The sequence below is a fragment of the Sapajus apella genome, unplaced genomic scaffold (assembly GCF_009761245.1).
Source record: "Sapajus apella isolate SASKATOON/1434 unplaced genomic scaffold, GSC_monkey_1.0 scaffold124, whole genome shotgun sequence".
Taxonomy (NCBI): Eukaryota; Metazoa; Chordata; class Mammalia; order Primates; family Cebidae; genus Sapajus; species Sapajus apella.
The window spans coordinates 3468111-3519822 of record NW_022437064.1 but is presented as its reverse complement, the minus strand read 5'-3'; the positions used below and the strand labels follow the sequence as shown (position 1 = coordinate 3519822).

General features: G+C 36.2%; 1 protein-coding gene across 2 annotated transcripts; it reads left to right on the top strand.

The window, feature by feature from the left end:
* Nucleotides 1-2127: 2127 nt before the first annotated feature.
* On the top strand, nucleotides 2128-50369 carry MTTP (microsomal triglyceride transfer protein). 2 transcript variants are annotated; one of them, XM_032261538.1, is made up of 18 exons: nucleotides 2128-2386; nucleotides 8576-8763; nucleotides 10326-10469; nucleotides 16513-16620; nucleotides 18136-18252; nucleotides 18554-18693; nucleotides 21713-21863; nucleotides 24004-24161; nucleotides 27460-27628; nucleotides 28501-28608; nucleotides 33021-33233; nucleotides 34705-34916; nucleotides 37070-37167; nucleotides 37259-37380; nucleotides 38809-39036; nucleotides 45111-45235; nucleotides 47360-47530; nucleotides 49039-50369. In XM_032261538.1, the coding sequence occupies exons 1-18, from the start codon at nucleotides 2326-2328 to the stop codon at nucleotides 49208-49210; spliced, it is 2685 nt and encodes an 894-aa protein (XP_032117429.1). In that variant the 5' UTR covers nucleotides 2128-2325; the 3' UTR covers nucleotides 49211-50369. The 2 variants fall into 2 exon arrangements, with proteins under 2 accessions (XP_032117429.1, XP_032117430.1); XM_032261539.1 differs by lacking the exons at nucleotides 2128-2386; nucleotides 8576-8763 and adding an exon at nucleotides 16367-16415 and having other exon boundaries at nucleotides 10334-10469; nucleotides 49039-49627.
* The last annotated feature ends 1343 nt before the right edge of the window (nucleotides 50370-51712 follow it).

Here is a 51712-nt window from a genome sequence, read left to right as displayed (position 1 = left end):
CTAATATGTCAAATGACTGTTGTAAGAATTACTATAAAAATTTAAAGTGACTAACAAAAAGTATATAATAAATTTTCCAAAGATGGCAGCTCTTGTTTTTTTTACTATGCTTTGCTTCTGCCCTGCTTCACATGTCATGTGAAATAGCTGGTGAGTTTTAGGAGGTAGTGCCCATACTTGCACAGTGTTTGCTGTGCTTGATCAACAGAGTAACAGAAGAGAATACTTCTTTGATACACATAGTTCACTGAATTTGGAAAGGGTTTGGCATTCTTATTTCATCTGTAATGAAACAATCTCAAGAAGTCTTTTCTAAAATGTCCTTGTAAAAAGAAAAAAGTTATAAGTTTATATTCTATAAAAGGATGATGTTATTTAAAACCAGCAGAAACAGCTTTATTTGAACATCTTATGTTGAAAGGACTACTTAATACAGTGACTCATAGGAGCTTTCTAGTGGAAATCAAATGCTCAAATGAAATAGAATTTAGTTTGTTAGGCAATAATGATATGTCTTTTATTGGTTGGACTCTGGTAAACACCTGACAACAAATAGTACTTTACCCGAAGGACACGTATCATACACCACATAGTCTAGCCACAAACGTTAAAGGTCTTATAACTGTGAGCTTCAAATGAAAATGCATGAGGACAGTTCTCATACAATCAAATATGATAGAAACTAGCCTTTAATTTAAATAAATATATAAGTAAAGTTCAAGTGACTATAATGGTTTTATGTCCCTAAGTATGTATTACAGAAATTGTGGAAACCTGTAGCACTCTATTCAAATGGAAAGCAACAAAGCAACGTTCACATTACCTTGTATTCATAATCCCTACAATTCACAAAAACTTACGTTTCTTTAACAAAGCTACTTTTCTGTTTAACTCCAGGAAAACTTCGTATTTATCACTCTAAGGTGATATTTCCAACCAAACAATTTATTTTTGCTAGGTACTGTAGCTGTGTATTTTATACAAAATTTGTGATAGCAAATAAAATTCTAATCTCAATAGAGGATAAGAAACAATTTTCATCTTTTGCTCTTTATACAAAGATATAATTCAAGAGGAACTATGCTTAACTTTGTAGATTTTTAAATTTTAAATTTTGTTGTGTCCCTATTAAGTCTGCTATCTTTTAGCTAGATTGTCTTGAAGATTTAAGCTCAAGGTTAGGGTTTGAGAAAAGGGTTTTGAGAGTGACCAGGATAGATTTAAGAATTCATTTTATAATAAAATATGGTCCTAAATATTTTAAAGTACATTCAAATAGCCCTTTGGTGGCACATTTTTCCCTTCCACGCCAAAACATTCCCACATATTGCCTAAGCTACCTCCTTTTAGTAGGTTTTGTTCATATCAGGTCTTTCTCATGAGAGTTTCTAGGGACAAGAATTGGTTTAGTTAGTACGACCTTAGCCATACTAGGGTATTTAATTCTACAGAAGTTTTCTTGTTAATATTCTGTAGCAAAAGAACTAAAAGCTGGAATTCCTCCTCTTAATCTCTTCCTAGAAATGGGGTTCAGAAAGGACAGGACTGCATCCAGCCAGTTTGTGGACTCAGACAAATGTGTCTTGTCACAGACCACAAATAGCGGTCTACTACAAAATACTCAATTGGCTTGCTAGTATGCTAATGACAGACAATGCTGATTTGCTCCGACGTCATACAGTTTCACACATAGGAAGAATCATCTATGTTTCATGAAAGTTCTATCTACTTTAACATTATTTTGAAATGATTGGTGGTGGTATGACTTAATAGTTTAAATCCTGAAATTCAGAGTGAATTTTTTGTAATAGCATACAAATAGCATAAAAACATCAAAGATGTCCATACAAGAAATAATAAAATTTAGTTAGGTTTAGCTCAGTTTGAGAATCCTTACTACCCGCCCACATGGTATTGTAATGTGAATATTGGCAGTTAACTATTACTGGCATAATGATAATTATATATTACGCAGAAAGTTTTTTTCTTCAAATGTCCCTCAGTACTTCTGCATTTATAGGATGGTAGAATGGTTTGGTTTAGCGCTCAAACATGAAAACATTTCAATTTTCCTCATTGGGTTAAAAAAAAGGAAAAAGTGAGAAATTGGAAACTGCAGCCCACCTACGTTTAATCATTAATAGTGAGCCCTTCCGTGAACTTAGGTCCTGAGTTTGGAGTTTGGAGTCTGACCTTTCTCCAAAGATAAACATGATTGTTGCAGGTTCTGAAGAGTGTCACTCCCTCATTGGCTGCCATTCAGAGAGTCCACTTCTCAGTGACTCCTAGCTGGGCACTGGATGCAGTTGAGGGTCGCTGGTCAATATGATTCTTCTTGCTGTGCTTTTTCTCTGCTTCATTTCCTCATATTCAGCTTCTGTTAAAGGTAAGTTTGTGTTGCTTTTTGCTAGACTTTAATTTCAGTCTTTGGGGTGGGAGGTGGATACGTGCGTGTATGTGTTTGTGTGTGTGAATAGTCAAAGAGTTTCTAACTAAACTATCTTCAAAACCACGTAACGTTGGAATGTTTGTGAAAGCATGACTGAGTTGAAATGAAAATCAAATTCAAATCCCTACAAATGTTAAGAAAACAGAGGTTTCCTTTAGTTTCAGTTCCTCAGACCAGTGTGTTCTTGCTTCAATTTCTCATTCATGGTCTGTTTTTAAAAGGAGGAAAAAAGATGCCATCTATTGTTACCTGCTGCTGTTGGTCACACTGAATGCAGCTCCTTCATTTGAATTGTAAATGAGGATTTTTTTTTTTAAAACCCAGTTCTTAAATTTTCTTCTAGTTGCTTAGCAATGTGACATCAAGAAGAATTAGACCCAATGAAAAAGGCGTTTGATTTTGCCAAAGAATTATGAATGAAATGGCACAACATGTATTTAATTCTGTTACAATTCAAAAATGATAGAATTCATAGTGAATTAAAGGAAATTAAATTTTATGATATAGATTTAAGAAATAAGACATTATCTTTGGAAAAATAATGTTGCTGCTTACAGTTTCTATTTTAAGATGAAACTGATTTTAAAAATTCATACAAATTAATTCCATTGAAAGGGCAAGAGACAAACATTTTGTGAGGAATGATTTTCAAAAACTGTAATGTATTAACATAGAATCTTGTTTCAGATCAGCTAGACTCTAAACATCACATTTCCAAATGCTGTACTAGTAAAATGATCACTTTTTAGAGTTTTTAAAGAAGACACACTATTAGAAACAATTGACCCAACAACTTAGCATTATAGGGACCAATTTTAAAACCATGTACTCTAAGTAATTGATAGAAAACAATTCATTAATAAACTTCTCAAACGTGTTAGGGATAAACGTGGCTTTTGATCTTAAAGTTTGCCTCAGGATTTTTTCTATAGGAAATTTCCACATGAGGGAAAAAACCTAATCTACATTATTGGAGCAATAGAGGGTTAAATTTAAACCAATTCACCTAAGCAAATCACACTTTAGGTTCTTGAACTAAATAAAGATAATATTTTCACCAGTTTCTAAAATGTTTACTATTTAAACATACATTCTTACTTGGACAAAAGAAATTTTTCACAATGAGAAAAAGATTTATAAATTATATCTGACTGAGAGTTGTTATATAGAGAGCTTATTATTTCATCTGCCAAATAAACTGTTGAGTAGTCAAAATATGTGTGATTTTAATACCATAGTGTCAAACCTAATACCATTTTTGAGAAAAATAATTGAGGCATGGTACTTATGAGCTTCTCCTGTTTTCCCATCCTATAAACTAGAAAATTGGGTGATGTCATGTTTTCAAATGTACTTATAAAAGATTTCAATACACATATACACTAGACAATGGCATAATTGGGAAATGGCATATATGGGAAAATGTGATTTAGAATGTGATAGATAGCTACAGTTTGTTGTGTACAAGCTTAGTGGTACATCTAGATTTTTAAAGCTTGAAGCATATATAATTTAGGGGCCACCTTTGAGAAAAGACTATAAAAATACCTTACTATTGCAAAGGTTACTGAAAAAAGATATGGCAAGTGGAAACATTGCTAGGGTCCTCTTCTGGAGTCTTTGGAAGGATCCTGGGCAAGAGAGCTAAAGCTTCATTAGCATCATGGTACAACTTGCTTATACCGATATCATAAATTAAAAGTACATGACTTGAGAGCTTCTTTACCTAGATGGCATAACTTTTTGTTTTATGGTACCATGATTTAATGATAGATTCTTTGCTCTGGTAACAACTGACATTAATTAGCAAACTATTTGTGAAGAGTCTACCTTAAAATCAGTCCATTTAAAATGTGGAGATCCCATGCCTCATTGCCTCAAAACTCATCTCTAAACTACCAATGCAATTGTTTGGTAAATCCTCAGATCTGAGTGGATGTTGAGGGCAGGTTAGAAACTAACAAAAATTGAATGGCAGATTGGAATTTGAAGAGGGTGTTAGGATTACGATAGAAGATCTATATGATTTGCTGTGTGAACTTCTAAAGACTCAAGTTTTCCCCACCTTTTCTTAGTTATCCTTTGTAGTGGTCAGACTGTTTTCAGTGCCTTCTCTGGGTTTTCCTTGTATCGTACTTTAACCTTCTGTTTAATTTTGACACCTTTAAACATGCACACTTCCTTCATTTCGTCTTTCTCTCAATCCCTCACCTCATCCTTAATTTTTAGTCCAATTTTATTGATTATCTTCCAGTTCCTTATTGTTCTTACCCTTCATCCTATTTTTTTTTACTTCTGACCTTTAAGTTTTCTGTTGGGTTCATAAATGCTGTTACCTATCACCCTTATCATCATTGCACATCTCTTCAAACCTCACCATTAATTTATCTCTGCTTTGTCTTCTTGACTAAGCCAGTTATCAGTTTCTGTACTCATATAAATCTGACACATGAGTATTTAAAATATTTCTTGAAGATTCAAAACTAACAGTTGTTTTTAAGTTACTTAAAAATTCTAAATGCACTTAAAGGGCAAATTACAGAGATTCTGATTTTTTTTTGGCTAATATTTATTTCTGTTTTGGTTTTATATAATATTAGTTATCAAAAAATATTATTATAGATACTCTGAAGAGCAATATCCTACAAAAGGAATTAAGTCGACAATGTAAATGGGACATGCCCCAATGCCCAGTGTTGCCAGTTCTCTGCAAAACATCATTAGAGAAATACTTATGAAAAAGGAAAGTATAAGAAGAATGACACTGTAGCACAGTCCACGTCATTGAACCATTTTAGGCTTTATCTCCAGTTGAAAGAGGTAGAAAACAGTTTGGAGGGAAAAAGACCCATTCTTTCCTTTGCTTTACAATTTCCAAATCGTAGTCAAAAATTGTTTTATAGTATGGCCAGTAAAGTAGAGGTAAGAAAAAAAGTGAATAATGTAATAGTCTGGAAAGCTATGGAATTTAAGAAAAGTTACCTTCCTACAAATTTTTCATAGTTATTTTAATCAGGAGATACCTTAATGTAGTCCGCAAAACTTGGATTTTGGTAAATTTAAACATCAAATCTGCATTATATTTACTATATTGGGTTGAACTTGGAGGCAACTTCTATCTGCAATCACAGAATGCTTACTTTTCAGAATTGTTCTGAGGATTAGATAAGACAACATGTGGAATTTGATAGGTGTCATAAAAAGAAGGCCTCCTGACCAAAATACTTTTCCTGACCAGAAAGCCAGTGTTTGACACTGCCATAGAGTCCCCATTTAAAATGCAGAAGAGTTAGAGATAGGAGGGAATCCCAGCCTCCATCCCCTTGAAGGATTTTCCTGACTTTCTTTGCCTTCTGTATCTCACACCTCAGCTTCTGCCTGACCTGGAGTTTGGACACAGCTTGGTTTTGTGTATACACATTTAAATCCTTTCATACTTCCTTCTCCAGACTCTTTTGATTCCTGTGAAAATCCTTATCTCTTTTCTTTGAAGGTATGACAGATTATGTGACTTCACTACTGAAAACTCTCCAGCAGCATCCCATTTCACGCAAACTCCCCAAATCTTCCTGCCACCCATAGGTACCTCCTTGACCTCATGTCCTTCACTGTATCTTTTACTTATTCAGTTCCTGCCTGTTTGGTCTCCCTGCTCTTCCTCGTTATGCCTGCAGGAGCCCTCCTCAGGGCCTTTGCACTTGCTGTTTTCTCTGTGAGGGAAAGGGGTAGAAAGGGTAGGAGTTGGAGGAGGGGGATGCCCTTCCCACAGGTATCCATGTGGCTCAATGAAAATCTTTGCCCAAAATATCACAGGTATCCACGTGGCTCAATGAAAATCTTTGCCCAAAATATCACCTTTCCACAGAGGTTTTTCCCTCAGCATCTCCATTCCCTTTCCTGCTTCAGTTTTCTTCATGAGCACTTCTAACATACTGTATAACTTGCTCACGTATGCATTTTTTTATTGTCCTTCTTCATCAAATTTAAATGTAAACTCCATGAGAGCAGAATCTTTGTCTGATGGCCGGATGTGGTAGCTCATGCCTGTCATCGCAGCACTTTGGGAGGCTGAGGTGGGCAGATTGCTTGAGCTCAGGAGTTCAAGACCAACCTGGCCAACAAGGCAAAACCTTGTCTCTACAAAAATATAAAAATTAACTGGGCATAGTGGCATAAGCCTATGGTTTCTACTACTCAGAAGGCTGAGGTGGGAGGATCAACTGAGCCTGGAGATGAAGGTTGCAGTGAGCTGAGATCGCACAACTGCACTCCAGCCTGGGTGACAGAGTGAGACCTTGTCTCAAAAAAAAAAAAAAAAAAAAAAAAAAAAGAAAAGAAAAGAAAGAAAGAAGAAGAAACTTTCTCTGCTTGTTAACTGGTATAACCCCAGAGCCTTAAAATGTGCTTACTATTCAACAGGTACTCAGTATATCCTAGTTAAATGAATGAATAAATTCCTAGCTCACTGCCTAGGAATGGAAAAGAATTCAACCTAAAGTTTTAGAAATATATAGTATAGGTAAGAGCATCATCTTTAGAGAAAGACAACTTGTATTAAAATCATGTCTCCAGCTGGACATGGTGGCTCACATCTGTAATCCCAGCACTTTGGGAGACCAAGGCGGGTGGATTCCCTGAGGTCAGGAGTTCGAGACCAGCCTGGCCAACATGGTAAAACCCCGTCTTTACTAAAAATACAAAAATTACACGGGCGTGGTGGCACATGCCTGTAATCCCAGCTACTCAGGAGGCTGAGGCAAGAGAATTGCTTGAATCCGGAATGCGGAGGTTGCAGTGAGCCAAAATAACACCATTGCACTACAGCTGGCCGACAGAGTAAGATTCTGTCTCAAAAAAAAAATGTCATGTCTCCATGATGAATTACCTGGGTCATATTAGGTAAATTATATAGTTTCTGTATCTCCTCAGTTTCTTCACCTAAAAAAATGAGACTAATAATGGTGTCTACCTCATTAGATTTTTATTAGGATTAAATAAGTAATACACATAACATGCAGATGATGTATTTTTGACCACCATTTCCTCTGGGCAAGTACATGCTGTTGTAGATAGGAGAGACAGTGAACAGATTGTTACTGTGTAGGTGGGTAAGGATGTTTCAGAGGTTTTCTTAATTTTTTGGTATTGCAAAGTAGTTTATGCTGTCACCATTCTCGGCTGCTTTGCTTCTGGTCTAGTCACCCCAAACCCTTTTTCTGTATGTCTCCCCATATATATATTTCCTGAGAGAAAAAAGAGTATGTTGGTCTATTACAAGAATAAGGCAAACTGAAGTCTTTTTTAACTACCTCCTAAGAGCCATAGATAGAAAATACACAAAAGGAAAAAACTTTATGTGACCATAAGTCATCCATGGGAAAGACTTGCTCCTTGGCATTTCTTTGGGTTAGATAAACCGAATTGGATAGTGTGTGAACTCATTTATACATCAGTTTTCTTGCCTCACTGTACAGATTTGTATACTATTTGATCTTTTAAAATTACCCCATGCCAAATTTAAGCCTGCCCTAAGATTTCATGTAGTGAAACATTATTTTGTTTAGGCACAGCTGATTTAAAGTTACATATGTGCAACCCTGAGATGTACCTTTGTACTAAAAGTTTGCTAATTACATTAATAAATGAACTGAAGAGATGTTCCTTAAATATTAAAAATATCCAAATTAAAGAACTTCCTTCTAACCTCTAAAATTACTTTGGCATTGATCTGCTTGCATTTAAATAATATGTTAATTACAAATGGCTCATATTAAATTTATAAAGCAATTCCTGGTGGGTCCTCTACTTAAGTTCATATTCATATAATTAAGAGAAATACAATGGCATTTAAACAAACAAAAAAATCTATAGTTTACCCATGGCACTGTCTGTTAATTGATTTGGAATGCAAACTAAGATTCTCTGAAATGGGACCTTGTTTGTTTGTTTATGTGTTTATCTATGTTTTTCAAGCCAATAATTTCAGCAGATGAATTAGAACCATGTTTGAATCAGTGAATATTTACCAAGCTTCCTGAGCCCCACTGTGGTAGAGGAATACACTGATGGTGCCACAGCATGTTCCCTTACAATGAAAACTTGATAGGTGTCACTGTCTTTATGCAGGTCACACAACTGGTCTCTCATTAAATAATGACCGGCTATACAAGCTCACGTACTCCATTGAAGTTATTCTTGATCGGGGCAAAGGAAAACTGCACGGCAATGTGGGCTACCGCATTTCCTCCAATGTGGATGTGGCGTTACTGTGGAGGAATCCTGATGGTGATGACGACCAACTGATCCAAATCACGGTGGGCATTTTCTACCAGATAAATGCAAAGATTAGTTGTCAGCAGTTTTTGAGAAGTGTACCATTTGACAGCACTTGTTTTTTTTTTTTTTTTTTTTGAGACGGAGTTTCACTCTTGTTACCCAGGCTGGAGTGCAATGGCGCAATCTCGGCTCACCGCAACCTCCGCCTCCTGGGTTCAGGCAATTCTCCTGCCTCAGCCTCCTGAGTAGCTGGGATTACAGGCACGCGCCACCATGCCCAGATAATGTTTTGTATTTTTAGTAGAGACGGGGTTTCACCATGTTGACCAGAATGGTCTCGATCTCTTGACCTTGTGATCCACCCGCCTCGGCCTCCCAAAGTGCTGGGATTACAGGCTTGAGCCACCGCGTCCGGCCAACAGCACTTGTTTTGAATTCTTGATTATACATCCGTTTCGTTTGTTATCTATCACTAAAATAAGCAGACCTATGTATTCGAAGGTTTTGATGATGAAAAGTGAACTGATCTTTCCAAATTGTTGAAACAGACCAATAGAAGGTATATATTGGTAACCGACCAGAGTATGATGTTCAATTCTATGCTAGAGTTTTTTCAAAATGTTCTGGGAGAGAAGGGTCAAGAATCCATGTTGTATGAAAAACAGTTGAGACTGCTCTAATTCAAGAGGAGATCAGTTAGGAGCTTCCTGCATTCCTTGATAAAACAGGTGGAATTTCTGAAGAGAGCGTAAACCTACTCTGTATTCTTCCTGAGGAAGGAAGCAAGTACTCCCCTGGACGACAATGTTTGGTCAGTTAAAATGGTTTAGATTTATGTGTTCAAAAAGGAGGCCAAATTAGATGGTCTGTGGGGCCTTTTCCAATTGTAATATATGGTGATTCCCTTATTTGCTTCTCAAGAACGCAAAGGTAATAGATTTCTTTAGTAAAGTCAGTTATTCTTCTGCATCTTAGTGTGAAATAGACACACAGGGCAAAGTACTTAGATCAAGTGTCCTTTATAATGAAGTGTCATAGCAATACATTTACAAGTGGTCTTTGCTTCTTTGGATGTCCCTAATTGCTGTTGTGTTTTCCAGGTTGGATCAAAGCATCAGCATTCACCTCTCTGAGCCATTTCTCAATACAACAGTAAACTATTGTCCAGAAAACATTATATTCCTCCTTATTCAGTAATTAGACTTTATTTTTACTTATACAGATAAGGTAGAACGGGGCAGGGTTTCTTTCCAACAAGTGGTAAAGAAAGTGAAGTGATCAGGCAGACTGCAACCACATAAAACAAATGAAAAGTGACAATGATAGGAAAGAACCACGTTCAAGTCACAGTTATTTTAAGACTAAAGTCACAGAGTTCTTTAAGTATTGCTATTTTGGCCTTATTAAAAAACCTAGTTTTTAAATACCTTCTCTATTCTTTTAAAGTGCGTGGCAAAGTCCTGTAAATCTGAACTGAAAAATGACAGAAGAAATTGTGGCCAACTCTGTCTGTTCCTTTACCATTTTATGTTCTGAGATACGGTGATGAAGACAGACATAGGAAGTTTTTTTTTTAACAGGTTTCTTTCTGTTACTCCAGATGAAGGATGTAAATGTTGAAAATGTGAATCAGCAGAGAGGAGAGAAGAGCATCTTCAAAGGAAAAAGTCCACCTAAAATCATAGGAAAGGAAAACTTGGAAGCTCTGCAAAGACCTATGCTCCTTCATCTAATCCATGGAAAGGTAAAGGGGCATTAAGGTTCCACATCTTTTTCTCCAACTTCGTATTTTTCTTCCCCTTAGTAGATATTATTTTGACGTAATCACATTATAACTATGTTTATGGTAAATGGAATTTTTTCAAGAACTAAAGAGCTGAGGTTGTAAATTAAATGTTTCCAAACTAAATCAATGCCCTGAGTTCCCTTATATTTACTAGCCAATTTGTTTCCTATTTTTCTGGAAGTCTTTATGGTAGAATCAAGTATTTTTTTATGGATGAGAGGCACTATCAAAAGGTAAATTTCTTATCAAGTTATAAGGGATTACAAAGATAATGTAACAAAGCAAGGCAACACAACATGATTGGATAAATTCAGGAAAGGAGACAAATTATGAGACTGAAATGATCTGAGATTAGTAATATTGATTTGTTATGAGATTATTAATATCTGGCTAAAGTACAGGGTTAAAGCTTAAGGGTACAACAAGTCTAAAGTAGAGGTCTTTTTTTAAAGCTTCTGGAAATTATTTTAAAAATATGACATACATTTTATATGTTAAAATAACGAACACTTTATAATAGCTATTTGAAAATCTGTTTTAAAGATTCTATAAGTATGCATTCCTTATGGCTTGATTCTAGTAAATTAAAATGGTCTTAATAAATTTGGAATTGAGAAACAATTGTGATCAGTGAATTATTAGGCATTACATATGTGGGTTTATGAAAATTACAGATAGTGTGTTGACGTACATAAAAATGTGTCAGTAAAGATGAGAGCTCAATTTTAGAAACAAAAGCAGGAAAACAGAAAGGAACATTATAGTTCTAACTGTACATCTCTAAACTTTAACTTTCTAAATTCAAAATAAAGATAAACTGATATTTATCAGTATACTGATAAAGTAATACTTTATTTATTTTCAACTAAAGTATTTGAAAACAAATACTTTGGACATTTCAGATATGTATATTGCTAATCACGATGCACATTTTTATGTGAAGTACTAAAAATTAACTCACAAGAAATCTTGTGTTTTCACCTCTCCTACAACCAAATATGAATCACTATCCTCAAGAATGCTTTCTCGCCGGGCACGGTGGCTCACGCCTGTAATCCCAGCACTTTGGGAGGCCGAGGCGGGTGGATCACGAGGTCAAGAGATCGAGACCATCCTGGTCAACATGGTGAAACCCCGTCTCTACTAAAAATACAAAAAATCAGCTGGGCATGGTGGCGCATGCCTGTAATCCCAGCTACTCAGGAGGCTGAGGCAGGAGAATTGCCTGAACCCAGGAGGCGGAGGTTGCGGTGAGCCGAGATCGTGCCATTGCACTCCAGCCTGGGTAACAAGAGCGAAACTCCGTCTCAAAAAAAAAAAAAAAAAAGAAAAAAAAAAAAAAAAGAATGCTTTCTCTTCTCCACTTGTCAGAATACTTGCCATGTTTCTGACTGCCCACATGCCACTTCTGTCATAAAGCTTACACCCTTCCAGCTAGCTGGAAATAACCATCACTCTTCAAAATACTCTTAGCACTTTGCAGCTCACTCAGGACACTTATCACTTTCTTTTTGGTCATTTGTGTTCATTGCTAGATTTTGGGTTTTGGATAGAAAAAATTCCAATTTTCAGCCTCTCCCCTTCACCTCCATGCTCTTCCACTTCCTCCTTCCCCAAAGCACCCAGAATCATGCCTTGCACTGAGTATTTTATGAAGCCTTTCCCAACATCTTTCCAAACCCCTGAGCCTATTTCTATCAAAGTATTTATCACAGTGTATTGTCATTTGCTTTTTATGTCTTGTTTCTCCACATTCAGAGTAAGTTTCTCATGGGCAGAGTTGTAGCTTTGTCTATTCAGCAGCTTGCTCATAGTGGGGACTCAACATAGATGCTTCTAAAATAAGTGATGAATAAGATTATGTGGAGTTCAACTGAATTGAACTTTGAGAAAGGTTTTACTTATTGTTTACCTAATAATAGCTAAAATGTACTGAGCACTTACTGTGTGCTAGGTGCTGACAAAAAGCATTACACAAATTGTCTCTTTTATTCTTATAATGGCCCTGAGCAGTAAGGGCTGTCTTATCACCTTCTTGTGATAGATGAGAAACTAAAGTTAAGAGAAGTTAGGAAATTTGCCTGTGGTCATACAACTGGCAGGTGGTGGAGTTGGGATTTGAAACAGAGTCTATGCTCAAACTTCTATGTCTACTGTCTTCCAGCTGGAAAGTATTTGGAGATATGCCTGCCTCTTTGGTTGACTTATAGTGTTCTTTATTTATATCATGAGATCAGTTGATTTATTTGATTTTCATATGGCTCAATTTTGTTAACCCCGTGAAATATTATTTTCTTCTCTGAGTTTCCAATGTGGCAAGACCCTTGAGTTCATAGATATTATTTGCATTTATAGTCTTAATGACAATCAATCATTTTATAGCTCCTTTGGTAGCAGCTGAGTACAAAGTCTTCTGATACACACATGAAAGGACTCAGTACTCTCACTGTTCAAAGGCTAGGACGGAACTGCCACATCATTATTTTAGTAACGCCAATGGGCCAATTCTCGAGGAGCTATGATTTGTGATGATTTAGTGTAACCACAGGTTAAAGTACGTCACCGTATCTTTCAAGTATATAGGAAAGTATTTGTTGGAAAATACTTAACAATGAAGACTAAGAAGCCAACAGGAAGTTTCGGCCACGTCACTATCAGAAAGATCATTAAAATCATTTCAGTATACTATAAGAGAAATTATGGACAGACAGAGTAAACTGCAGATGGGCTATTTTCTTAGAGAGCATTTTCTATTGCAGGCTCAAATTAAGTTTTGTTCCCTGAAGTTTCTGTGCTTTCAAGGATGCTCATCAGCATGTAATTTTCATCCTTCCAGAACTCCCCCTCTCTCCCTTTCCCATCTGAGGCTCTCATATTTACATTTTAAAAGAGAGTCCATCAAAATGCTTAGATACATATTCATTGCACATTTTCTTTTTTCCATGCCCACTCATCTTCCGTACATAAGTGGGCATGACTCTAGTTTTGTCTACAAATCATTAAGTTGGAAGCATGATAGTTATCTGATTAAGTTGATTAACGCTCATGAGTGAAAGACACCTCAAGTTATACCATGGATTCTTTTTTTGGCCTGAAATGCTAATCCAATTAACTGGATAATTACCAGATTTCCGTTTCTGGATTTGGCTTTGTGTTGATTAAATTAACCTTGTGACTGCTGAGTTGGACCTTTATTTTGTTTTGTTTCCACGTATTGATTTGCTCTCTAAATCAGCATGGCTCTTGTATACACACTGAACTGCCAAAAGAAATGTGACACCTTGAAAGCTCTTCTGAAACTTGTTATATATTTCCTTACTTGTTTGTTCTCCAATGTGTCATTTCCTAGCTATGATTTATCTTAGATAGATATCAAAGATAAAATGACTAATCCCTGTTTGCTGGGATTCTTTTTATTATTTTTACTGTTTGGCCACTTAATGGAATTTTGTCTCCTCTTATTCTTAAAATATATATAAAGGAAGATGTGGAGAAAGGCATCTTCTTCCTAAGGAAAATATGAATGATGCCTACTGATTTCAAGAGGAAACTGGCCCCTCATATTTGGCTGAAAGAGGCACTGCACCTCCTTCCCTCCCATCTTCCCAGTCTCCCTCTAGATGTGGTTTCCTTGGATTAAAGATTTTGTTTGTAATCAGGACATACAGTACCTGCTGCTGCTCTTTGGAAGCTCTGAGGACTGTGAATTTAGATAAGAGCCCTGTGCTCTTGAATGTTCAGAACTAATTTCAATGCTGAATGAAGTAATCAGCTTTATGGCCTGAGTATAATAAAACTTAACTCAGTCCCTGTTGTGAAATAATGAATTTAAGATTATTGCTGTGACAGCCATGTGGCTTGAACTGCAAAATTCTGACTTCATATTATCATTTTTTGAAAGGATTACAAGGCAGCTCAATTCTAACAGTTTTGACATTTAGCTGGTATGGATATCAGTAGTATCTTCACTTTGGATCTCATCAGCCTACACCAAAGAAACAGAATTTAGACCCTAGAAGTACCAGTCATATAAAAGAAAAAGAGATGTATCCATTTTTCTAGTTCTGGGGAAGCAATAAAAACTAATAGGATGAAAAAAAAATTTGTGCGTGTCTCACAGTTTATATCTTTCTGCCTGCTAGGAGGGAAAAAAGGCTCTAACACCGTTTTCTAAGGGATCCAGAGGTCAAGATCAAAACTTGATCCGTAGCAGTGGGTCAGTAACAGATAAGCACTTAACCTTATGCATAGTCCAAAGATTAAATCCAAGAACTGGCTTTCCTTACATTTTATGTAAAACTTTAAAAATGTTCAGGTACATTTTGTAACCTGGAAGGAAAGTGACATGGTGGTGACAATAATGGTATTTTTCCCACTTAGGAGATCATCTTGCTTTCTAAAGTCTTCAAGATTCGTACCAAAAAGACATGGGCCATATAGACGTGTGTATTGCCACTGAGTAAACACTCCTGACTATTTTGGGGCAATCTAGTTATGAACTTCTAATAGTCATGATATCTGGAAATATACTTCCAAATATTTGAAAAGGAAATTACATTGTGATTATTAAGGGACAGGAGATATAGTTTATAAAATAGAACTTCAGAAACTCAGGCTTGGGTCTGAGATATTGCCAGTGATTTGTTTGAGAATATGATACTGTGAATTTTCAGACACTGAGGTCATTATTCCAGTTCCTTTCTAAGCCGGACAAACACTATTCCAACATTTATAAGTTAGACCAGTGTAATGACTAAAACTGATTGCCAGATAACTTACTGCCTAGTAAATTCATCACTAGGCAGAGTATATGTAGAAAGTAAAAATAGAGATTTGAGACACTTGTTTGGTTAATTCAGGCAAATTATTCTCTTCTTCTAAAACACAAGAGAGTTTTTATGTAGGCTAAATTATTGAGCTTGGTGTTATTTGGATTCATTGCATAATTATTGAGCTTTATGTTTTACTTGAGAAACTATGGTTGGTTTTAAAAAGTACTAGGAAGGCATTCAGGATATTTCTGGTAGAAGTGCTCAGCTATAATTATCATAGACCTTAGGAATTTTTACAGGGGACACATATCTATCCTCTGTTTCTAAATTTTGTGATGCATTTGAAGTCTACAGGGTAAAAACCAACAAGCTACTTTCCAGAAAATTCACTTTGTAATTTTATCCTTATTTTTTAAACATGAGTTAAATGATCAAAATAGCATAAGACACTGTTATCATCTCTGTGCCTATAAATATCAAGGGTGATAAAACAAAGCTAAGTGGCTTACTATTCCTGCCAAATCACAGTCACCCTCCTCATTTCAACCTCCTTTCTCTGCCTTCTGTTGGGAACCTGAAAGCAGTGCCTGGGGCAGGTTATGCAGCAGTAGCAATCTCAACCTCGAATTTTCCAACCTTCTGTATATATGTGTATGTGTATATATATATTTTACCCAGTACCAACGTAAATACTCCAGAGAGTGAGGAACAGTGCCCGCATGAAATATTGACCATGGGTATTATGGCCATGCCTAGAGCCTTTCGATAGCCCATGGAGGCTATGCCATCTCGAGAACCTCAAAGGTAGTGATTGCCATTTTTTCCATGAACCTTTTAAATTTTAAGCCTTAGTTATTTTTTGTTTCAAGTTTGGTTACAGGTAGAGAACATGCTGACATGTTCAAACAGAATGTTTATCATTTCTCTTCCTTGGGCAATCCTTGTTTTCATGAGGCTCCCAGCCTATATCAGTGTTCTTTCCCAGTGCTGTACCCATTGTGCACGGAGCCTTCATTATCAGTCTCCCTAAACTTCATATTCTGATGGTCGCAGAGATTTAAATAGCTTCTTTTCACAAAAAGGAAATTGCAGAATTGGAGTGTCAGATCTCTTTCTTCCAGGATTAATACAGGTAAGGATCTGACCTTGCCTGACACTTATTCAACTAATCTGATAAATGACGCATTTTCGCTTCATTTATGTTTTTTCTGTTTCCCTTTCCCTACCAGGTCAAAGAGTTCTACTCATATCAAAATGAGCCAGTGGCCATAGAAAATATCAAGAGAGGCCTGGCTAGCCTATTTCAGACACAGTTAAGCTCTGGAACCACCAATGAGGTACTTAACAATATTATTAAAAATTCAGCATCTCAATAAAATTTGTAAAGATTCCTATTTACACAATTTCAGCAGAGGAGTTACTAATAAGGTAATGCTCAGAAAAGGTGAATTGTGTAGTAAAGTCTCATTTACATGTGAAACAATTGCCTTTTACCCCAGTGTTTTGTTAATCAATTATAAGATAGAGAGAATTAGAATTATTCATACTAAAGGAAATTAGTGGGGATCCTTCCAGTGGTTCCCAGACATCACTGTACCATGGAGGGGCTTGTTACAAATATAGATTCCCTATATTCATCCCAGAGATTCTGATTCAGTAGAACAGGGATGACCTGAACATCTCTCTCTATATATATTTTGAGATGAAGTCTCACTCTGTGGCCCAGGCTGGAATGCATTGGTGCAATCTCAGCTCACTGCAACCTCCACCTCCCAGGTTCAAGCAATTCTCCTGCCTCAGCCTCCCAAGTAGCTGGGATTACAGGCATGTGCCACCACACCCAGCTAATTTTTGTATTTTTAGTAGAGACAGGGTTTCAGCATGTTGGCCAGGCTGGCCTTGAACTCCTGACTTCAAATGACCCACCCACCTTGGCTTCCCAAAGTGCTGGAATTACAGGCATGAGCCACTGTGCTTGGCCCAACATCTATATTTTAATAGTCTTCCTGGATTATTTGGATGCATTTTCAATGTGGGGAACCACTGGTCTTTACAAACATTGTTTATTTTACAAAAGAAGAAACTAGAGAAGTTAGGTGGATCTTCCAGTATCACACCTGGAGTCAAGGCTGGATGGAGTCCAAGTTTCTTAGTCTGAATTCAACAAGCCCATAAGTGGGTGAAAAATATGATGGTAGGGTCAGACCAAAAGAATATTGGTTAGCTTGCTAGAAAAGAGACTTCTGCCTCTGTGATGCTGGCAGAGCCCCCAGGAAAAAGCTTATAGAAGCTAGACAGAGCCTGCATTGGATACATTTGCCTAAACTCAAACTGATAATGTAACTAATGATGATTTGAGTTAATCCCACAGGATTTTAAGAATTTCTAATCATACTCAGCTAGTAGAAGTTACACACACACACACGCACACACACACACACACACACACACACACACACACACACAGAGAGAGAGAGAGAGAGAGAGAGAGAGAGAGAATTTAGATACAGTATTAACAATCAACTCCCTTGCCACAGAATTACCCATTTATCAAAGGTTTCAATTATTACCAGGCCATTTGTCTAATTCTAATTGGATTTAGAGAGAAGTAGGAAATCCCACATTATTCCTGAAAAACATGAGAAGGCACTAGTAAGACTCAACCAAAGAGAATAGGAAGGAATCAATGAACTACTGGAAACCTTGTTCCTGTCTTTGTATCTTACCATCGTGGGGGAGAAAAAAGCGTCCCTTATGGCGTATTAGAGACCTCAGTTTTCAAGCCACATCTCAATAGAATTCAAATGGCCCACAAGGAATCCCAAGCATTATGCCCTTGCCTTTCTTTTTAGGAAGATATCTCTGGAAACTGTAAAGTGACCTACCAGGCTCATCAAGACAAAGTGATCAAAATTAAGGCCTTGGATTCATGCAAAATAGAGAGGTCTGGATTTACAACCCCAAATCAGGTATGATAGATGTGACTTTCTTTGAGGCATTCAAATAATTACATTTTGTAGAGATTAATTTAATATAATAGGAGAATAAAGTAGAAATATAATTTTGAAACATTTATAGTTTTTAGTTTAGGCTGTAAATTCACATAAATGAAATGAATAGACTCATTTAAATATTTTGTAAGTATTGGTGATAAGGGATGTGTGTAATGGGGAAGCTCTTTTGTAGACTGAAAGATAGTTTGCTATTTGACTTGATTCGAGAATTTAAAAGATGATTACTTGTTATAAAGATGGCTATTTATTCATTTAGGTCTTGGGTGTCAGTTCAAAAGCTACATCTGTCACTACCTATAAGATAGAAGACAGCTTTGTTATAGCTGTGCTTGCAGAAGAAATACACGCTTTTGGGCTGAATTTCCTACGAACCATTACAGGGAAAATAGTATCAAAGTAAGATAATGCTAAAATTTTTCTTTTCTTTGCTATTCTTTGTTATATTGTTAAACTTGATTTGTAAATTGATCTCTGTGTGTGTGTGTGTGTGTGTGTGTGGTGTGTGTGTGTGTGTGTGTGTGTGTGTGTGTGTATACATAGTAGTCATGCATTGCTTACCAATGGGAATAAGTTCTGAGAAATGCATTGTTAGGCAATGTCATCATTGTGCAAACATCATAGAGTGTACATACACAAACACAGATGGCACAGCCTACACACCTACATTATATGTTATAGCCTATTGCTCCTAAGCTACAAACCTGTATAGCATATTGCTGTACTGCATACTGTAGATAATTAAACACAATGGTAAGTTTTTGTGTATCTAAACATAGGAAAAGTCAGCAAAAAAAGTACAGTATAAAAGATACTATATAGGTATACCTTTATTCTTTAACAGGTACATAAATGAAATTTGCAGGGCTGAAAGTTGCTCTGAGTGAATCACCAAAGGAGCAAAGAGTGAATGTGATAGATTAGGACATCACTGTATGTTACTATAGACTTTATAAACACTGTACACTTATGCTACACTGAATTTCTAAGAATCATTTTTCCTCAATCATAAATTAACTTTACTGTAACTTTTTTACTTTAAAAACTTTTTAATTTTTGTTAACTTTTTGACTTCTATGTAATAATACATTGTTCAAAACACATCATATAGATATACAAAAATATTTTTTCTTTAAGTCCTTATCTATAAATTTTTTTTCTATTTTTTAAATGTTTTATTTTTATTTTTTACTTTTTAAAATTTCTTGTTAAAAGTTAAGACATAAACATATATATTAGCCTAGGGTTACACAAGGTCAGCATCATCAATATCACTGTTTTCCTCCAGTGGAAGGCACTTACAACCTCCACATCTTGTCTCACTGTAAGGTCTTCAGGTGCAGTAACACACATGGCTCTGTCACCTCCTATGATAACAATGCTGTCTTCTGAAATACCTCCTGAAGTACCTGCCTGAGGCTGTTTTACAGTTAATATTTTTAATAAGTAGAAGGAATACACTCTGAAATAATAATAAAATGTATGGTATAATAAATATATAAATCAGTAATAGTCATTTATCATCATTATTAAATACTATGTAGTATAAGTAACTGCATGGGCTATACTTTTATATAACGGTAGCACACTAGGTATGTTTCCACCAGCATCGCCAGACACATGTGAGTAATTCTTTGCACTATGATGATAGGACAGTTGTGATGTCACTAGGCAAGAGGAATGTTTCCGCTTCATAGTCTTATGGGACTGCCTTCATGCATGGGTCTGTTATCGACCAAAACATCCTTCTGCAGCACATGACTGTATTTATTATGCTTTCCCATTTCAACTGTAAGCTCCTTGAAAACAGCGATTATATCTTGTTCATCTTTATTTATTACATCATCTATAATAATTCATGCCATATGGTAAATAATTACTTTTTAAATGAAATTTTATTAAAAATCAATTATTTATTGAATAGAATTTAAGCTTTAAAAAGACAAAATACTTGATTCATTCTAGATTGTTTTCTAATTTCTCTGTCAAATGTTTTTAATGTTAAGGTTAAAAGTGGTAGCATTTGTAATTTTTCTCTTAAGAGTTTTTTTTAAAAACATTGTTAAAAAGCATAAAAACTTCCATAGTAAAGAGATGTGACAAAATTTTTGATGTGACCTATGCAACTTAAATATTTAGGCCTATTTTTCAATTGAAGACCCTTTCTCTGGACAGAATTGTTCTAACAGGGTTAAGAACTAGAATTTCAAATCTAAGAGTTTCTGTTATTTTCAGATTTTAATTCAGAAAACAATGTTTTCTAGCAGTGAATGTGTTATACCTTATGCCATTGCTTCTCAAAAAATTTATCTGGAGTAGCTCTAATATTAGCACCAAATGGATGCAAAATATTAGTAAAAATTACCTCATTAAAATGCTTGAAATTTTATAGAAGTCTTATCTGGAGTAGGATTTTGCATTCTACTTCTTATACTACTGGTATATCTATAGTGTTTTCTTATATTTTCATATAAAATAAATATTTTAAAGTACTTTTCAGGCATATGAGATTTCCATTGCTATGTAGCAAACCACCCAGATTTCGTGGTATAAAATGCAACAATCATTGTATTTTTCTCTGACATAATTCGCAGGCCTGCCTTGGCCTTGATAGGCATGTATTATGTAGTTGCAGACAGTTACTGGCTAGAGCTGAAACTATTCAAAGGTTGTTTCCCCATGTATGTGGTGCTTGGGCTGGGAAGACTCAAACTAACTGAGGCTCCTTGTGCAATTCTCTATATTTCTCTGTGGCCCCTCAGCATGGCAGCTTCACATAGCCAGACTTCCTCTGTGGCAGCTTAAGGCTCTGAAGCACATGCTCTGATAGTGTGCCAGAAAAAAACTGAATTCTCTTTTAAGACATAGCCTTAGATATCACATGTTACTTCCAGTCTCCTCTATTAGTTGGGGCAGTCAGAGTCCTACCCAGGTTCAAGGAGAGGGATGTAGAGCCTACCTTTTGATGACAGACAGGTTCTGGAAGAGTATTTCAGATAAAAATATAGTTGAGACTATTTTTGGAAAATAAGCTTTTCTAGCTGTCATGGTTAATAAGTAACACATGTTTGTATTGACGATACCATTTTCGATATCATTTTCAGAAAGCTGGGCTAAATGCAAAAGAGCTGACATCGCATATCTTATTCAGCATCCAGGCAAATTTTCTTCCCTGTATACTCTTGACATAATATTTTGAAAATCCAAACTTAAACTTTCAAATCTTTTAATACAATTTTTGCTCTAGAAAGACTTCCTTATGAGCTTTCTGCTACCTCTGGAGATATCACAGTTTGAAAGACATGGCTACATACAACTTGAATAAATTAATGTCTTGTTTGCCAAAAGAATGGCAATTAGTATGTTGTTTACTCAAAAGAACGATTATAATGTAGTATTTCCCTTTGGTGTTATGCAGGCAGAAATTAGAGCTGAAGACGACCGAAGCAGGCCCAAGACTGATGTCTGGAAAGCAAGTTACAGCCATAATCAAAGCAGTTGATTCAAAGTACACGGCCATTCCCATTGTGGGGCAGATCTTCCAGAGCCAGTGTAAAGGATGTCCTTCTGTAAGTGCGAATGAATATGGGCATAATCATGACATCAGATTCTGTTTTCCTTTTGTCTCCAGTGAAAGCATCAGTTCATTTAATGAAGAAAATTTCTAAAGAACTACCAGCTACCACAGAGTTGTGATGACAGCTGTCTCACAATACGCACCTGAGATGGTGCATGATACATCAATAATTAACAAATAGTTACCATTCATCTCTCAAAAAGCATTATAACTCAAGGACAGCCTTTAATAAGTCACATCTAGAATTCAGGGAGGATAGAGTGCTTAATGAAGTTAGGGGGAAGCATATGGTATCAAGAACATGGACAAAGGCTGAACCTTGAAAGTTCTGTTGCATAATAGTGATATGTCCACGGGTAACTTACTTTACTGGACTCAGTGTTTGAATATTGCTGCAAGGACTGAAAAAGGATACTAGGAACATTGCCTAAATTAGTATGCACATCTTTACCCCAATTTCCCCTACAATTACTGTCAGAAATGCGATATCTCATCCCCAGGGCAAAGTTTAGATTATCTTGTAACATCTTTAATCCAACAAAGAAAATTTTCATTTTATTGCATGAATCAGTTATGATAAAACAGTCAGAGAAATGACTTACCATCCAACATTTCCTTATCTTTAATCTCTTGTCAGAAGAGCAAACCCTTGGTTTCACACCCTGTATGTAGCTATAGGGAGATGCTCTTTCTTTGGATATTACTGGTGTTCAGAAAAGTGAAATCATCAAGATGTAATACCATAATTTGCTTAAAGTACAAGACAGTAATTCCTTATTAGTTTCTGAAACTGAGAGGAAAAACCAAACATTTTAAAACACAAAATCATCATTTTCAAACTTTGTTACTTTTTTTACCTGTTTTTTTTTCCATATGTCATTTAATGTTCTAATGTAATTTTCTAATGTTGTATGAGATGGAAATTATTTAGGAAAGTGGCTAGTGAAACTAATCTTTTCTTAGCTCTGCACTATTAATTTCTCTCCCATAGATATTAAACATAAGCTATCTAAGATTTTTGATAATTATTTCTTAATTATTGTAGAAAAGGACTTACGTATGTCATTGAGGAATTTGCTTTTGTAAATTCTATTGCAGCTCTTTAAAGCAAAACAAAAACAAAACACTTGAATTCATATTGATATGCTCTCTGCCTTCAGAAACGGCCCAGTAAATTTTTAGCTAAGTACAGCTGTAATTTCACTTGGAATATTCTCTTAAGATGAGATAGCTGAAAGGGACTTGAAAAAGAGAAAAATAAATATCTATTGCTGATTAGAAGTAATGAATAATTTAAAAACTGGCAGCAAGTTGATTGCTATAGAGTTAAAGAGTTAGAGGTCACTGATAGGATTCCATAAAACTAGGGGGGAAAGTAATACAGTATGAAAACTAAGTTACTCAGTTTGTTTCAAAGCCAAGAAATGCCATTAATTAGAACTGTTTATTAAGTTGCTGCAAAAGTAATTACAGTTTTTGCCATTACTTTTGCAACAACCTAATACTATTATTTAAAACTACAATAGAATAACTTAGAGTGTGTAAGAATTACCTTTATCTAAATGCTACTCTACAAAACATAGACATAAGCAATGAATAATTTAGACCTTAGCAGTAGCAAAACATTGAATTTCATACAACTAAAACAATAAAGAGATGGAATAGGGAGCTCACAGAAAAACTGACTTTCAGTGAGGTGTAGGTAAATGAGAAATCTGATGCAATTCTTCAGCAGTTCTAATTATTTTATCTCTGGAATATTTTGCTGTTAATTAAAATTCTACACAATTTAAATTGCACTATGATAGTCAAAGCCCGGCCTCAGATACAATTCCCTTGGTGTAGCCATGAAATGACCTATATAGCCAGAAACCAGTTAATTATTGCCCCAGCCTCTTCATCTAAATATGAATAGACAAAAATGGTCCTCCTGCAGAGGAATGGTACACAAAGTAAATGGAAGTCCCAGGGGTGTGATATGGGTAGGCAACTATCAGGTATCTTGAAGTAAATTACAAAAAGCTGCTTTTGCTTCAGACACAAGGGACATTTTATTCTTTGGAGAACACCCTTTGTAAACGTGGACATTCACAGTTATGAGTGGGGTATGAGCATGCAGCTATGTTTTGCAGCTGTTGGAGCACTGGCAGTCCACCAGGAAATACCTGCAGCCTGACAACCTCTCCAAGGCTGAGGCTGTCAAAAACTTCCTCGCCTTTGTTCAGCACCTCAGGACTGCGAAGCAGGAAGAGATCCTTCAAATCCTGAAGACGGAAAACAAGGAAGTATTGTAAGCTCCCCAACATTTGTGTGGGGTTGTCTGTCAGAAACGTTTCTGGGTTGTTGGTTTTGCGAAGCAAGAAAGATCCTTTTTAAACCAACTGCACCACCTCCAAAACAATTATTTTGTTGTACTACGTTTTCATCGAACAGTTATGCCACCGTGCAGTAATTTAATGGTCACTTGACCGGAAATACAATAGCAGATTTTCAGCAGGGATTTGGAATGAACATGTTAATGTGTTTATGAGTTTAAATCAGGACTAGATTGGTACATAGAGAGGTGAAGGCAGGGCTTGGTAGTGACACCGTGGGGCATGTGCTGCCTCGCTGTTTTTGAAATTGTGCTCCTCATGCTGTTAATTGACACCTGAGCAGATTTGAGTTGATTTTAAAAGCAACAACAAAAAAGGTTTGACTTCTTCAGCTGAAAATGTGATTTCACTAAAGAGCCAGTTGAAACTATATTTTCTGTAAAAAATTGAGAACTGAGGCAAATAGTGAAAAGAATCTGGAGAAAATAAATCCATACATTATTTAATATTTGGTAAAACTGTGATCCATTTTACATGTGTAATAAACAGAGTTGACTTAATTCTTTCCCAAAGACATTGCATTTGTTTCTAAATACAATGTATTTTTATTTTGTAACACAGAATTTGTATATATATATACAAATTGAGCTTATGATACCAATTATCTTAATTGATGATATAGAATAAGGCCCAATTAATTTAACAAACAGTGAAAAACAGTCATTAACATAATCAAAAGTGGAAATTAGCTAAGTTACCCCCACACACACAGCAGTAGCAGTCACTGAGTTCAAAGGACAGAATTCCCCAACAGGAGGAAAATTGCAGCTTTTTTCTGAAAAATGTGTTTATACTCAACTGCATTTATTTACTTGCCTTGAGGACATTAAAAAATTGATAGGAATTCCAAATGACTAATCAAAGTTGGTTATTCTTTTCAAAATTCAGAAACTGAAAAATAATCAAAATAATAAATTCTCAGGCTCTGTTTTAATTACAGCATGTTAAAATGTATTGGTAGAGGGACTTGTCTTATTTTTTACATGTTTAAGATTCTTCAAATACTTCACTACTCTGAAAGTACATAGGCATTGTCTTAACATTAAAGCCAAATTTACTGAAAATTAAAGTGGAATAATTAGGTAGTTATTTAGCATAGAGATTATACTAAATCTCAGCATTATCTATATCCTAAAAATCTTAAGGCAGCAATAATTTGGAGGACTGTGTAATGTATTTTCTAAATCAGATTATTTATACAATATTGAATCATATAACATGCAACACATGTATGATATAGCGTAATAGAAAGGATACTAGGATTAACTAAAATCAGAAAATCTAGTTTAAATTCTGACCTCCCAATAGCAGTATATCCTTTAAGGAAGTCTTTTTTTTTTTTTTTTTTTGAGACTGAGTTTTGCCCTTGTTGCCCAGGCTGGAGTGCAATGGCACTATCTTGGCTCCCCGTAACCTCTGCCTTCCAGGTTTAAGCGATTCTCCTGCCTCAGCTTCCTGAGTAGCTGAGATTACAGGCGTGCGTCACCACGCCCAGCTAATTTTGTGTTTTTAGTAGAGACGTGGTTTTTCCATGTTGGTCGGGCTGGTCTTGAACTCCCAACTTCAGGTGATCTACCCGCCTTGGCCTCCCAAAATGCTGGGATTCAGGCGTAAGCCACTGCACCTGGCCAAGGAAGTCTTTTATATTTAGTTTCTCTGAGCCTCACTTTCAACATCTGTAAAATTGGCATAATAATTCTATTTATTTCAGGATTGTGAGAGGCAGGGTGGTGGAATGTAACATTTTCCAAAGAGCCTATATTTTGTATCCTTTAATTTGTAGGAAGTTAACAGGTATGCAAAAAGGAAAAGATTCTGTGAGCAACTCAGTTGGCAAACCTCTGGATGAAACCAAGTTAATGTCTCTCTGTTACAGAAATTTTTAGTATCTTTAATCAGACAATATTCTGATAAGTTTTCTTGTATATTTTCTAAAATATATGGCCTTGATAATCTCTTTTCTTAAAGCATTTTGTAGGACTAGTGTTACATGGAAAAAGCTTTGAGAAACACCAATGTAATTAAGAAACCATGGACTCCAGAGTCAGAAAAACCTAGGTTTCAATCCAAGCAATGCTATTTACCAGCTATGTGTCCTTGAACAAATGACTAGGTATATCTGAGTCTATTTCCTAGCATGTAAAGGGGAATATTAATATTAAACTGACAGGGATGTTCGGTGGATTAAATGAGGCATAGTATTAATAACAGCTAATATTTATCAATCACTTACTTTATGTCAAGCACTCTTCTGAATGTTTTACATAGATAACATAATTTAATCCTCCTAACAATCCTGAGGTAAATACTACTTAAGTTATATTTTACAGCTGAAGAGCTTAAAGAGAGCTCACACACCTAAAATTTTTAGTACAGTGCTTACGCAATATAAACTCAGTAAGTATTAAGTCTTCTAGTCTAAGCTTAATTCATTAGGTTTTTGTTAGGGTCAAAATAGTACAAGTATATTATTTTTTAAAAGTATAAACTACTAAGCACATGTCACATGTCTGGTGTGTTTATATAGATGTAGTATGTAATATTTACATGCATGTGTTCATTAGTATGACAATTACTTTCAGAAATGTTACCCTCCCAGGCTCAAAAAACCAAAAATTTTTGATGACTAGATTATGTAATTAGAATTTTCCATTCTGCTCACACATATTCATTGTGGTTGAACATAGAACTATGCCATGATATTTTTTATTTTTAAACAGAGCAAAGCCTTTCCCCTTGCATATAAGGTTAAAAGGAGTTTTTATCTTTCCATCAAACAATGCTACTTTAGTTCAATTAGGCGCTTGTGAAATATGCGTTTGCAAAGCTAATTAAAGAAAGAGAATAAATTTTGGGACCCATAGCTTTTATGTATTACTTATACAGGAAAGAATTTGAACTTAATTTAGAATTGTATTTATGTAATTTTTATTTACAAATCTTCAAATTATACTTGGCTTAGTTTATATGATAAAATTAGTTTGTATATTCTGAGTATACATTGTTCAAGTGAGAGAGAAAGGCATTAAGGGAGAAAATTAAAATGGGAAGGGGTCTTTTTGAGAGAGTCTTAATCATTTTTTCATTTGTTTAAATTAAAAAAAATTTCTTCTTGAGGAAACTCAAACCAATAGAGAGTCTGGAAGTGGTAGAGATTTTTAAGTGTTCTTTACCCTAAACATTGATATCCATGATTATGCCTTTTTAAAATAGACCTCAGCTGGTAGACGCTGTCACGTCTGCTCAGACCTCGGACTCATTAGAAGCCATTTTGGACTTTTTGGATTTCAAAAGTGACAGTAGCATTATTCTCCAGGAGAGGTTTCTCTATGCCTGTGGATTTGCCTCTCATCCCAGTGAAGAACTCCTGCGAGCCCTCATTGTAAGTCAAATAGACACTGGGAAAATAAAGACCTTTAGCTCCTATAAAATTTCTTAAGAATATAAACAGTAATTAAAGGTTTCTTAGAACAGAATGAAGGCTATCAACTAGAGACTTCTGAGTATTCATATGCAAATTGGGTTATTTTCTATCCATTAATTATTAACGGTACAATAAGTTATTTCACTTAGTGCCTTCTTTGCAATTTCACTAAATAGTATAAACTAAATGGAAATTTAAAGATTATGTTCACCTATCATGTTATATAGCATATGACAGAATTTCAGCAGGGAGACGTCTAGGTTATGCTTCAGTAATCAATTTTAAAAGATTTGTTTTAATTTCAAAAATTCTCATATTTAATAAGTTTGCATTGAAGAGATACAATTCTTCTGCTGTTAAAGATTAATGTTGAAAACAAAAATTAGACTTCTCTTGGGTCCAAGATTGTTTTCTTTTTAAGTGCACTTGTCTACCTATTGTCTAGTGGAATACTTCATAATCTTTTTGGAAAATGTACCCATGGAGAATCTGATAAAAGTGATGAATCCCCTTTTTACTCATACATAAAATTTTACAATCTCTTTTTTTGTTGTTGTTCACTGACCCAATGAATCCAATCCATAAACCCCCAGGGTTAAGAATTCCCTATACCGCAGGTTTAAAAATCCCTGAAAAGGAGATTAACTATTCAGTTCAAAGCTAGATAGCAAAAGTGTAAGTGTCTCAGAAGCAAAATTTTGAGTTTACAATCTAGAAACATAAAAATACCTTCTCAAATATGTATCGGTTACTTTTTTATTTAACTAAAAGTGTTTCTTGGAAATATTTAAATGTCTTGGTAACCTATTTTATCTCTGTTTGGTTAATAGAGTAAGTTCAAAGGTTCAATTGGGAGCAGTGACATCAGAGAAACTGTTATGATCATCATTGGGGCGCTTGTCAGAAAGTTGTGTCAGAATGAAGGCTGCAAACTCAAAGTAAGTGCAAATCCAATCTCATGTATTATATCATTCTACACCATCGTCCTATTTGATACTCACCATGCTGACTGCTATTGGCACTCCTAATTCTCTTTATTCTACTTACCTTATTTGCATAGCAATTTTTGACATCTGACACGTTACAATTCAGTTGTTTATTATATATTTCTATATCACTAGAATGTAAGTTCCACGAAGAAATGAATCTCCATTTTTGCTTACCAGTTCCTGGTACATAGATAATACTTAATATAAGACTTGCTAAAAAGTGAATAGTACCATAATCTCCCTACCCATATACTTTATTGAGTGCCCACTATGTACTCAGTTTTAAATGGTGTGTATGATATACTTCCTGTTTCAGAAAAAAATATTAGATTCTAAGGCTATCTCCTAGAGCAGAACTTTGTTTATAGTAAGTGTGGTTTGCAGTTTCAAGTTTTGATAGTAGGAATTTAGTTACAGAGAGTTTTATATCTTATTTTCAATTTCATTTACCTAAAGCTTTTCCACTTACCTCAGTGGACTGTCAATTTTCACATCTTTCTTACTAAAAAGAAAAAAGCAAAAACACTTTTTAAGTATAATTAAATACGGAAAACCGGAATAGATTAATGTCTAATACAGCTCATCTTTCTATAATGCAAATAATGATGCTAAATATATTTTTAAAAAACAGTCTTTTTTTCTGTCTACGTTATACAGCCAGTGTCCAGTCAGCATTTTTTCTACTTCAGACAGCATTATATATTATTTTGCTTACTAAGTGCTTGCTATTAAAAATAACAGGGAAATGTTCTTGAAACCAAATGGTTCCAAAAGAGGCAAACCAAAACTAGAATGTACATTAAGTATGAAAAAGATCACTAAAAAACAGTAGTATTGAAAAGGTTTGAGTATTAACTTACTAAGTTCTGGCAGAAATCAAATTTATTATTTTTATACTAGGGAACCATGACTTCTTATATTTTTCAATTTCTGTAATTATTTGAGTAGCTGATTTACTTCAGCTATTTGTGTATTAGATATCTTAGCCTAGGTAAAACCCACATATCAAAAGTTCCATTCAGCAGTATTTAATGAGCATCTACTCTTTGCTAATCCTCAGATAAAAAGATGAATAAAATATTCTACCATCCTCAAAGAACTCCTAGTCTGTTTATCAAATATAAACAAATATCAAATATAAACTTAATATAAACAAAGTGTTCAGACAATACAGAAGATGCAGCAACATTTTGTGTTTGAGTGTGCTGAGACATTTTCACCAAAATAACAATTTTTGCATTTAGTCTAGAAGAGGTTTTTAAGTGAAGAGGTCAAAGTATGGAATGAAGGACATTCTAGGAGTCATACAACAATGTATGAAAAGGCCCAAAGTCAAAATGAGCCTGGTATGCTTGGGAACAGTGAGAAATTCTGTGGGGCTGAAACATAAAATATATATGTTTCTGGGACAGACAAGTGAGGGTGGAGACACAGGAAAGATGGGGAGAGAAATGGGAGGTGAGCTGGATCTTTATTAATAACAAGTTAAGGAGTGTGGCCTTCATTCCACGGAAGGAAGAGACCAGTGAAGTCTTTAGGCAGGTGAATGGCAGATGTTTTATTAAGAAAGAAGCAAGATGTTGTGTGGACTGATTGTTTACTGGATTAGTGTTAGTGAGATCTGACTGGAAGCATTTGCAATAACCTAGGCAAGAATTAGTAAAGGTCTGAATTAATGTAGGGGCAGGTGAGTGAGAAGAGATAGACTCAAGGACCATTTTATTTAGTGACCGAAAATATGTGGGAAATTAGAAAGACATAAGAATCCAGGTGACTCTAAAGCTTTTAGGTGAGGATATCAGGTGTATGGTGATGCCAACCACTGAAGTACGGTTTATACAGCCTGGCTTGGGGGTGGGAGGAGAGCAGAGCTATTAGTTTGTTTTGGCCAGGTTAAGTTTGAAATCCTTTGGGTCATCAGGTTCAGTTGTCCAACACCAGGTTCAGTTGTCCACCAGGTTGAGATATCCACATTCACCTGCAGCTCGGGAGAGACGTTAGGGTCAGAAATAGAGAGTGACTGAAACCTTGAAAGAGAATGAGGTTACTTAGGAAAGTCATGTAGCATAAAGAAACAGAGAAAAGGATCATATTCAAAGTTCTTATTATAATGGACAATCTGGTTCTCATCACAGCTTTAAAATTGCCTTGAAGGTAGCTGCAACCATCTGCTATCACGGGCATTCAATTTTGTGAATGTTTTTGAGCAAACTTTTTTTTCATCTTTGAGGATGATGAGATTTGGCTATAGTGAGTTTACTACAAAACAACTGTAGTAAAAGTTCAATTTTTCTTTTGAATTTTCTGCTGTGGAACACTCATTTACTTTTTGCCCAAATCAAAGATATACAAAAGGAAAGAAAGAAAAGTATGCATCCTATTAAATAAGCACAAGTTTAAGGTAGCTACTGGGGACACTATATGTATACTGTCCAAAAGGTACCTGCCATTCTCTGTAGTTCTATAGCCTTCCAGCACTTACTAGCATGAAAGCTACTGTCCTATGATAGTTTGAATGGCAGCCAGACAAGTGCCCAATCAAGACTTTCTTATAGCTCTTTTTGTCCTTAGAATATATTTCGTCACATGTACACAAGGTTCTATGCTCAAAAGTTGCTTAGAATAATTCTTTTTTTCTCTCTTCTGTTTAGCCGTATTGTCAAGTTGATGGGCATTTAGCCTCATTTGTTTCTGGTTAAATTAAATTTTGATAGTTTTTTATCCTGTTGGTTGAATTTTACTTCTTGAATATGTGAAGCAGTAATGTGCTTTAAAAGACAAAACTGTGTTTTAAAAGTATTATCAAAGAGGTCTCATTTGCTTCTCTATCCTTTTCCCCCAATCTCACCTACTTCCGCTAGGTAAACAAAATCACTGGTTTAAAATTTTTTTTCTCTCTCTGTTTATTTTTGCAACAGTAAACAGATGTTCACACACTTACATACTTTTTTGCACAAAATATATCATTCTATACATACTCTTTTTGTATGTTACATTTTCCACTTAAGAATATATCATGAAAATATTCCCTCCATAAGGATATTTTTCATTCCTTTTGACAACTGCCTAGTACTCCATTGTGTCTATGGACTAAGTTTTATTTAACATCTCCTATATATGGTCATGTAAGTGGCTTCCACTATTTTGCTATTACAAATAATGCTGAAGTGAATAATCTTAGGCACAGATTTTTGCTATTGTTGAGATGTAGCTTCAGGGATAGAGTTGCTGGTCAAAAAGCAGTTCTTTTGGTTTTTGTCACATTATCTTCTATAGGAATTTTACCATTTTAGGCTTTCATCAGCAATTTCTGAAAAGGCCTATTTCTCCATAGCCTCACCTACAAAATATGTTAGCAAACTTTTGAATTTTTTGCCAGTTTGATAGTTGAGAAATGTCACTTCTCTGATTGATTAAGTGTGTTGTTTAGCATCTTCTATTAGGAGCCTTTTGTTACTACTTTCCTCTACTCTTACCATACCATTCCTTCTTCCCAGCCCTCTGTGTGTGTGTGTGTGTGTGTGTGTGTGTGTGTGTGTGTGCTCGTAGCCTAATTTCAGAGGTTATGAATCCTGTGGATGAATTAGATCTTAAAACCTTTATTTTTATTTTTTAATTGTCAGCCTAGGCTCTGTCATCCAAAGAATCTTTATTTTAAACATGAAACTGAAGCCTCTAAAACATATGTAGTGGCAAATGTAATACCAGAACCCAGATGTTCTAATTTGCTTTCCCATTAAACTATTAATTCACACTCAATCCCTGTTTTTTTCAGACTAGGACAAAAGGCCTTTTCTGATTATAGAACATATTTGAAAAATACCTAGCAAAGTACCTACCTCATAGAAGGTACTTAAATATTTTTTGAACTGTATTGCAGCATTAATTAAATTTGGAATTAAGTGCAAACAAGCACTTTTAAAACATTTAGAGCCAGACCTTGTGTTCGAGCTCTAAGACGTCTCACCCAAGTTCTTACTTAAGGAAAGGTGTATGGTGACACTAAGGTTCTAATTGTTGCTTCAGAAATTCAGTGAATGAGCAGTTGTTATGAGTAATCAATCACAATGAAATTTAAAAGTGGCCTTATATATTCAAAATATGTTCAAAACTAAATATGCCCATTATTGATAATACTCATTGATTCTTAATAATATATTAGTATATGTATTTTTTGAAAAGCACAATATCTTTATCAGATTTTACTTGTTTGTTTTTATTCCATTGTGTGCCTTAGTCAAGCAACCAATGCAAAACTTTGTAAAACTTTAGGTTGCTTTCTTGGACCCAAGAATAAATCCAGTCTTTTCCAAGTCTTCAACGTATGGTCATGCATACATCTAAGGTATATTATTTTTCAGGCAGTAGTGGAAGCCAAGAAATTAATCCTAGGAGGACTTGAAAAAGCGGAGAAAAAAGAGGATACTACAATGTATCTGCTGGCTCTGAAGAATGCCCTGCTTCCAGAAGGCATCCCACTTCTTCTGAAGTATGCAGAAGCAGGAGAAGAGCATATCAGCCACCTCGCTACCACTACTCTCCAGAGATACGATCTCCCTTTCATAACTGATGAGGTAAAATCTCCAAGAACACTTGCAACATGAACAGAAGGAAAAAAAGCATATCTGAACATGAGTCAAATGCAAATTCCTCTCAAGTCATTCTATATTTTCCCCAAATAGTCTTCTCTCCTGCTTAAAAATAACTCTTAAATTGCATTCTAAATATCCTCATAGGGTAACGTTCTATATCCTGAAGCATAAATATTGAAGCATATTCTCTTATTTTCAGAAAAATTCTTTTTTGAAGTATATTTACTTTTATAAGTTTTAAGATGCTCTTACATTTTTCAATACTGAAATATCCTGGTTTAAGTATAACTTTGTTTGTCATTACAACTACATTTTTCAGGAAGCCATCTAAATTAAACTTTTGTTAGGACAGAGAATGTCTATAAATCTCGAGATAAACCATCTGCCAAGAATGGTGTTTCCAGTTTGTAGCTAAGCACCTTCCCACCAGTTTTGTGTTGAAGTTGGTGGCTGCAAATCATAATGGTTAGGGGTACAGGCTTTTGAGAAAGGCAGACCTACATGTAAACTCTGTCTCTGCCCTTCCCTGGTTGTTTGTTCTTGGGTGACTTATTTAATAGCTACATATCTGAGAGCAAAGCCAAGATTTGAGGGAGTTAGTAAAAAATAAAGGGAAATGGAATTAAAGAAGTATTTATAAATGCTTAGTATAGATTCTTACACATTGCATATTGTTAGGCGTCCTAATCAATGAAATTTATTTGTTGTCTATGAAATACAATTATTTTGGCACATTTTCTTCGATGTTAATATTTTGTTTAGAAAACAAAAGGATCCTAATGTAACCTACAGACTTTGGGTAATAATGAAGTGCCAGGTAGGTTTATTGAATGTAAGAGATGTACCACTGAGGCGCAGGTTGTTGTTAGAAGGGGCGATTGCATGTGTGTAGGGTTAGAAGGTGTGTGGGAACTCTCTGTACTTTCCACTCGATTTTGCTGTGAACCTAAAACTGCTCTTTAAAAAGTCTATTAATTAAAAAAGGGAGAAATGGGAAGATTGTGAGGTACTTCATTGTAAGGAAACATCACTTCAGATAACTACCTCTCTCCAGAGCCCCATTGCCATGTGGTAGCCTTAAAATTTTGTATTAGTTAGGTAACACTAGGTTATGCTGCAATAACAAATGTCCCTCAAAATCTCAGCAGTTTATTAAAAGTTTATTTTTCATGCTATGCCTAATGTGAATAAGGAAATATGTGGCCTGAAGTTCACTAGTCATGGAAGAAAAAGATGGAGAAAGCACACCAGCTCTTAATGGACTCAGCCTAGAAGTGACCCACATAGATTCTGTTCATGGCCCATTAGCCAGAACTAGTCACATGTCCCCCACCAAATCACAAACCTGGAAAATGTAGTAACACATGTATATTTTTATGAACGCTCACTTTTCCGCTGAAGTATCCATTTTAAAAATCTAGATGTGCACTAAGTTTGAACATCTTACTAACAGGTGAAGAAGACCTTGAACAGAATATACCACCAAAACCATAAAGTTCACGAAAAGACTGTGCGCACTACTGCAGCTGCTATTATTTTAAATAACAATCCATCGTACATGGACGTCAAGAACATCCTGCTGTCTATTGGGGAGCTTCCCCAAGAAATGAATAAATACATGCTCTCCATTGTTCAAGACATCCTACGTTTTGAAATGCCTGCAAGGTATAATACATTGCACATGTGTCTCTGTGTATTCAAGCTTATTTGTGTGTTCATGTGGTACACAAGTAGCTAATAATAATGATATGATAATTCTGCAGGGTTACATTGCATAAAACCAAACAGTGCCAAATTTCCCATAAGAGGGCTATTTAGTGGACCAGATGAAACTACTTCACTTTGGCTCTATGAGTCCCTGAGTGGGAACTCTGTGTATAATTTTTACTAGGGATGTCTTGTTCAGCCTGGAAAATGTATATTGCTAAATGTTATAAAAGCTAACTATATTTTCAATAGGATTTTTTAAATAAATAGTATAACAAAACAACAGAAATTCTTACCAAATGGTTTTTCATTGTAGCATTTTAAATGTTAGGAATTTTTGAAGCCTCATTTATCACAGATCAAATAAATTTCCCATTCAAGTTTAAAATCTTAGGCATGCCCCACATTTTAGGATGATTCAAAGTTTAAAGAGTGCAATCAGTAGACTTCATCACTCTGTTACTCTTTCTGAATTAATTTTCTTCTAGTTCCCAAGTCTTTCCTCCCATATCCAAAGTGGAACCCCCAAGGTGCCTTCTCCCTGGAATTAGAGGGTCAGAGAAGGAAGTTTCATTTTTCCTCAGTTACATATAGAACGCTACCCCCAGGAAAGATCAGATTTAAGCATTCACCATAGAAAAAGAAAATAGAGATCAAGAGGCTAGAAAATAAAAAGAAAGAAAATGAAAAAAGAGAGCATTAAGAGGTTGAAAGAAAGATAAACAAGGACTAAGAAGTCTGAAGGAACATATAAGAAACGGGTGTGAGTGGAACAGAGATAAGAGCAGGACATTCAGGAAAGAGGAAGGGAGCAGGTGAGCGAGTGAGAAAAGAAGACAAGTCTCTCTCCAGTCATGTATTTCTAGTTGAATGTATTTAGCTTCTCCCTCTATTTTTTTTTTTTTTTTTTTTTTTGCTTGCTTTTATGAGACCCTGTGGGGGAGATCCTGGGTGTACTTGCTGCCTTTATCTTGTGGCCCTAGCATTTCAGGGAACCAGAAAGAGGAGACAGTGGGGTAGAGAGCAGCCTATGAATTGTGAGGAAGGTATCACCAACATTATGGGTCAGTCTCAGAATCAAAAACATTACAGTGCGGAGGAACACTAAAGGCTCCCTTGCTTGGTATCTCTCTGTAGGGCTATAGTCTCCCAGCAGGTGGTATTCACACTTTGCCATCTTTGAGGGAACTTGTGCAGTGTTGTTCAGAGACTCTTACCATTATGTCTTTGTATAACCTGAAATCTTCCTGTTGGCTCTGGTTTTATTCCAGGAGCAAAGCCAAATACATCTAATCATTCATCCACAAGAAGAACCTTTGAATTGAGGACAGCTGTCATGACCTTCCTCATCTTTGCTTGTCTAGCGATATTGGAGGGGAAACCTCTCAGGATACCATTCCCTCCCCTCATTATTTTCTACCTCAGACCTAGGTCCATATTTCTTTAGTTGATTATTTTGATGTTTTGCTGTGTTGTCGTGATGTTACTATTAATTATGTAATTAGTGTTATGTAATCAGAAATGAAAACATCTTAACACTAATTACTTAGACAAGATAGAGGCATGGGGTAAGCATTAAGACTTACTCCAGAGAAGACAATGGTTCCTATATGGGTTTTACTGAGTTGATTCTATACTTGAAAACTTAACATATATAGAAGAAATATTGGAAGTGCACTGTTATATGTCATTAGTGAGAGAGACTATTCTAGAATGCAGAAAAATATTTAAAGAAATATTGTGCAACCTCCCCAGTTTGGTACGATTTTCCTTTAAACGTAGGCACTGTTTAACCATAAAACCATGACGAATCAAAGAATATGTGTTTGCCGTGCCTGAAATGTGTCTACCGGTCAACTTAAGCCACCACAAAGCTGGACACCATTGCCTTGCTGTCATTTTGATACCAAACTAAATTTCAAATATCTGAGTAATGAAGAGGCTAGCCCTAATCCTGATGCTACCACGCCAGCTGGCACCACTCCGGCTTATGGAGAGGCATGAGGAATATTTGGCTTCCTCTTTTTTCCACTGAGGATTTGTTTTTCCAAAATTTGACTTGGGAAAGTCATTACAGTGAATGTGCAGCTTTTTTTTTTCATATGTTGCAGCAAAATGGTCCGTCGAGTTCTGAAGGAAATGGTCGCTCACAATTATGACCGTTTCTCCAGGAGTGGATCCTCTTCTGCCTACACTGGCTACATAGAACGTATGTACACCAAAAAGAGGTTCTCCTTCTGTGCCCCTCAACTTAGCGTTGCTGGAACTGCTATTAAATTACAGTTATTGTGTGCCATCAGGTAGTCCCCATTCGGCGTCTACTTACAGCCTAGACATTCTTTACTCGGGTTCTGGCATTCTAAGGAGAAGTAACCTCAACGTCTTTCAGTACATTGGGAAGGCTGGTCTTCACGGCAGCCAGGTAACTCACTTCTCATGGATTTTGCTTAATAAAGTATGCAAGAAAATCAGGCTGAGATAAAATAAAACATATATACTGTTGGTAACACTATAGAATGTATAAGTTAATGGTAGCTTTTGTCATATTTTGCCCATGATTCCCTCGTGTGTAAGAGGCTGTATGGTTTATAGTCACTCAGAGAAAGTTTCAAATATGAACTTGAAACCTAAGTAATTTGATTCATTGGACATGCCAAATCTCCATTTCTGTTTTCAAAGGTGCACATATTCACAAAACTGAAATTGTACCAATATTTTATTTTTGTTCACAGATATATTTCTTAGCCTTTTCTCACCCCCAAGTATTTAATTCTAGAATATATTTTCCTTTTCTGGGTGTTTCTATGAAGAGATTGATTCCCCATAATAAAACCCTTCATAATAGAATATGACTCTCTAAAGAGTCAATCTGTATTTCTCTAACACTAGTAGGAGAGAAAAGAATAAAGTGTGGGCATTCAACACCTGGCTGACTTCCGTCCCTTAGTGTTATCCAAATTGAGGTGATGGTCTATAAAGGCTTTCTAATAATGACATGTGCTTTCTTTTTAGTTTTTATGCACATCAAATTATAACCTTGTAAATACAGTCATTTAGGTTTTTAAAATGATCCAATGCTATACAAACTCCATTTTATATCAATGTTATATTACTATCCCTTTTGATAGTACTATAGTCAGAATACTATGCTCTTCTATCCTGAGGAATCACCACCTGTTTTCTGGTATGTACTTTAAAATGCAAAATACCCAGGGGTTAAAGGACTGGATATGAAGGACAGAAAATATGTAGGATTCCTGTGTGTGGTGGAAATAAGAGTGTGAACCCCTCATAGTGTTGATTGACTTCTTTTTTTCTGGCTAGGGAGAAAAGTTTGACATGGAATGGTGTGCATTGTGGCTTAGAGAATACCATGTCCTCACCTAGCAGTAGCCTTAGAATGACTCTGTCAACACCTTTCCATCTCGTTTTAGATGCTCTGCAAGATAGCTGATGCACTGTATATGACAGTCCTAGAAAGATTAAGAGTCTTTAGAATGACATCATAAAATGGAAAGCTCATGGTTTTCATGATCAGACAGAAGGGGTATGGGTCCTGCCTCTGACATTTATTAGCTGAGTAAACTTGAGACCTTTTTTTCCCTCATCTGCAAAATGGGTAAAATCATATGCACCTCAAAGAGTAGTTGTGAAGATTAAATGAAAAACGAACACACCTTATATTCAGGTATAGAGGTTTCTGTCTATACCTTATTTTTTGCTTTTAGCTGTTGCAAATATTTGAGGTTTTGGCCCCTTGAAGAGCTCTAGCTGCAGCTGAAAAGCTTCACCATCATTTACAGAGCAGGCAGGGAGCTTGAGTCATGAACATTATATTGATTTTCTCCAGGTGGTTATTGAAGCCCAAGGACTGGAAGCCTTAATTGCAGCCACCCCTGATGAGGGGGAGGAGAACCTTGACTCCTATGCTGGCATGTCAGCCATCCTCTTTGATGTTCAGCTCAGACCTGTCACTTTTTTCAACGGATATAGTGATTTGATGTCCAAAATGCTGTCAGCATCTGGTGACCCTATCAGTGTGGTGAAAGGACTTATTCTGATAATAGATCATTCTCAGGTAATTCATTCAGTCTGTGAGTATTTATTGAGTCCCTAAAATATGCCAGGTACATTTTAAATATGCTTGGTTCTTGGAGGATACAAGACAAAATCGTGCCCATCTTGGAGCTCATATTCTAAGCACTTGGCCCTCTTGGTATTGTTGCCCTTTCTCCTTTACTGTAGATACGTTACAATTTCATTTATTAGATGATTAAAAAGTGCCTTTAATTTGAGGTAAAGAGAAAATGTTGATGCTAACAGAAACAAGAAAAGTTAGGACACAGCAGAGTAGAGCTAGCATGGTCTTCTCACTTGGCTTTCCCGGCACGAGGGCTTAGGTGATATTTATCCTGAAGGCAGGAGCTGAACTATGTGGCCTTGTAAGTTGCTGATGACATTTGTAATGACAGCGATGATGAAGATGCATACAGTGCATCATTCTGACCCTGCCAAATTAGTAGAGGCACAAGCAACCACTGTCACCAGCCACATGTTTCATGAAGATTCTTTGCCCAAAATTCTCATGCTTATAAAATCTTAGAAAGGTGTGTTTATTTGTAGGGTATAGGATTACTTTCATTCTCTTGAGCCACATTCTTCAAAATGGCTTTCAACTTTTTGCGGCCCTAAATCTCACAATACTGTACCAAAAAATGATACTACTATCTTTAGTGCAGGAAGATTTAAGTGGCCAATATATTGTGTGATGGAGATGGTCAGGCTAATTAGATTTTCTGAAAAACAGAAGAAAGTTAATCTGAATAACCTTTAGTTTGAATGTTTGGTGCTTAAAATTTTTCTTTAATGGTTTGATTTATTTTCTGCCTCACTAAGCATAGCAATATAAAAAATGAAATATTTGCTAAATATTTTATAGGTAATCGAAGTGATAACTGTGTACTCTAATACTTATTATATTGAGAATATATAAGAAGATTGAAATAAAAATTTACAGATGATAGGATTGACTTGTGAAGTTTACTTTTGTGGTTTAATACATGAATGGATAATAGCCTAGGTTTGAATTTTGCCTCCATTACCTCCTTGCTATGTGCTCTTGAGCAGTTATTTAACAGCCTTAAACCAAAATTTCCTACTAATAAAGTGAGGCACCTGGAACAGATAGTCTGAAGATTTTATCAGCTTTGTTGTTTGCCAGATAATGTGAGGACTCTTATTTGTTAGGTTCTGGTTATGAAATCACAGATTTTTAAGGGCTGGAAGATACTTTAGATATTAGAGTATATTAAAACTCCTCCAAAACTTCGTTATTTGAGGTTAAACAGTCTTAATTTTCTATCTTTCTTGTTCCTCATATCAGCTTAGGATGGCTGTATATAACAAAAACACACAAACAACAATTTAGAGTGGCTTAACTAAATAGTTTGATTTTTATAGTGTAACAAACATTTAGAGGTAGGTGGTCCAGGGTTAATATGGAAACCTTAAGATATCATCAGAATCCAAGCTGTCTTCTCTCAGCTCAGCCATTCTTACCTGTGGCTTTTTACCTCATGCTTGTCACCTTCTGATTATCAGATGGTTGCTCCACTTCCAGCACCAATTCCTCATTCCAAGATGAAAGAAGGGAAGGACAAGAGGTCACAGAGTCTGACTCTTTTTTCAAGAACTTTTTTGGAAACCTGTCTAGGTTATGGACCAAAACAGTGTTACACAGCTATCTCTAGCTGAAAGGGAAGCTTGCGAACATCGTTTTTCAATGGGTGTACGGACAGTCTGAACAAAATTGTTTGTCAATACAAATGTAGAAAGGACAAACAGCAGTACCTGTTGTATCCCTTAATCCTCAAGTCACACATGAAAAAAAGGTTGTCAAATTATTTCAGAATTTTACATCACACAATTCCAGTTTTAATGAAAGAATCATCTAAAAGGCAGCATAATACTGAAAAAATAGTCCACGTTTTAAGACACAGAGGACAGCTCAACACTACCTGTATGTGCTTCACTACCCATGAACAATGCCTGAGGATTTGAATTGGGGTGTAGAACCACGAGGAGTAATCTAGACCTGGGTCAGCAAACGTGTTCTGTAAAGGGTAGAAAGTAAATATTTTAAGCTTTGCAGGCCACATGATCTCTGTTGCAGCCACTCAGTTCTGTTACTGTAGAGTGAAGACAGCCATCAGCAATACATTAACAAATGAGTATGGCTGTGTTCCAATAAAATTATATTTACAAAAATAGCCAATGGGCCAGACTTGCCTGCTGGCCATAGTTTGCCAATCACTGATCTATATTATCTTGTACAGTTTTTCCATTCACTAAGCTAGGGCAGCTAAGGCAAGGCATATTCTGTGAGAAAGATTGTCCCTTAGCTATTAAACATAGCCCAATGTCTGTGTCTCAGGTTGGAGTATTTGGCAGATCTGAGATTATTATACAAATTGAGCTGTCTGAGGCCCCCAGCTCTGCAGAGCACTCCAGTAATGCCCCTAGCTTCAGAGGCACATACCACCCTAGGTCAAGTGCTGACACTAAAGGAAATGTTGGCAGTGGGTGGCCCATCACAGCCATCAGGACAGATGGAATTACTCTGTGCTCGCTCACACTTTCTCTCTTCAACTAATTGGATTACCCTTCAGAGAAAGATGTCTGATTAAGTCAGTTTAATAAGGGGATCCTCTTTAGCTACTAAAGAATGTATTTCCCTAAATGGATGCAACAGGATGAGTTATCAGAATGTCAGCATCTGAGCTATAAGAAACACTTGTGGGACCAAGAGGATCAAAGCAGTCAGATTTGCTACAAATACAAAGTTCTAATATCTTTTTCCTCTAGTTCATAAGGAAAAAATCCAAATAAATATATACTCTGGGCCAAACAAGGACATAAACCTATGCTCTCTTTTTTTGCAATGTTTCTTAGAACAGGCTTTCTTGTGTACCAGGAGGCAAAAGAGAGTTATGAGTTTGTGATAGCCGTGAATATTAGTAGAAAAGTCTTCACCCAGGTCAGGTACAGTGGCTCACGCCTGTAATCCCAACACTTTGGGTGGCCAAGGCAGGTGGATCCCTTTAGCTCAGAAGTTTGAGACCAGCCTGGGCAACATGGTGAAACCCCAGATCTACAAAAAATAAAAATATTAGCTGGGCATGGTGGGCTGTGCCTGCAGTCCCAGCTACTCGGGGGGCTGAGGTGGGGGTGGGAGGATTGCTTAAGCCCAAGAGTTGAGGCTGCTTTGACCCATGATCACACCACTGCACTCCAGCCTGGGTGACAGAGCAAGACCTTATCTCAAAGAAAGAAAGAAAAAAAGTCTTCACCCTAGAGACAGTCGGAGTATTTATTCGGGCTCCATGTGTAACCTCTGAGCCTGGTTTTTCCTTTCAATCTTAAAATATAATGCCTACCATGGAAGATTGGTGAGGATTAAATGAGACACCAAAGCTTTGTAGAGCTTTGGGCACACAGTAGGTGCTCAAAACCTGTTAGTTACACATACTTTATACTGCTTAAAAATTAGCGCCATGTGGCTTAGCCCCTTTCAACAAAGAAAGAGTGCTTTGTTTTTCTACAGGAGTCAGAGGTTTATCTTTATAAGGGGATCCAAGAAAACTCCTCTTTGCACATAGGCATTCTTCTATTGTCCCTTTGTGTAGAAAAGTGGAATTTTCCCAGAAATCGAAGGCATTTCTCATAACCCACCTTGCAATGGAAATGCTCTCTCCCCACAAAAGGTATGTTATCTAACAGCCATGAAATGACCTTTTCTATGGCACTTAGTGTATTTTGCCTTCCACTTTATATATGGTTGGTGGGAAGGCCAAAATCCTCATCACAGGCCTCTGCTGGACTGGATGGATGACCAAGATTATAATTTTCAAATTAGGGAGAGAGAAAAAGATGCAAAGAAAGGAATACTTCTCAGGTAGGGCACACCATAGCTTTCATTTGGGAACAATCATGTTTGCAATGGACGTACAGAACTCTCATGTTATGGTCCTGTAGTTCACAGGCACAGGTGAAAAGTGAGCATGACTATTGTGGTTTCCTCAGAATAGTTTGTGTACATCACATTAGCATAATGCCTGAAACAACCCCTTCATCCCATATATTTTGTTCTATACCAAATCTCTTTAAGTGCCATTAGGGCTATCTCCTAATGTGTCCTGAGCATGGCACTGAGAATCTCATGCTTCCATCAAAGAGTGTCCTTCAGACTGAAAGTAGCTTCATGCTACAACCATAATTTTTTAGTACAACTCAGGAAGTCCTTGGCCTGGCATTTCCTGTTACCTTCTTTTTGGAAAGTGGAGAGAACTCAGGGAGATCAACACAATCCTTTCTAGAAAGTGAAATCATGGCAGTTATAGTTGGCAAATGCTTGGCTTGTTTGGTCTGAGTAGGGCAGTTACATAAAGAAGTTAGTCATCCTGTTGGTTGCCAGGAATTTAAGATCTTTGGAGGAATATCAAAATTAAGGATACTGAGTCTTTTTCCCAGAATCATTATCACTTCCAATGCTGTCCCCAGGCAATCCGATTCCAATCCAGCTAAAAAGTTTTCTGCTAACATCACCTCAACTACTGTACATGAAAAAACTGCAAGACTTAAAAGCTAAATGCCGGCAAACAGCACAAAACAATGGGTTTCAGCCAACCACAAAATTGCTCAGGATGGGCTATGTTTGTAAATAATTATTATCCCTCTGAAAAATGCTACTGAGTTCATGTTGAACTTGACCATTAACTCAGTGTCATTTTAAATGCCAAACAGCAGGATATTAAGGCTTAAATTGCTTTGCCTTCTTTTTCTAGTTGGATGTAGGCAATTCCTGGAACTTGTATACAGTTGGCCTCTCTATAACCGCTGGTTCCTCATCAAATTCAACCAACCTCAGATAAAAATTGTTTGAAAAAAAACCCCAAACAATAAAAGATAGCAACACAACAATAAATATTAATATAATTCTTAAAACACAGCATAATAGCTACAGTGTATTTACATTGTAATAGATATTATAAGTAATCTAGAGATGATTTAAAGTGTATGGGAGGACAGGTGTAGGTTACATGCAAATACTATGCCTTTTTATATAAGGGCCTTGAGCACCCTTGGATTTTGTTATACTCAGGGTTGGGTGAAGGTAGTCCTGTAACCAGTTGCCCTCAGATACTAACAGATAATTACACTCCACTATAAACTTTGAATCTTGTCTTTTATTTTCCATTAAGATGCAGTTGACTCTATTTGACACAGCAAGTAGAGTAGTGCTGAAGGACATCAAGAGATCACCTGGTCCAAACTTCCTCCCCTTACTTCCTTGGCAAAAACCACAGCTAGATTTCTGATGGAGATGCCTTCATTTTCCTTAGTTCAAAAGTTTCCACCGGGCGCAGTGGCTCACGCCTGTAATCCCAGCACTTTGGGAGGCCGAGGCGGGTGGATCACGAGGTCAAGAGATCGAGACCATCCTGGTCAACATGGTGAAACCCCGTCTCTACTAAAACTACAAAAAATCAGCTGGGCATGGTGGCGCATGCCTGTAATCCCAGCTACTCAGGAGGCTGAGGCAGGAGAATTGCCTGAACCCAGGAGGCGGAGGTTGCGGTGAGCCGAGATTGCGCCATTGCACTCCAGCCTGGGTAACAAGAGCAAAACCCCATTTAAAAAAAAAAAAAAAAAAAAGTTTCCAAATTTAGGTGCATCAGAATCATACAAGAGCTTGTTGAAACATAGATTGTTAGACCCCATTCTCAGAGTTTCTAATTTAGTAGATATGAAGGGGAGCTGATAATCTGTATTTCATCCCAGGTGATGCTGATGATGTTCCTCAAAGGAACACACTTTGAGAACAATTGTTCCTTTCAAAGTGTAGCAATGATTGAAGGAAAACACCCTTCTTAATTGGTACTTCATTACTCTGGTATTTTAATTGCCTAGTTAATTTAGCAAATCAACAGAGTCTACTTCTGGTGATCAAGATTAGGACGGCATGTTTCCAAGCCTAGAGAAAGGCTCCAACATCAACACAACTCACATGGAATTATCTACAGCAGGTCGTCAAATTGCCGTTGGAAAGGGGGTTAACTAAATTGTATGTATTACTTTTATTTTTCCTTCTAGGAACTTCAGTTACAATCTGGACTAAAAGCAAATATAGAGGTCCAGGGTGGTCTAGCTATTGATATTTCAGGTGCAATGGAGTTTAGCTTGTGGTATCGTGAGTCTAAAACCCGAGTGAAAAATAGGTAAGCATTTATGCATTATACTTTCATGAATTACATATAATACTCTATGCAGAGAACTTCAGAGATATGTTTTGAGAATTAACCTTCTGACTTTTAAAAATCTATGCTTTCTCTTTGTAATCATTAAATGATACAGTTGGAAGTGATCGTGGGAAGTTATTCTGTCCATAGCTTCTTATGAGCATGTCAGTACCTAATACAACTCAGTCACGAATTTCCCTGCTTTTAAACACATACATAGACAGGTTGCCCTGTGAATCAGATGGTTCATCTTCTTTTGGTGTTTCACCAAGAGAAAAAATTTTACTTTAAAGCAAACTTTCCTCTTCAGTGGGAAAAAATAAAAAGATAATTTCATCTGTGCAGAAACTAAGTTTTAAGCATTAGAAGTCTTTAAGTCTTTTCATCAGCATTCCTTTTTCTAAATAAAATACTCTAAGCTCCTTTAATTTTTCTAATCTACCTGTTAGATTTAATGAAAGTGTTTTACTTTGAACATAAAACAATGTCTTTGAACCAGTGTAAAGATGAAAATTATTAGTCTTCTGTTTGTTACAGAATTTTTAAAAAGGAAATGGAAATGCAACTTTTTTCGCCTTTTTTGATATTTAAAAACACACTGGGGCAAAAGTGAGAAAAGTGATAAAATCTAATTTTTGATTCATTTTTGAACTGCAGATGAAGGAACTGAGAACAATCAAACAGTAGCACATTTAATGTGAAGTGTGACCCACAGTGTTACTAAAAGGAACCACAGAATGAAAAACGACACTGGTCATCAAAGGTTTTAGCATTGTAACTTAGGGCTTCCCACATAATCAGTCATTCTTTCACCTCTTTCCAAAGTACGTTCTAGACAGAAGTTTCTCCAAATTAAACCGAACTGAATTTTTCGAAAAGAGAAATCAACAGCAACAACAAAAGTAATTTGGATTTTTTAAAAAAGTATACAGTATTCTTTTTTAAAAAAATTGTACTGTAGGTTCTGGGGTACGTGTGCAGATCATGCAGGATTGTTGCATAGGTACACACATGGCAATGTAGTTTGCTGCCTCCATCCCCCCGTCACCTACATCTGGCATTTCTCCCCATGTTGTCCCTCCCCGACCTAGTATTCTTAAGAAAAATACCATTATTCATATAGATTGTAACCAATCTATCTTCCATTTCCACTTGTTCATTTGAAAAAATATCTTTTAAGCCTTTGTTGAATATAGGACATCAGAAAGTACTCTAAGTGATTCAGGGATTAAAACAACCTCTGATCTACTTTTATACTGATCATAACAGCAGCCGGGATTTTATTTTGCACAGCAAAAATTAATACCCCTGTCAAAAAAGCATGGGCACGGAACTCTAACTTAATTGTGGAAATTTCTCGCAATTTGATTTAAAGTCCATAATTCAATTAGAGTAGAGGTAAGCCTTCTATTGAAATTATTTATCCTCTTCATTATTATCCAGAACATATTCCCCAGCCAATGCAATCTGCTTATCTGGTTACCTAGAGCATCATTAAAGGACCCACCGTATTTATTCCTCCTGGGACCTTATGTATACATGCCTCACTGTAAGAATTATTTTTTTGTAACACAATGTTTTTTCAAATATCTTGGCAACCAAGGGCTTATGCCTTTAGAGAGACTCTTTGAAGAAAGTAATGAAATAGAATTAAAATATCTGCCTAGAAGCCAACAGAGAGGTAGTTAACAAAAAACTATGAACATCAATTGTCTTCTTGGTGAGTTTTCACTCCATTTTAATATAACTTGGGTATTTCTGACCTCCTGAGAGGACTGGGTTCCGAGAATGTTTTAATTTTGGTCTTTGTTATGCCCAAACAAAACAAGGTAGTACCTTAAAGACACTCCCCACGTTTGCAATTGGAAGCAGGGGAGAGCTCAGTGGAAGGAAGGGCAAACCTTCCCTGCCTGATATCTGAGACTAATCAGGCCCTGGTTACCAGCAGCACTCTAAGCACATCTAGGTCACCTCTGAATCTCTTAAGTGTTTCCTTCCAGTCACTGGCATCCTAAGATCAGACCCTATAAAATTATAGCGGTTGATCCAACTCCATTAAATATAATATGAACAGTTTTTTTTCTTTTTTTCTCAAATCTTTAGGGTGACTGTGGTAATAACTAGTGACATCACAGTGGACTCCTCTTTTGTGAAAGCTGGCCTGGAAACCAGTACAGAAACAGAAGCAGGCCTGGAGTTTATCTCCACAGTACAGTTTTCTCAGTACCCATTCTTAGTTTGCATGCAGATGGACAAGGATGAAGCTCCATTCAGGTAAGATGCAGCGTTCAAATCATGTTCCAGCACCATCTTGGGTGCACTAGGAACTTGCATTCAGTTTAGGATGTTCAGTTTCAGAATTAAAAGGAAACAGTAGAAACCCAGTGAAAGATGAATTTTCTTTAAATGAGTAGAAGAATAATTGATAAGCATCTCCTCCAAAAATGTCAGTTCCTGGGATACCAAAAAGAATCGAATGACTAGTTCACTTGATTCTGGAGATAGTATCATATTCTAATCCAGAAATAGTTTATCAAGGAAGGAAAGGGCTATGATTTACCAAAGGAGTTGCCACATAGTTTCATTTAAAAAAAATCAGATGCACATTTACTGCCTGGTATCTTCACAATGAACTGCTGGACAGAAGAGTTCAAGTAAAACACCTGGCAATCCATTTACCATCTTTAAGGGCCAAAATGAATTCACAGTTCTTAAGTATTTTCAGTATAAGAGCAACTTGACCCTGTTTAGGTTTTGGCTCAAGTTTCAGAGTTTGGGATTTTGAATTTTTTTTTAAATAATGCTTTTGGTAGAATTTTTAGTGTTTTAAAATACAAAGATATAATTTCCATGTAACTTTTCAAAATTCTCTTCAGCCCTAGATCCTAATTTCCATTGATGCTGTGTTATTTGAATTTTGTAACCATTATTTGTAACAGTACCATCACATACAGCTAGAATGCTTTGGGTCTAAGTAGCACTGTCTCTTTCATAGTAGTTGACATACACTAACCATAAGGATCATTTCTATACTTAAAGCAGCAAGCCACATCTTACATCATCTCCTTTGATATGTAGGCCAGAATTGAGTACCTTCATTATTTTACTGACATTTCATGATTCATATTAAAAAATACATCTATTACATCAATGATATAAATGAAAATATGAGTAGATTTCATTTTCACAGAATGAAAGATTGTGCATTATACTTAAACTATTAAGCTGTCACTAGCTTACATTAACGCATATCTAGAATAAACCTCCACAAATGCATTTAAAAAAAAAACAACAACGTTCTAATGGTTGAAATGCAGCGACCATCAACCCACCCACATGACTAATTGGTTTGGTTCCACATTTCACTTGGGCCAGAGCTCTTGGAATGTTTCTCTGTCGGCATTCTCTGCTTAAATCCAGTTGGACTTGCTTGTTACTCAAAAGGAGAGTTCTCCCAGGTGGGGCTTCTGGAATGAAGAGTGAGATACAGCATGGCCTGCAAAGCTTTGCAGTATTTCCAAAAAGCTGAAAGGAATTTAGTCTTTCATTCTAGAAAAATGTCTGGCAGGGCCCCCATATCCCAGGCATTTGAAGTGTTTCTGTTAATATAAAAAGAAATGAGAAGAAAATCACCCATTCATGGAGTAGCCTCTGACACTTATATCGTTTCTCAAATTGCTTTGAAACAGAAACTTCAAGTATACACTGAGTAACTTGGCTGGAGAGGTGTAGGGTGACTTAACTGTGTGCGTAATTTTGTTATTGTTGCTCTTGTTGTACAGGCAATTTGAGAAAAAGTATGAAAGGCTGTCCACAGGCAGAGGTTATGTCTCTCAGAGAAGAAAGGAAAGCCTGTTATCAGGATGTGAATTCCCACTCCATCAAGAGAACTCGGACATGTGCAAAGTGGTGTTTGCCCCTCAGCCAGATAGTACTTCCAGCGGATGGTTTTGAAACTGGCCTGTAATATTTTACTTGAATTTGTCTCCCCGAAAGGGATACGATGTGACATGACTAAGTACTTGCTCTCTGAGAGCACAGCGTTTACATGTTTACCTGTATTTAAGATTTTTGTAAAAAGCTACAAAAAACTGCAGTTTGATCAAATTTGGGTATATGCAGTATGCTACCCACAGTGTCATTTTGAGTCATCATGTGACACTTTCAACAACGTTCTTAGTTTTCTTATACCTCTCAAATCCCATTTGGTACAGTGAGAATCGTTATTCTCTAAGAGGAAACTAGTGTTTGTTAAGAACAAAAACAAAATGACACAAGAAGAACCCAATTTTGTTTCAACAGTTTTTGGATCAATATATATGATGCCCTTGGTAGGGCTTCCTTAAGCATGACAGGAAAACCAAACAGGTTGCCTAATCAGAAAATAAAATAAAATAAAATAAAGAAACAAACCATTTTTTTTCTTCCTTTTTGGAGTTGAGGGCCCAGGGAGAAGGGATAAGACTTTTGAAACACTTTTGTTAGCCAACTTCAAGAGTTAATATTTATGTTTCTGTTATTGTTAGTTTTATTAAGCCTTAAGATAGAAGGCACATAGAATTAACATCTCATCTTTCTGCTGACCATGTAGTGAGGTTACTCCAAAGACATTCAGATCTCTACCTCCAACCCTACAAAAATATTAGACAGCACAGAAGAATCAGAAAAATTAATTTCAGAAACTCCATTTGATTTTTCTTTTGCTGTGTCTTTCTGAGACTGTAATGTGGTACACTGTCCTGTAAGGGACATCCTCATATATTAATCATTTTATCTCTGCCTCACCTTTTTGGGGGTGAGAGTTCTGGTTCATTTAACTGTAATCTGCACAATAGCCAGGATGACTAAGAGAACATTGCTTCAAGAAACTGTGGATCTGGATTTCCAAAATATGAAATCAAGAAAAGAACATCTTTATTTGTATGAATTAAAAGAGCCATGTTGAACATTCACAAATATTTATTAATAAACAGAAATGGTGATAAACCCAAAACAAATAACAGGTGCTCATTTTCCACTTAACACACACATGTGAAATGAAGAGTTTAGCTAGCCCACTATTGGTTGTAATTTGAAAATGAAATGTGATAAAATAAATATGTAGAAATCATAATGAATTCCTTTTGTCTTTCATTGCTTCCAACGCTGTATTTCTCATTCCTGCCACTTTCTGAGCCTAGACACATACACAGCAGAGCCTCTGCAGCAATGTAGGGCAGGCCAGGTTCTCTAGATGGGAGCCCAGACCCTTTTGGAAAGTGGGCCACTGAGAATATCAGCAGCCAGAACCTCTTAAGGACCTGTGAGCTTGAAAACATGCTATAACCCCAATTTTCATAAAACTCTGGACTGGCCTCTTTACTGTTATGTTACTAAAAAGGAAGAAAGGAATCAAAACTAAAATGGTGGGTGGTACATGGTAGGTGGTAGCATCAGCCTTGGGGAAACCACTCTGTAAAGATGCTGATGCCACAGTAAAGTGAGTTGGTCTAGGGTACTAAGCTGTGGACACAGGCACTTTAGCACTGTGAGGTTTAACAAATCACAGCTGCCTCTGTGAAATGTAATCATTTACTTAACAGTGATGACTGTGGTGCCCTGAATGTTAGTGTTTTGCTATTTCCCAATTGTCTACTGGGCTGCTGAGCCAAGGCTCTGCCCACCCAGTAGAGAACGGACATTCCTGAGCAACTCTAACGTGCTCCAAAGAAACAAGAAAACAACAGCATAGGACAGCAACTCCTTTGTAGATAAACAAGATAGAAAACGAAGAGGGGGAGAGTGATGGTCCCTGTTTGGAAATAAGATATTGGAGCCAGAAAAATAACTTTCAACCTCATTTACAGTCCTCAAATTCTGACCACTTCTCCCTTACAAATGTTAGCATCCAGATGCACTTTGTCTTCTGAAAAAACGTCTGTTTGGGAATTGTATAGTCTCCTAATGTGAATTTCCAGTCCTCTCTGCAGTCAGCTCTTTCCTACAAGCCTTAAGATGATCCTGGCTTCTTTTCTCCTGTGAAGTATTATTGTCATTCCCTGGCTCATGTTGCAGTTCTGCCTGTGACAAGTTGCTCCCTGCTTCTCTGAACTGATCACCTTCAAGTAAGTGTTAAAGCTAACACTTACTGAGTGCTTATTATATGCAAGGCATTTTAAAACATTTTTCATACATATTTAATCTTTACAACAACTATATTTAATAGGTAGCATTATTTCTGAATTATAGATCAGCAGTAAGAGAAGTATATGAGCCACATAAGTAATTTGGAATTTCTAGTAGCCACATTAAATATGTAAACAAAAACAGGTGAAATAAACTGTAGTTATATATTTTATTTAACCCAATATATCCAAAGTATTATAGTATCAACATGTAAGTAACAAAAAAATTATTAATGGAATGTTACTTTTGTGGGGAGGATTAGGTCTTCAAAATGTGGTATATGTCTTATAT

Excerpts from the sequence above, each read along its gene's own strand:
- MTTP (XM_032261538.1), top strand. The coding sequence starts at position 2,326 with ATGATTCTTCTTGCTGTGCTTTTTCTCTGCTTCATTTCCTCATATTCA. Across the intron at positions 8,764-10,325 it reads ACCAACTGATCCAAATCACG|ATGAAGGATGTAAATGTTGA; the intron begins GTGGGCATTTTC and ends CTGTTACTCCAG. Across the intron at positions 21,864-24,003 it reads AGTGTAAAGGATGTCCTTCT|CTGTTGGAGCACTGGCAGTC; the intron begins GTAAGTGCGAAT and ends TATGTTTTGCAG.